The 72089-nt window shown below is 41.4% G+C and overlaps 2 pseudogenes; both read right to left on the bottom strand.

Moving 5' to 3' along the window:
- Nucleotides 1-7017: 7017 nt before the first annotated feature.
- Nucleotides 7018-7614, bottom strand: LOC125102646 (60S ribosomal protein L6-like; annotated as a pseudogene).
- Nucleotides 7615-17123: 9509 nt separating this feature from the next.
- Nucleotides 17124-59571, bottom strand: LOC125101648 (parafibromin-like; annotated as a pseudogene).
- Nucleotides 59572-72089: the final 12518 nt, after the last annotated feature.

The raw sequence follows: 72089 nt of genomic DNA, 5'->3' as shown, positions 1-72089 counted from the left end.
TGAGGAGCGGCCCTCTATTCCAAACACCTCCTAAATATGCCACTGAAGTCCTTTCTACATTCAGGAATTTGTCCTAAAGAGGTAAGTATTTCTTTGAGGGAATGTCTTAGCTCAGGCTGAAATAACAAAATACCACAGAGTGGGGGGCTTAAACAGTAGTCACACACACACACATACTCACAGTTCAGGAGGGTGGAAGTCCAAGAGCAGGTTGGCAGAATGGTTGGATTTTTGGACCTTCTCCCTGATTTGCAGAAGGCCACCTTCTCGCTGTGGCCTCACATGGCAGAGGGAACACGCTCTGTTCTCTACATGTCCTTGTCAAGGAGCCAGTCACATAACTCGGGGTGCATTCTCATGATCTCATCTAAACCTGATTAACCTTCCAAAGGCCTCACCTCCAAATATTGTTGTCACAGTGGGGTTGGGGCTTCATCGTACAGATTTTGGGAGGACACAAATATTCGGTTCAGTGCAGACAAGAAGAACAGAATCTCTGTCAATGAAAACTTACTGAAAGACTGCTTGGCTACTTGTTGGAAATTAGTACCAGACCAGAAAAAGAAATGAAACCAAAGCTTGGGTTGAGAGGCAGTAGGCAAGGAAGGGACCAAGGCATCAAGACAAACAGGATCCCGGAAGAAGGGGATTGAGTTGCAGTTGCTATGTTTCTAGTTAACAATTTTGTTTAGGGCTGGAGCCCTTTTTAGAGGACGCATTTGAAGTCTGAAGAGTTGGCTCATATCCAGCTAAAAAATGACTTCCTGGCACCTGGAACGTATGACCGTGATTGCTATTTATGGCAATAAATAATAGTATTCTTGGACTGAATAAACTCAATCAATCGCAAGGAGCATTTTTATTTCTCCTGATAGTTGGAACAGAGTTCTAATGTCCTTCGTGTCCAATAAAGCTGAAGGTAATCACAAGGGGCTGTACTCACCATCAGGCCATACATTTCTCTAAGCTTTTTGTCTTGCTTGCTTCTCCCATTCAGAGTAGACAAAGGTACATGGAATACTGAGAAGGTTCTTAGAACAAATATCTTATAAGACTCACAAAAGGAAGCATTCTTCTTTTAGATCCGTTTTCTCCAAGGTCGATATCAAGCAGAGGGTTCCTAATGACTAGGAGAGGCTACCTTTGTATCCGAGAGGACACTTAAATTTTGTATCCGAGAAGACACTTAAATTACTGACCTTGAGGACACAGCAGTCTCCTGCAGGCCTGGTTTAAAAAAAAATTTTTTTTTTAAAGCCAATGACATTAATATCAAATTAAAGCAGCAGGGGGCACAATTTCTTCACAATGTGTTAGGCTTTTTTTTTTTTTTTTTTTTTTTTTTTGATTAGAAAGAAAAACAGGGAAACTGTTTCCTTGGACCGTTTTGAATCAGTGTTACCCATTATATCTGATCATCCAAATATCAAAATGTCATGCACATACTCGTTTCCCATAGAAAAAGCCAACCCATCCAAAAGGGGTTGAGAAATGAACTGACAGCGCCCAGCTAATTGTGACATTTCTGCATTAGTAATTCTCTATTTTTAAAAAATAAACAATCATAAGGTAGGCATGATTGGGATGTTAAATTCACGCACTATAGCTGAACCCGTTGCCTGTAGGTATTTAAAGTTTCTCCTAGAAACCCTCAGCCTGATGGTGACCCCTGTTTTCTCGGCAACTAGAAAACGAGTGGGAAGATTTCATTTACTGGTTTCATCCAGAATTGCAGCAATTACTTCCAGGGACTGTGTTTTGCAGATGTCTTGCACATCTTGAAACAGTTTGTACATTCCTAATACCTCAAAATCAGATCTGTGAAGTTTCTGATTTGTTAGAAAGGAATACAATCAATGCACTTTTCTTGTAGTGTCCCCGTATGTGTGACATGGAATGACCTGGCAATGCCCACCTGTCCGCTCCTGCGTTCCTCCTGGCTCTGACTCAGTGTTATCTTGGACTTCTTGCCTTATTTCTCTTGGCATTCTTTTATTATCTTTGAAAAGAGAAGCAGATCATAGCTATCACATAGGAATATTGGAATTCTGGAATTCTTTTCGCTAAGTAGATACCTAGAGTTCTTCCGCATTATTTTTATTAAATGTAGTATTAATAATAGCCAGAACTTACTCTGTTTTAGGCTCCATTCCTTTGCATTTATCAGCTCATCAAAATCTTCTTCAGAGAGGTTAAGAAACTTGCCCCAATTCAGTGATGTAGTAAGAAGTGAGGTAGAGGTACAGAGACATATAATCTGTCTCTAGAAGTGAGGCAGAAGTATAGAGACATATAATCTGGTTCTCAATTTTAAAAATTTCACTTAATTTTTGGAGTAGGTAACGATTTACAGATTTTAAAATAAGGAATGGTATGCAGTGAGAAGTTCTGCTTCTGCTCTCCCCACCCTGTTTTCCCATCTCTGCTCTCCCCTCGAAGTATAGATGCACTTTCAGTACCTTATGCAATTATAAACAAAAATAAATGGACCCTCCCCTTTATGACACCACAGGCTTTGTATTGTGTTCATTGTCCTGAGCTTTGCCTTTCTACTGAGCCATCTGTTCTGGCCACCTTCCCCTAGCACAAAGGAGAAGGTTGCCTTCCTCTGCATAAGTTCCTAACCTAGTCGGTAAGGCAGTGGTAAGTAAATAATTTGCGCATCAGAGTCACCTGGGTGGCTCAGTTGATTAAGCAACTGCCTTAAGCTCAGGTCATGATCCTGGAGTCCTGGGATCAAGTCCTGCATTGGGCTCCCTGGTCAGTGGGGGGCCTTCTTCTCCCTCTGACCCTCTCCCCTCTTCGTGCTCTCTCTCTCCCAATTAAATAAATGAAATCTTTAAAAATATAATAACTATATAATAATAATAATTCGTGTGTCAGTGCGAAGATATCAATTAGAGATGTGAGAAAGGACAATAAGATTACAGATGGCTTGACTAACTTTGGGGAATCTGTGAGAGATTTCATAAAGAAAGTTCTTGTTCAGCAGGGGCTTGAGGGATCTGTAGGATATGTAGGAGTCTGACCAGTGAAAGAGAATGGAAGGGTTTCATCCTCACAGCTTAGCTCCTAAGGGATTAGGTTCACTGTTAGCATTTGAAAAATCCTTTCCCCTCCAGACTAGATAGGTTGACATTTCCTGGTACCAGTTTGCCAAAATACAGGTAATAATCCCAACTATCTCTTACTTAATATTTATTTATTTTATTTTTTTAAAGATTTTATTTATTTGACAGACAGAGATCACAAGTAGGCAGAGAGGCAGGCAGAGAGAGAGGAGAGAGGAGGAAGCAGGTTCCCTGCTGAGCAGAGAGCCCGATGCGGGGCTCGATCCTAGGACCCTGGGATCATGACCTGAGCTGAAGGCAGAAGCTTTAACCCACTGAGCCACCCAGGCGCCCCTTAATATTTATTTTTTTAAAGATTTTATTTATTTATTTGACAGAGATCACAAGTAGGCAGAGAGGCAGGCAGAGAGAGAGAGAGAAAGGGAAGCAGGCTTCCTGCTGAGCAGAGAGCCCGACCGGGACTCGATCCCAGGACCCCGAGATCATGACCCGAGCCGAAGGCAGAGGCTTAACCCACTGAGCCACCCAGGCGCCCCAACTATCTCTTACTTAAATAAGAGCAGATATAGTGCTCTTACTTGAAGGAAATTTATTATGGTTGATTTTCTGTAAGTTACGTTTGTGATGGCTTCAGGCTCTCAACGTCCACCTAATGGCATTCTCTTCTAAGCATTTGATGTTAAGTCTGTTATTTCACCTCTAAGATAAAGAACAGAAAAGGAGTCCAGATGCTGGTGAATCTACAGTACTTGATGGTGACAATTCTACTAGTTTTTTTCTTTTAGGTTAGTCTTACAGTGTCTGCAGAACTGGAAATTATTTTCATAATACCTCCAGTCGTCTCTTCATTCATCAGCTCAAGTATGAGATACAATTGGTATGCAGGCAAGGAGAGAATGCAGTCGGCTACTGACTGGTCTTTGGTTGCTGGAAAGCTGGGGCTCGCTGCATTAGTTAAGTGGCAGACATGGTTGTTGACCACCTAAGGTATCCTCCCCTTGTGTCTCACCAGTGGAACTCCTATCCAGTGCAGAGAGGCAGGGAGACAGCCCCTGGGTGACTGGGATTAGTCTGGTCTAGTCTAGGCCAAGTCTTGGCCAATCAGGCCAAGATTGAAAGAAAGTTCCTTTCTTTGAAAACTGGATATTTGGCCTCCCTTAAGCTCAGAGTGCTTGCTATGTCCCTGTGAGAGCCAATAGCGCACAAAGGGAAAGGGGGTTGGGTTTTCAGAAAGCTTTTCTTTCCTAAGAAAACTGGGCAAACAGTTGCTGCCTGCCTTCACTGCTTCATGCTGCCTGGAATTCAGATGTGACGCCTAGAACTGCAGCAGCCATCTTTTGACCAAGAAGACTGAATAATTTTGGCACTGACATGTTGCTGACTTAACATGGGACTTCCCTATGTCCAGTGGAGGAAAATAAACATTCTTCTTTTCTTAAGCTCTTGTTGGTCAGGCTTTCCTTGAAACAGTCAGTCACTAAGGGGCGGCGTGGCTACTTAAAACACCATCATGTTGCCTTGCCACACTTCCGTTGATTCAGTCAGTCAGGAGACCATCAGCCCAAATGGACTTAGACATCTTTTACACAGACAGCATAAACAAGAGCAGCCTGGTGCCGGCTATCTGTACCCCTGGTCGCACAGGACTACACCAGACCAAAAGGGCCAGATGATGGGCAGCACAAGCAGTGGGACACTCCGTTGCCAAGAAGCCAGTTGTAGACTCCAGCCAAAGCAGTTTTAACATCTACAACTCTTTTCAAAGGACAGGGACAGGTGGGAAGTCCTATCTCGTAAGAATCAGGGAAACAGGTGAGAAACTGCCTCATGGCCACCTCCCACAACATAGGGCAATGGGTGGGAAACAGCTCTGTGACTGCTCCTTACCAAACTGTCCCTCCACCGAGCACCTGCGAGGATGACAGGGTGGTTACCAAGACAAGACAGACTGCAGCTGGGCCTTGCCTCAGTGGCCCCTAAGTGGAGACCTGTAAGGGTGTCAGGAAGTCATACTGGAGCTGGTTTCCTACAAATTGCAGATAAAAGCCTTTCTAACTGAAAGAGTTCTCATTCCAGTGTGGCGTGGGGGAAAGGGCTTATGCTTGAAGGACACAGATTTTTTCAGAGGAATGATATATTCTGCTTATGGTTTTATCTTTAGCCGAAATAGTTCCCAGTATCTCGTAAGAGTGACTACAAGGACATTTCCCTATATGCAAAGGTAGTGCTGTCCTTCATTGTCAGGACTTTGCAAGGACGGGTTGTAAGGTTTTGTGTATGTGTGTGTGTGCGTGTGTGTATAAGCGTGCATATAAGGTAAACGTTAACAACACACTTCACAGACCCCTGGCACGCTGTATTAGCAGGTTTTCTGCAGCTGCCCTTTGTAAGTGATGTATATAATTACACATTTTTTTAAATTTTTTTTTTTAAATTTATTTGGCAGACAGAGATCACAAGTAGGCAGAGAGGCAGGCAGAGAGAGAGGCAGAGTGAGGGGGGAGGAAGCAGGCTCCCTGCTGAGCAGGACTCTGGGATCATGACCTGAGCCGAAGGCAGAAGCTTTAACCCACTGAGCCACCCAGGCGCCCCTATAATTACACATTTAAATTTATCCCCAACCACGCAAACTGGCTTGTCTCATTCTTCTTTCTTAGCTATATAATGCAGATTTTGAAATGTGAAACTCCAACCTTAACAAGCCTTAAAAGAAATATTTTTATAGATACTGCTTTTTCATGCCTGAAAGGAAAGCTCGAAAAACTGCAGAAGCAGAGCACGGGTAAGGCTGCATATTTCTTTGTCAGCCCAAAACCACGTCAGGTGGGAGATGCGGCTGCTACTTGTGGTTTGTGTATTCACGTCCTATCTCCTTCTTGTCCTGCCGAAGAATTTATGACATCTGTGTATGACTCATCCTAGCTTTCTACAGGGACAAAAGGAGATGTGCAGATCAATTCTGGAATGGAATACATGATGTTTGAGCTGTAGAGACACAAGATCCCATCCTCAGGCCCTGTATTTTACTGGTGAAGGAAACTTACCGAAACAGCCTATCCCTAGTGGCTCACAAAAGCTCACACGGAGTCCCTGGGCCCCCCCTTCCCACTCAGGCCCCCTCTGTCCTGCTCTGCAAAGTGCCTCATGAGCATAGAGTAGAAATTCCATACCGCATAACCCAGCTCCACAAAAGCCCTTTGTAACTTTGTAGCCCTTTTCTTCACTGTCCTCAAAAGGGGAACATATTCTTAAGGTCTGATTGGCAACCTTTTGAAGATGATCCTGCTGAGGAAGTTATTCACTGGGAATTCTGGAATTTGCTGGGAAGACTTCACTAAATTTCTGAAGTTCCAAAAGAAGGGACCTACTCAAGAACTACAGGTTGGGGGGAGGTGGGGTAGGGTAAGAGCAGAGGCTAGAAGCAGGAGGATTCAGTGAAAACCCGCACATCCAGTGGGGAGGCCCCTCTTCAACCCTAGGCTGAACGTTTTTCTCCAAAACACGGGAAATCACTTACCCTCTCCTGCTAGGGAAGCAGAGGACTCCTCTCTGGAGAAATAGATGGGGCCAAAACAAATGCATAGACACCAATATTTGAGAGTCACTTGACAAAATAGCCATCTCTGCGTATAAATGGCCACGAGTTTCGCCAGGAAACAAGGCTTTGTGCTGCTCACAGCTCCCCTCAGTTATGGGGCATTTTTTTTTTTTATGCTTTCATTTTTTATTTGACAGGAGACACAGCAAGAGAGGGAACACAAGCAGGGGGAGTGGGAGAGGGAGAAGCAGGCTTCCTACTGAGCAGGGAGCCCAATGTGGGGCTGGAGGCTGGATCTCAGGACCCTCGGATCATGACCTGAACCGAAGGCAGACCCTTAACGACTGAGCCACCCAGGCTTGCCCTCCCTGGCAAGCCCCCCCAACCCCATCACATTTTTTTTTTTAATGGATCAGTTATTTAATTAAGTTCTTTGTAAGAAATTTAGAACACCAATTTGTGAGGGTAAACTCCATTTGTGAAAGAAAACACAGAGTGGAGGTAGCCTTGAAGCTGAGGAACAGCTTCGATTTTTGACAGAATCTGTGAGTCCACAGCTTTCTGATCAAACTTGTGCTGCTCTGTAATATCGTATTTCTCTTTCTTGGTATCAAAGATCTCTCCCTCCTTGTGTCTGGACTTACGCAGCTTCTTCTTCTTCTTGAAGTAACCATTAGTGAGATGTTTGGGGATTTTCACGCTGCTGATAACAATTTTAGCAGAAGTGCAATGATGAATTTCTGGTGTGTTCTACACAGGGGAACTCCATTGGGGGGGAGAGGTCCAGTCACAAGAAGCAAGCCTCTGCTTAGTTGCTTCAGGAAAACCACCTCTGTGGCACCCAGTGAGGATGATCAGAACGGTCCTAGGAGTGATGCTAGCTTGCAGTTTTCTCACATGCTGACTGGAAGGTTTTTTGCTGTGGCTCAACAGCGTTCAAGGCACATCTTCAGTAAGATAATACATAGGCATTTCTCGAAGTTTAACCACACAGGTACCACCATTCCTGTCATCACTAACTCTCTCCACTTGTCATCATCACTTACCAATGAGTAAGAACAGCCAAGGATGGGTGATGTTGAGGGGGACCTGCTAACATGAAAAACAGAAAAAAAGTAAAAACTGAAAGGAATTCAAAGGATTCAAAAACTTTACAGAGAAGAAAAAGATATGCCTAAACATCTTATAATTGAATTCCTCAGGAAGAGATAAGAGAATACATTATGGCCATGAAACAAGAGTTTGGGTGACTCTTGTCAGATAAAATTAAGGAAAACTGAAATTGAAAAAGTCAATAAAATCGCTAAGGGGTAAATTTAAGGAAATAGATCAGGAAGTGAAACGAAATAAAAACAAAGCAAAGTAAATCTCTAATGAGTTCTAATAGAAAAACAGAAAAGAAACTCTTAGAAATTGGAAGATTAAACCAGGAGATAAATTTAAATAACAAGAATTTCTGAAAGAGAAAAGAGAAGATAGAAAGGAGGAAATACAGTGTAGGTGAGGCATGAAAAAAGTCCATGACCAAGACTTCACAGAGACTATTTGAACAACCAGTACAACCCACTGGGCCTAGGCTCTGGTAAGGAGTCTCTTCTAAAATGCAGGCCATATGTCTGGGTTGGACAGCATGTGAATTCTCTCCCAGGCTCCTCTGTCTTGGAGCTGGACCCTGCCTCTGTAGCTCAGCTGCTAAGGACCAACTTCAGTTCAGATGGCTCGTCCTGCCCCTCCATTTTGCCAGAAGAGGACCTCCATCTGACCATGACTATTATCTCTGTTTGCAGAATGTTCTATGGCTATCTGTTCGCTGGCCTTGGACAAATCTGCCAGCTTGGCTGGACTCCTTTCATTCCACAATTGAGAAGGTGGGCTGCCCCTTCCAAAGTATGTATGTTGGTTGAGTTGTTTCCTGGTCCTGCCTGCCTGAACCTACCTTACCCTGTTCCCTACTGGTCTTCGTGCCTCCTGACTTAGCCTATAGTTCTTATTTAAACAATGTTTCATTACCTCATAGTTAAAATACATGCTGAGTAGTATTTCTGGACCATATATCTGGGCCAGGAGAAAACTATAGGCCTTATGCTATAAGATCTTAATGAACTAATGCCTGAATTAACAGGATGAGAATCCCAGAGAATTTGTTGGCATAAAATAACTCTGTGAGCCTTGAATGAAACGTGTAAGTCAGATCACCCGAATAAGGTCATTCAAAAAAGAAAGGAATGAAATCACAGACAGAAACCCAGGAAAGGGCACAGAGGAAGTTCAGGGCACTACCCCATCAGCAAAACCTTTATTGAGAGCCTGCGGTGTGCAGGGTACCCTCCTTAACTCTGTGGACACAATAGACGGCAAAGCCAGGCCTCTTCTCATTGAGCTTATGTTCTAGTAAGGGGCATAATAAAAAAGCAAAACACATTTTACTTACTTGTTTTATTTCACAAACATACAATGACTATGTGCCACATTCCATGCCAAGAACTTTAAATAGTAACTCACTTAATCTTCCCAACATTCCTCTCAAGTCAGCGCTATTAACATTTCTCTTTTTCAGAAGAGGAAACCAAGGCAGAGAAAAATTCGGGAACTGCCCAAGCCCCCTAGCTGGCAAGTGGCAGATGTAGGCTGCGCACTCAGACTGCCGTCCATCAGCTGCCAGCCTGCCCTCCGCAGGGGCGCCGTGCTCGGTGGGGACAGCTGACAGAGGGGCTGGACGTCGCGTGGCGGGGGGACGCCATTTTAGAAAGGAAAGTCAGGGGAGCACTCTCGGAGAAAATGCCATGCCCAGAGAGCTCTCTGTGTGCTTTGGCGCTCAAAGTTCTCTGTACAATAGTGCAGGGGGAGGAGGGATTTTTTCCCTTTCCAGTCTCATGACTAATTTTAACAGAAATAAGGAGTTTCTAGCAAGTGATGTCAATCTTTTTAAACCACTGCAAGGCCACAGTTGCCAGGAGTGGTATCGCCAGTCACCCTGCCAAGACCAGTTGCCATGGCTTCATGGGAATTCTTATTTCCTCTCAAAATGATATATTAGATTCTGTAGACAATGTAATTCTCACCCATCTCAATAGGCAATACACATCTCTGCTTCTTTTTAAGGTGTTAATGGCTTATTGCTGTGTGGCTATTTCTGTGCTCATATTTATGCTCCCTATTTTTTTTTTTATAATTGTCTTTAAACATGGCATTGGTAGAACCCCAGGAAAAATAGACATAGTCTACCCGAATCGATCAAGCGAAGTTTCCAAGACTTTAATTTCCATTTCCTTTGGCCTCCACATTTCAACTTGCTGCTTACCAGTATCTAAATTATATGTATATCCCTCAGTAATAAAATTGCAGAACTAACATGCCCAGCCTCTCTTCAGTCCTGCCATGCTCTCTGCAATTGGGAAGATCTTCAAACGCACCGTAAGCTCAAGCATGGTGGGAGCCTTCCCTGGGAAGGATGTGAGCACAGCCCTGGGAGCTCGTGTCCCTGTGTAAACTTATCTCGTCATTGTTACATGCCATACATTTTCAATAGGTGATCAACAGAAAGGGCATGACTGCTCAGGAGCTCAACCCTGATATTTAAATTTCTTGTCCTCGACCTTAACGAGGGCATATATCAGAGCTGTAGAGTGGGGTGACATTTACGACACTGCCGCTCCATTCTGTGTTGAGACACAGATCATTCAGAGGTGAGGTTTTGGACCCGTGGCAATCCCAGTGTGTGCTAAACAGCAATTGTCGTAATTACAAAACTCTCAATAAGAATAACAAACAATAATCTTGTTTTTCAAACTGCACCTCAATTAGCAGGAGCATTCCAGATTTGAAAGCGTGGGAGGAGTTTCTACTCTATGCCAGTCCCTGAACACGGGAGTGCGAAGGAGGGGAAGAGCTTCTGGGCAGATGAAGACATAGAGTAGAAAGTCAGGAGTTGGGAGGAGACATCTGGAAAAAATAAAAGCCACAGAACATAAGTATATGAATCAGGCTTCTCCTCAAAGCATTAAATAAGGTCTTGTTAAAAGATCTATCTGGGAAGGAGTCAAGATGGCAGAGAAGTAGCAGGCTGAGACTACTTCAGGTAGCGGGAGATCAGCTAGATAGCTTATCTAAAGATTGCAAACACCTACAAATCCAACGGGGAGATCGAAGAGAAGAAGAACAGCGACTCTAGAAACAGAAAATCAACCACTTTCTGAAAGGTAGGACTGGCGGAGAAGTGAATCCAAAGCAACGGGAAGATAGACCGCGGGGGGAGGGGCCGGCTCCTGGCAAGCGGCGGAGCAGCGGAGCACAAAATCAAGACTTTTAAAAGTCTGTTCCGATGAGGGACATCGCTCCAGAGGCTAAACCGGGGTGAAGCCCAGGCGGGGTCAGCGTGGCCTCAGGTCCCATAGGGTCACAGAAGGATCAGGGGTGTCTGAGTGTTGCAGAGCTTACAGGTATTAGAACGGGGAAGCCGGCTACAGAGACAGAGCTGAGGAGTGAGCTCTAAGCTCAGGGTTACCTTGAACCGGTTGCAGGCTCAGTCAGCTCGGAGCGCGGCCGGAGGCCAGGGTGACGGGAGTAATTGGGCGCTGTTCTCTGAGGGCGCATTGAGGAGTGGGGCCCTGGGCTCTCGGCTCCTCTGGGCTGGAGACTGGAGGGCCGCCATCTTCATTCCCGTCATCTGGAACTCCACGGAAAGCGCTCAGGGAACAAAAGCCCTGAAAGCAAACCCGAGTGGATTACTCAGACCAGCCAGATAAGGGCGGTGCAACTCCGCCTGGGGCAAAGACACTTGAGAATCACTACAACAGGCCCCTCCCCCAGAAGATCAACAAGAAACCCAGCCAGGACCAAGTTCACCTACCAAGGAGTGCAGTTTCAATACCAAGGAGAGCAGCGGAATTCCAGAGAAGGAGAAAGCAAAGCCCGGAACTCATGGCTTTCTCCCCATGATTCTTTAGCCTTGCAGTTAATTTAATCTTTTTTCTTTTTTAATTTTTTTTTCTTCTTCTGCTAATTTTTTTTAACTTTTACCCTTTTCTTTTTAAACGTTTTTTAACTAGTTTATCTAATATATATATATATATATATATATATATATATATATTCCTTTTTATATTTTTTCTTTATTGTTTTTTTTAATTGTTTCTTTTTCTTTCTTTCTTTTTTTTCTTTCTGAACCTCTTTTTATCCTCTCTCTCCCCCCCTCACGATTTGGGATCTCTTCTGATTTGGCTAAAGCATATTTTCCTGGGGTTGTTGCCACCCTTTTAGTATTTTACTTGCTCCTTCATATACTCTTATCTGGACAAAACGACAAGGCGGAAAAATTCACCACAAAAAAAAAAAAAGAACAAGAGGCAGTACCAAAGGCTAGGGACCTAATCAATACAGACATTGGTAATGTGTCAGACCTAGAGTTCAGAATGACGATTCTCAAGGTTCTAGCCGGGCTCGAAAAAGGCATGGAAGAGATTAGAGAAACCCTCTCGGGAGATATAAAAGCCCTTTCTGGAGAAATAAAAGAACTAAAATCTAACCAAGTTGAAATAAAAAAAGCTATTAATGAGGTGCAATCAAAAATGGAGGCTCTCACTGCTAGGATAAATGAGGCAGAAGAAAGAATTAGCGATATAGAAGACCAAATGACAGAGAATAAAGAAGCTGAGCAAAAGAGGGACAAACAGCTACTGGACCACGAGGGGAGAATTCGAGAGATAAGTGACACCATAAGACGAAACAACATTAGAATAATTGGGATTCCAGAAGAAGAGGAAACAGAGAGGGGAGCAGAAGGTATATTGGAGAGAATTATTGGAGAGAATTTCCCCAATATGGCAAAGGGAACAAGCATCAAAATCCAGGAGGTTCAGAGAACCCCCCTCAAATCAATAAGAATAGGTCCACACCCCATCACCTAATAGTAAAATTTACAAGTCTTAGTGACAAAGAGAAGAACCTGAAAGGAGCCCGGGAAAAGAAGTCTGTAACGTACAATGGTAAAAATATTAGATTGGCATTGGACTTATCCACAGAGACCTGGCAGGCCAGAAAGAGCTGGCATGATATATTCAGAGTACTAAACGAGAAAAACATGCAGCCAAGAATACTATATCCAGCTAGGCTATCATTGAAAATAGAAGGAGAGATTAAAAGCTTCCAGGACAAACAAAAACTGAAAGAATTTGCAAATACCAAACCAGCTCTACAGGAAATATTGAAAGGGGTCCTCTAAGCAAAGAGAGACCCTAAAAGTAGTAGATCAGAAAGAAACAGAGACAATATACAACAACAGTCACCTTACAGGCAATACAATGGCACTAAATTCATATCTCTCAATACTTACCCTGAATGTTAATGGGCTAAATGCCCCAATCAAAAGACACAGGGTATCAGAATGGATAAAAAAACAAAACCCATCTATATGTTGCCTACAAGAAACTCATCTTAAACCCGAAGACACCTCCAGATTTAAAGTGAGGGGGTGGAAAAGAATTTACCATGCTAATAGACATCAGAAGAAAGCAGGAGTGGCAATCCTTATATCAGATCAATTAGATTTTAAGCCAAAGACTATAATAAGAGATGAGGAAGGACACTATATCATACTCAAAGGAACTGTCCAACAAGAAGATCTAACAATTTTAAATATCTATGCCCCTAACGTGGGAGCAGCCAACTATATAAACCAATTAATAACAAAATCAAAGAAACACATCGACAAGAACACAATAATAGTAGGGGATTTTAACACTCCCCTCACTGAAATGGACAGATCATCCAAGCAAAAGATCAACAAGGAAATCAAGGCCTTAAATGACACACTGGACCAGATGGACATCACAGATATATTCAGAACATTTCATCCCAAAGCAACAGAATACACATTCTTCTCTAGTGCACATGGAACATTCTCCAAAATAGATCACATCCTCGGTCCTAAATCAGGTCTCAACCGGTATCAAAAGATTGGAATCATTCCCTGCATATTTTCAGACCACAATGCTCTGAAGCTAGAACTCAATCACAAGAGGAAATTTGGAAAGAACCCAAATACATGGAGACTAAAGAGCATCCTTCTAAAGAATGAATGGGTCAGCCAGGAAATTAAAGAAGAATTGAAAAAATTCATGGAAACAAATGATAATGAAAACACAACAATTCAAAATCTGTGGGACACAACAAAGGCAGTCCTGAGAGGAAAATATATAGCGGTACAAGCCTTTCTCAAGAAACAAGAAAGGTCTCAGGTACACAACCTAACCCTACACCTAAAAGAGCTGGAGAAAGAACAAGAAAGAAAGCCTAAACCCAGCAGGAGAAGAGAAATCATAAAGATCAGAGCAGAAATCAATGAAATAGAAACCAAAAAACAATAGAACAAATCAACGAAATTAGGAGCTGGTTCTTTGAAAGAATTAATAAGATCGATAAACCCCCGGCCAGACTTATCAAAAAGAAAAGAGAAAGGACCCAAATAAATAAAATCATGAGTGAAAGAGGAGAGATCACAACGAACACCAAAGAAATACAGACAATTATAAGAACATACTATGAGCAACTCTACGCCAACAAATTTGACAATCTGGAAGAAATGGATGCATTCCTAGAGACATATAAACTACCACAACTGAACCAGGAAGAAAGAGAAAGCCTCAACAGACCCATAAGCAGTAAGGAGATTGAAACAGTCATCAAAAATCTCCAAACAAACAAAAGCCCAGGGCCAGATGGCTTCCCGGGGGAATTCTACCAAACATTTAAAGAAGAACTAATTCCTATTCTCCTGAAACTGTTCCAAAAAATAGAAATGGAAGGAAAACTTCCAAACTCATTTTATGAGGCCAGCATCACCTTGATCCCAAAACCAGACAAGGATCCCATCAAAAAAGAGAACTACAGACCAATATCCTTGATGAACACAGATGCAAAAATTCTCGCCAAAATACTAGCCAATAGGATTCAACAGTACATTAAAAGGATTATTCACCACGACCAAGTGGGATTTATTCCAGGGCTGCAAGGCTGGTTCAACATCCGCAAATCAATCAATGCGATACAACACATTAATAAAAGAAAGAACAAGAACCATATGATACTCTCCATAGATGCTGAAAAAGCATTTGACAAAGTACAGCATCCCTTCCTGATCAAAACTCTTCAAAGTGTAGGGATAGAAGGCACATACCTCAATATTATCAAAGCCATCTATGAAAAACCCACCGCAAATATTCTCAATGGAGAAAAACTGAAAGCTTTTCCGCTAAGGTCAGGAACACGGCAGGGATGTCCGTTATCACCACTGCTATTCAACATAGTACTAGAAGTCCTAGCCTCAGCAATCAGACAACAAAAGGAAATTAAAGGCATCCAAATTGGCAAAGAAGAAGTCCAACTATCACTCTTCGCAGATGATATGATACTATATGTGGAAAACCCAAAAGACTCCACTCCAAAACTGCTAGAACTTGTACAGGAATTCAGTAAAGTGTCAGGATATAAAATCAATGCACAGAAATCAGTTGCATTTCTCTACACCACCAACAAGACAGAAGAAAGAGAAATTAAGGAGTCAATCCCATTTACAATTGCACCCAAAACTATAAGATACCTAGGAATAAACCTAACCAAAGAGACTAAGAATCTATACACAGAAAACTATAAAGTACTCATGAAAGAAATTGAGGAAGACACAAAGAAATGGAAAAATGTTCCATGCTCCTGGATTGGAAGAATAAATATTGTGAAAATGTCTATGCTACCTAAAGCAATCTACACATTTAATGCAATTCCTATCAAAGTACCATCCATTTTTTTCAAAGAAATGGAACAAATAATCCTAAAATTTATATGGAACCAGAAAAGACCTCGAATAGCCAAAGGAATATTGAAAAAGAAAGCCAAAGTTGGTGGCATCACAATTCCAGACTTCAAGCTCTATTACAAAGCTGTCATCATCAAGACAGCATGGTACTGGCACAAAAACAGACACATAGATCAATGGAACAGAATAGGGAGCCCAGAAATAGACCCTCAACTCTATGGTCAACTGATCTTCGACAAAGCAGGAAAGAATGTCCAATGGAAAAAAGACAGCCTCTTCAATAAATGGTGTTGGGAAAATTGGACAGCCACATGCAGAAAAATGAAATTGGATCATTTCCTTACACCACACACGAAAATAGACTCAAAATGGATGAAGGATCTCAATGTGAGAAAGGAATCCATCAAAATCCTTGAGGATAACACAGGCAGCAACCTCTTCGACCTCAGCCGCAGCAACATCTTCCTAGGAACATCGCCAAAGGCAAGGGAAGCAAGGGCAAAAATGAACTATTGGGATTTTATCAAGATCAAAAGCTTTTGCACAGCAAAGGAAACAGTTAACAAAACCAAAAGACAACTGACAGAATGGGAGAAGATATTTGCAAATGACATATCAGATAAAGGGCTAGTGTCTAAAATCTATAAAGAACTTAGCAAACTCAACACCCAAAGAACAAATAATCCAATCAAGTAATGGGCAGAGGACATGAACAGACATTTCTGCAAAGAAGACATCCAGATGGCCAACAGACACATGAAAAAGTGCTCCACATCACTCGGCATCAGGGAAATACAAATCAAAACCACCATGAGATATCACCTCACACCAGTCAGAATGGCTAAAATTAACAAGTCAGGAAATGACAGATGCTGGCGAGGATGCGGAGAAAGGGGAACCCTCCTACACTGTTGGTGGGAATGCAAGCTGGTGCAACCACTCTGGAAAACAGCATGGAGGTTCCTCAAAATGTTGAAAATAGAACTACCCTATACCCAGCAATTGCACTGCTGGGTATTTACCCTAAAGATATAAACATAGTGATCTGAAGGGGCACGTGCACCCGAATGTTTATAGCAGCAATGTCTACAATAGCCAAACTATGGAAAGAACCTAGATGTCCATCCACAGATGAATGGGTAAAGAAGATGTGGTATATATACACAATGGAATACTATGCAGCCATCAAAAGAAATGAAATCTTGCCATTTGCGACGACATGGATGGAACTAGAGGGTATCATGCTTAGCGAAATAAGTCAATCGGAGAAAGACAACTATCATATGATTTCCCTGATATGAGGGAGAGGAGATGCAACATGGGGGGTTAAGGGGGTAGGAGAAGAGTAAATGAAACAAGATGGGATTGGGAGGGAGACAAACCATAAGTGACTCTTAATCTCACAAAACAAACTGAGGGTTGATGGGGGGAGGGGGGTTGGGAGAGGGGGGTGGGATTATGGACATTGGGGAGGGTATGTGCTATGGTGAGTGCTGTGAAGTGTGTAAACCTGGCAATTCACAGACCTGTACCCCTGGGGATAAAAATGTATTATATGTTTATTAAAAAAAATTAAAAAAAAAAAAGATCTATCTGGGACCTTCGTTGTAAGTTTTAGTAAATTCATTAAAGCTTGACTCTCAGCCTTTAGGTCAAGGTATAGCCAGCCATCTTTCTTAATCCAATTCCAGAAACAGGAGGAAATTCAGAATCTCAAGAGGGATGTCTGTTTCATTATATAATGATAAAGGTTTCTCACAACTCCAAGAAAACTGATCTGTCCAGAGGAATTCTGTGATAACGGAGTTCTCATACTGTTCCATCCTAATTCTAGACAATTTAGATCTGGGCAAACTTCATCATATTTGAAAAAAAATTCTTCAAATTTAGCAAATACATCAACTGGTGACCCATCAGACAAAAGCCATGGCCAATCTTTGAACTTCTAGACAGGACCCTGAATGAAACTGTTACAACCTGCCCCTGCCCCAGCCCCAGGGCATGTAGAAATGAGGTTGGTCTCTGTGGCATGCATTCACTGGGCTGGTCTTCTACTGCATAAGGAGCCCAGACATGAACTGTAGTGACTTCTGGCTACCTCTGCTCTTTTCTACTCCGAATCACAGCTTCATTTTCTCATTGGCAGCCTTGTTTCTGCTTTTCACTTGATGGGACAAATTTCAGAGCCTAGAGAAGGTCTTTTGTGTTGAGCCTGGTTATTAAAGAGATGGTAGCTGCTTAACTTATGATAATGGGGGCTAAAGATGCTTTTGTCTGGTTTGGTGGAAACTTGGCTTGAGAAACTGGTCTCAGAACTAGCTGTTCAGGAGTCTGAGTCTTATGGCCAGCTGGGTCATCCTCTATTATAGATTTTGGTTTCTTACCCTGGTAGGTAAAACCATCATGTCAGTTTTGAAGAAGTCCATTTCTTCTCCTTTGAATGGTTCCGGATCATATCTGTTGTAGGCAGCTGGGACGGGATATTGTGTATATAACATGGGATCCACAGGTGCTGTATTGGGCACCAGTCACAATCCAGGTGCATTCCAGTCTTCTCTGGCCTTACAGACTGAAGAATTGCAAAAATATTCTTGTGAAATAGTTTACTGTACTTCTGATCCTCACCTCAACTCTGCTGATGATATCTTGGGTCATAGTTATCTCAACATCTCCCCAAAGCCTTGCTTTCAGGGAAGTTATATCCTCTTCTAGATCAGGCTTGACTGTACATCTTTTCTTAGCCTTAAATTTGATTGTAGCAATTTTTCCCACTGCCTTGGCTTCAGACAAAGACTAATCTGTTCCATTTGTCCATTTGTACTAATCTGTTCCATTGTTCCTCCCTTGGGTGGGCCCCTCCAAACCAGCAGCTGATCTATCTTTATCAAGGTCCACACAGTCTTCATCTTCAATTTGTGGTTTCTTTGCTCCTAAAACTTCACCTCATTTTAACTTGAGCAGATCCCTGAAGACCAGTTTCTAGGGGCGCCCTTCTGTCTTACTTGCCAAAAGGTAATGTTGTTCCAGGAGCCCTCGAGGACATCTTCTCAGTCAGGGCTTCCAATCATGGCCATGTTTTCAGAAGCTGCCTCAGGACATCAACAGTAGGATGAGAAAAGTACACATTATTAAATACATATATTATAGAATCCAATGTAGGGTGCTCTCTGGGTTTGTTTCCTTTCCTGTCTCTCCAACATATGTAGCTGGTCTTGACATTCCAGGGTTACTATAATGCCTGAAAATCACTTTGTTTTACTTCACCACAATCTCCTTTTCCTGGGTGTTGTACTGTTGCCGAATGCTAGGGACACTTGTCCTCCTCCTCACCACCATCTTTGATAGTGATAGGGGCAGTGGCCCCCAAGTCTCTGAGGCCTCATAAGGGTATATGAGATAATCTTAACCAGGCCTTTCCTGTTTTATGGTTTTGTTCTGTTTTGAGAGAAGCAGGGTCTAAAGGGCAAATTTATAATAAACAACCCCTTCAAGAGGGATTTTCTTATAATTTCACACTATGTCAAAATTGATCTCTTAACTACCTGCCCACACCCACCTAAATCTGCTTTTCTCTATTTATTTATTTAAATTCAGTTAATTAACATATAATGTATTATTGGTTTCAGAAGTAGAGGTCAGTGATTCATCAGTCTTATATAACACCCGGTGCTCATTACATCACATGCCTTTCTTAGTGTCCATCACCCTGTGACTCCATCACCCCACCTCCTTCCCCTCCAGCAACCCTCAATTTGTTTCTTATGCTTAAGAGTCTCTTTTGGTTTGTCTCCTTCTCTGATTTCATCTTGTTTTGCTTTCTCCTCTTTCCCCCATGACCCTCTGTTTTGTTTCCTAAATTCCACACACGAGTGAGATCATGATAATTGTCTTTCTTTGATTGATTTATTTCACTTAGCATAACACCCTCTAGTTCCATCTATCTTTCTGATCAAAATAATCTTCATTTTTATAAAGCTTTGAGGCAAAAAATGGGAGAACTAATTGTCAAAATTTCAAGAAAAATCTTACAGGCAACACCTCAGATAACTTCATTAGTTAGGTTGCATCTCCATGCTATGGAAGAAAGGGATTGCAGAAGAGCAGAAAATATTTACTGCTTTGAAAACTGCTTTTTGGTCACCCTAGTAGTATTATTTTAGCTCTTTGGTTTGTTTGTTTGTTTGTTTGTTTGTTTAAATACCTCTTTCAAGGGATTATATGAACTTAGTAACCTCCCCCTTGCCAATGACCAGAGCAGGGTCTAACAGCCACATCATAGGTATGATGAGGCCAGGGCTTCATGTCCTCTGGGGGAACTTCTCTTATTGTGAGTTTCTGGAAGGCAACTCGGAAAAATGCATTCTCCATCTTATATGACATTTGTGGAAAATTTTACTTAAGGTCTGACCATAGAAAAATTCATAGAAAAATTAAAGAAGACATTGATCTTGAAGCCTCCAGTTTCCAAGAGGGGAGGGGGGTGGGACAGAGATCAAATGGTGATGTTCTAAATTAAAAGAGAAATGGGATGTTGTAGAGCTATGTTCAACTTGTCATTCTCAAAATTTGTCTCACATTTTTATTCTTTAACTTGAATTTATTCTGCTGAACATCTTCTTCAATAATATCTTCAAACTTGCTAGAAAAAGCAAGCAATACAATTTAAAAAGAATTTTTTTTTTTTTAGTTCAGGCTACTCGTTCACTGAAACAGTCCAGAGATGATTGTATTCAGTTTTATTTTTAAAATCTCCATTTATCAAATACTAGCATGTGAAGAAAACAGATGGTTTGATCTGAGGCTTCTTTTTGTTGTATGCAGGCTAATGTTTTAAACATCATGCCAAAATTTGATTTGTAATTTTAAAATTGCTATTTTCCCAGGCTGAGCTTGGGGTATTCTCAAAATTCTCAGTCTCTCATGAAGGAAAAGCAAGATTTTTTGCATGTGGGCTAATTCAACAAAAACAAGAATGTTTAAAGGATGCGTTTTAAAAAAATCAAAATGAAAAGAATTTTATTGATTCCAATGTAGAAAAAAATCTCTATTTTTAGGGCATGCACTACTTATTGTATCCAATAGATGAATGTCAGTTTTCAAATTTTCACTTCTTTTGTAGTTATTAAAATATTGATATCTCAGCATCTTTGAAAAGAAGCAAATTTAAATTCATTGTTCTAATCTTTTATCTTTTATGGTTGGGTAGAATTTGAGTTTATAAAACTTGCTCATACACACTATTTCATGTTATCTTTCAATTAACTGACAAATAATTTATTTTTTCCATTTACAGATGAGAAAATTGAGGTTTAAAAAAATATCTTATTTAAGGTCAAAGAATATCAGCTATAGAGTCAGGGCTAAAATGAGATTTTTATACCCATTGCAATTCTTATGAGTACCTATCCTATGTAAAGCACCATTCTGACACTGGAAATAATAAAAGAATAATAATTATCTCAAATAGTTACTGAGCCCTAGATGCCAGGTACTATACCAAATACCGACCTGCATTGTTTCCTTTTCCTTTCGTCTTTTCAACAAATCTATGAAATAGAAAAATATAAAAGTTGCCATTTTACATTCGTGACAACTGAGGTCTAGAGACTTACTTAAGGTCATACAGACAGAAATGGGGAATTGTCACTTCTTAATCATTTAACAAGCACATACCTCTTTTTGTCTAGGTCGCAGTCGCCCCCCCCCCCCCCCCCCCCCCCCCCCCCGCTTGAGCTTCTCAGGGAGGCGGTCTCTGCAAGACAAAGCCACCTCTGGAAGCACTGGCTGCCATGATAATGTCTGCTCACTGTAGTGTCTTTGCGCTTTTGCATGACCCTCAAGTTGCCAAGATGCAAACCTAATTCAAAGAAGCTAAAGCAAAAGGATGTCTATTGACTCATCAAATCCAAGGGAGGGCTGAACAACCAAACCATGCACCCATGAGAAGGTCAGGGATGCTGCTGTTCGCAGAAACTGCTGGAACCAGAAACTTCAGTGCTGATGGAATGCTTGCCATCTCTTGCTCTGACTTCTTTGTGCATGTTGGCATCATTCTTCGTCACTACCAATGGCTTTTTTTCCCCTCCAAATAGGAAAAATCTCCATCACTGATAGCTCATGCAATTCATTTTCTGACTTTCACCAACAGAGAGTCTAACTTTCTTGGGTCTAGTTGGAACAAAATCACCACAAGGGCTCTGACTAGCCTGGCTTATAGAAGAAGCCACGTCTAGACCAGTTCTATCACACATGAACCTGCAAGAGTTGACATGTACACCTGTGCGGTTTGTGTGCTTGACAAAGGTGCCCAGCCACAGGGCATGTGGGGGTTGGGATGAAGCCCAGACTCTGCTCACCAAGACCTACAGCCTGCAATGGGTGTCTTCCTGGGGGAAGGAAGGCCCTTTGCTTCTCTCAGACAGTGGGGCTTGCCACACTGGGCACCCACGGGGCTGAGCCCTTTTTTAAACAGGTATAATTGACATGAAACTTTATACTAGTTTCAGGGGTGAAATGTAATGATAGGATATTTGTATATATTGCGAAAAGATTACCCCGTAAGTCTAGTTAACATCTGTCATGATACATAGTCACGAAAATTATTTTTTCTTATCACAGGAACTTCTAAGATCTACTCTCTTAACAACTTTTAAATGTGCAATACAATAATATTAACCATAGTCATCATGCTGTTTGTAACATCTGCATGACTTATTTTTATAACTAAGAAATCTGTACCTTTGACTCCCTTCACCCATTTCACTCCCAGTCCCCTATTTCTGGCAACCACCAATCTGTCCTTTGTATCTATGAATGAACACCCCAACCCCAATTTTCTTTTCACACAGAGATATTGATTAGGTTTGTGGCAGTTCCATGTAAAATATGACAGTTTCTGAGGAAATAATATATTTGTAGACAGAGGAAGAAAAGGGAAGTATCAATTTCAGAAAAAGAGGAGCTGCTCAACAGAACACTGAAAGGGAATTTAAGCTGCTTGCTGTACCAAAAGGTTTCTTGCTTAGTAACAAACAGTGAGTGAATTCTCCTGAGAAAACTATTTCTACTTCATGTAAATTTTTTAAAAACAGTGTCACAACGAAGTCATGAAAAAATGGCAAATAGGGGCTAAAATGTGAGCAGAAACTACTGCCCTTTCAAGATCTAATAGCACATGGGGGGAGGGGGCAGCTTGTGTAACCCCAGGCATTACACATCGTCTCTTCGAGGCAGCAGAAGCTCTCTCACAGTGGATTTCAATTAAACAATTTCATGGTTTTTATGAGAAAAGACAGTCTGACATTTAATAGAGATGCTGATAGTCTGATAGTCTTCGCTAGCAAAGTGCTACTGAAAGCAGCTCTGGTTACATTTAAGTGATATTTTTAGCACTGGAGCAGCAAAAAATTTAAAACTTTAAAACCAAAACAATTCTCATGGGTCAGAGCAAGGTTTTCGTTGGAAGACAGTCACACCACCTTTACCAGGTAGGCCCAACCAAGGGCTGTGTGTAAGTGCTGAGACAGCATGTGTTTAAAAATGGTGGCAGAAGGCTGGACCCAGGAGCTTGACCAGCCAGGCCCTGTTTCAGGGCAGGCCACACACCTCAAGTCATGACACAAAGCCCCCCGGGTATTAATTCTGAGATAATCCATTCTCTACTGGCAGTCTTCTTCCCTGGGTCACATATGCGATGTCGAGTACAAGGTCTGCAAACATTATCAGGCCGAATGCAGCCAGGGGAAAATCTGACATTTCAAGGGCTGCGATAACGAACGGTATCATTTCATCTTGTGTGGCATTTCCCCCAGCTAGAGTGGTTTTTGAAATTTAGACTCTACCTGGGTGGCCGCCATTTGCTTTAGCTCCTTATTGTTCCTGGCTCTTTTCCCCTCCCGTCGATCCTTCTTCAGTAGCCCACACTCTGATGTCTTTGATTTGCCCACATCCTCCTGCCCTGCCTTTCTGCTTCCTTTTTTCTAAGGGGTTTTCTTTGTTCAATTAACGAGTTAGGACTTCAAGAAGTGAACAGCCATGGAGAATTGGAGAAGTAGAAAGTTGTAGCCAAGCCATTTAAGGGGGGGTGGTGGGGGATTTGCTCTCCCTGTCTTGATGTTCCTTCTCTCCTTCATTTCTCTTATTTCTCTATCTTCTTCTTACAATTCACGCATCATCTCCTCTCCACTTACTCTCTTGTCTCTTTTTTCATCTTCCCTGTGACCAATGCCTCCTTACACAATTTTCTCTTGTCGGGAAAGATAACAGTGTATTCAGTACATTTTAAGTGTGATGATTGTTTGCTCGATTAAAGCAACATACTCTTCAGCGAGGGACTCAAGGGATTTCTTGGGAAAGGTGTGGGGTGTGTTGGAACTGTCAGGCTCTACACCCATTCTCACACCACTGCCTTTCCCTGCCTGTGGGACTTGCGGAAAGTAACATCTATCCCTTCCAAGTGGTAGCTTTAAGCACATTTGGCCAGGCCCTCTTTCCCTCAGCCATCGTGACTGGCCACGTTTCTGAAGGTGGCTGCCCCGTCCACTGGAGTCCGGGAAGGAGCATGACTTTGAGCAGAGGATACATCTGACTTTCATTAGGCGCAGAGATAAACAAGGAATAAACCTTTCTTATTTTACGCCACTGAGATTCTTACTTGTTACTGCAGCATAATGTTGTTATAGCACAGGAGCTGATAACAAGGAAGACAGAATGACATGTTTCCTACTGAGTAACCCTCGTGGAAAATTTCCATTTGCACCATGAAATTGCCGCTTGCAACTCACTGAGATCGGGAAGGTAGGCCAGGGACAGAGGCTATTTTTAGTGCTTAGCACTTGAGTTTCGCTTGTGCCTCAGACAGGAAGGAAATATATCAAATCAATTACTGTGCTACTTGTGATATTTTCTTCCTACTCCCTTCTCTCCAGCCCTCAGCTGGGCCAGGTGGTTCTTTACCTGTGACCTTGGGGGATAGGGGCACTGCTCTCTCCTTCACTGGTGTGATGGAAACAAGACAGAGCTGTCTCTAATTGCCCACAGCACAGCTGGAACCAAGCTGTACCTCTAAGCAAGGCTTTATCGAGGATTTGGGGAAAATGGAAGGGAGATGCAACCCTAAGAACAACTTACATTGCCTGTAACAACAAGCCTGTTACAGTAGCTCTTGGCTCTCCCCGTCTCTCCAGATGTGATGGAAGCTTCTATGCCTGTTACACTCTCCAATCCTTACACCACTCCCAGCATCAGAAATGCTAGAGGAATCTCCCTGCCTTAGACCAATGGCCCCAATGGGAAGGAAAATTTTCTCTTTCCCAACTTGCTTACAAAATCCTTATTTCTTATCTCAGGCCTGATCATTCTGAGAGTATCTGCTTTCAAGGAAACTGAATCCTCGCCTTCATGTACCATGATCTGACCCTATGGCCCCACAAGACAATCACACAATTTTATTAGAAAGAATACAACAGGCTCTGCTATAGCAACAAACAACCTAAGACCTCAGAAAGTCACTCATAGTTAGAAAAGTCTTTCATGTGGTCTGTTACTGGCATTCGGGAAATCTTCTGATCATGCTTCTGTAGTGTTTAGTTTTCAGAATTAATTGAAATTTATTACTTTCAGACATTTCCTCTTACCTTGTCTGGCAAAATCCTACTACTTTAAGTGTCATTTTCTCTGTGAAGCCTTCCCCTGGGTCTAAGCAAAGTGAATTCTTCCATTCTGAGTAATTCTGTAGCACCACCCTCCATGCCTTTTTGACAAAATCATTTACCTTATTATATTGTGATTTTCTATAAGATATCTTCCTGAGGACAGGAATTAAGTCTTTTTTCTGCCAGCGCAGTACTTGGGATAAAGGAGCCTTGCAATAGAAATCACCTGCATGGGGGCACCTGGGTGGCTCAGTGGGTTAAATCCTCTGCCTTCGGCCCAGGTCATGATCCCGGGGTCCTAAGATCGAGCCCCACATCAGGCTCTCTGCTCAGCGGGGAGTCTGCTTCCCTTCCTCTCTCTCTGCCTGTCTCTCTGCCTACTTGTGATCTCTGTCTGTCAAATAAATAAATTAAAAAAAAAAAAGAAAAAAAAGAAATCACCTGCATGGATAGGTAACATTAATGATGTCATTATTTCTCCAATTTATTCTTGGATCATGCATGTATGTTTCTGTCCTGTGGGGCTGTGAGATATAGTTATTTAATGTACATATATAAAAATGGTTATATACATATATATATGGTTATAGATATAGTCTGTGTAGCATCACATCTAAAAGGATGTGTTCAGAATAGTCCATATTGAAAACGACTTAGGTAGGCAACCACATCCTAAAAAGGAAGCTTGAAGTTCTTATTTGCCAAATAAGGCTTCCCATATCCTGTAGTAGTAACCCCATATTCACCCCTGAGCCACTCCTTTTGTATTTTAAATTAGAACTTTTTAAAACATTTTCTTTTGTTTTTTTTCCTTAAAAGCACATGACACAGTCTTATATACATAGCCTGGTAGTTTGAGATATTTTTAGTATGAAATAAAGGCAATAGATGGATGATTTTTTTTTCTTGACAAGGATTTTTAAGCTCACATGATAAATTAGCTTTTGCAACATATTTCTTCATCTGAGTTCTCCTTTTCTGGTTTCACCCCTTATTTCTTGTGAGATGAGCATGCTAAACTTTGCTGAAAAAACAAGAAGACCGAGTAGCAGATTTTAACTGAGTTATTGTAGAATTGTGTTGCTACATTTCTCCTTCTTTTATTGGTAGTGGTATTTTGTCATTTGTCAGCCTGTGCAAATATCCTTTTTTTCCTCCCATAAGTCAAAAATGACTTCTTTTAGGGCATACAGGATAAGTTGTAATAACACATTTGGTAGCTCTAAATAATTCTCTTCTATCAATGTACACAGTGAATGTTATTAATGGTAAAGTCTTTGCATGGGCCCTGAGAATAACCTATAACTCAACTTGTCAGTGTTTTGATAACTACAGGCTTCAATTTAACATGAAGAAATATAGGATTCAGTTTAGCAGTTTCAAAAGCAATGAATACAGATGATGAAATCTCTTCTTTGAGGCAAAGAGACTGAAAATTATTATACATAGACACTTATTTCTAATAATGTCATTTCAATTTACTTCTCAGTTGCCTGATATTAGAAGTATTTGTCCAGGAATTGGATGAGAATTTAATCATTATTTCAGAGCTCCTGGCCCAGGGACCAACAGAAAAATCTTATCAACAACAGGGAGGCAATGCTTCTCATCCCTTTCCTACACTATTATCTCTTCTCTCTTTTCCCTTCCAAGTTTCTTTCGAACTCTTCCAGAAATAGTCCTCTTTCAGATGGGAACTAACCACAATGGTAGGGTGGTTGTCATCTGATGTGGTTTTTTGTCGGTCCCTTCTCCCATCCTCACACACTGGAAAATTCAGATCAGGCCTCCTTCTTCTAAAAATTCCCTCTGTCTTCTGAGACCTGGAAATCCCATTGCGATGCCATTGCTAGGTGCCACCAGCCCTTCCCAACTTTCCCCAGCTGAAGCTGCAGGCAGGCCTTTTCCAAAGTACCAGCCATGGGGGTGCCTGGGTGGCTCAGTGGGTTAAAGCCTCTGCCTTCGGCTCAGGTCATGGTCTCAGGGTCCTGGGATCGAGCCCCGCATCGGGCTCTCTGCATGGCGGGGAGCCTGCTTCCCCCTCTCTCTCTGCCTGCCTCTCTGCCTACTTGTGATCTCTGTCTGTCAAATAAATAAATAAATCTTTAAAAAAAAAAAAAAGTACCAGCCATGCTTCTCAGAGCCTTGGGAAGAGGTAGGGGACAGCACACACTTTAAAGCTCTCTTCCTGGAAGATTGCCCAAGAACCCATGTTAGCTAGCACCAAGTATTGCTTGGTTTATGGTGTTAGTCCCACACCTGCCTTACGAGTTTGCCCTTTTCCCTACTTCCATGCATCTTGTGTTTCCCTCCCTTACCAGCCTCTATCGTAATCATCTGGAAACTCCTCAGGTGGCATCTTGGGCAGTGGGCTCCCTGAGGGAAGGTACCACATTGTCTACTTCATCGTATCCAGAAAGCCTGGCGTAGTGGTAGAAAGTGCTCAATAAATACCAACAAATGAATGGATGAATATTCAAAAATCACAGACAGCAATATCATAAATGTTGGCTTGGGTACTTCTTTTCTATGCTTCTAGATTTCTGGCGTCTATTTTCTAATGGGATTCTATTTTGCCTCTAATGTCAGCTCTGACATGAAAAGAGCAGGCCCACTTTTGGAGAAGGTATGTTACAGTGAGGCCAGGGACTGTCCTGGGAACTGGTCATCGGTGTAGCAGAGTTTCAGGCCACCAGCTTCAGGTCACTGAGGACAGCATCAGCAGCAGCTCATTCTAGAGTATTTCTATCATACAGCTACAACATAACAAAATTACCCCCAAAGCACAGACAATAGTAAAATGTTGTGAAATACTTAAGAAGTGGAGGAATTTGAGTGTTTATCATCTTAGTTTTTCATATAATTTATTTCATTTTAAGGTGAATAGAATTTTTAATAATTGCCCTATGTAGCAGCTGGCTGGCAAAATTCCTGATAATTTAATAATTTTCTCTCATGAAAGTGGTTTCAGAAACCACTGGATAGGACTCTTCTCGACTGGCCTTCAGTACCAACCTTGAACCCACTCAGGATCACTCCACCTTCTCCCTTGCTAGCATTTTCAACCCCAAATATCTGTTCTTTGATTGAAACAACCCGTTGCTTTGGTTAGTGGCAGAGAAGTACACAGATTTGTAAAAAAAAGAACAGATAGACTGGAAAGAAGATTGGGACGTTCTTGAACTTTTCAAAACCTGGAACCTTTTATCAAGTATCAAGTTGTAGGCGAGTAACCCGCTTCAACTTACTATTTTTATATTTGGCACCACAAGGCATTTCGGTGCCTCACCACCTCCCACGTCCTGGTCGGTTTCAGTCATTCACTTTCTATCCAACTCCATTTTCTGGACTGTAGATCGCCTTCTCAACCTTCTAGAATGTGCAAACAAGCTTTAAAATCCCACTTCAAACTAGAATTGTGTCTTGACTTCTGGAGGAAATGAGGATTCCACCACCATTACTTACTCCTACTGCCCCACCGACCAAACCAAATTTGCTCTTTTTATTTTCTTAATCACAGCATCCCCCGCCCCCCTGCCAACAGCGGTCTATGGGCCTTTGTTTTGTGACTAGCTCATGACTATACTGAGTATTTTCATTGCCCTTTTATATGTCTACTTCAGCCTAATGTTCTTGATGAGTAGTGCTCAGGAATCATACCCATTTAATTTTCTTCACATCCTCCTCCGGAAAAAATCATGAGCAGTTTTACAAATGTCTTTTCCTAGCTGCAGGGGATGGGGGTCTTTACGAGGAACTGATTGATAGGTGTAGAACCATGCTCGGGGCGGCAATATAGGAAATAATCAATCTTAGAGCGCAGTTCCTCATTAAAGAGTAGTCATGATGATGATCCTAATGCTTTCGCGCTTCTGGCATGGTCCCCGTGTCCTAGCACATTATGCATGCCCCACGGCCTCTGAGGAGATTGTGCCAAGACACACTCAAAAATCCACAGTCGTTGTATCTTTTTAAATGTATTTCCTAAGTTATGAATACATGACGCATAAACAAATTCTAGCTATTCTGTGCGTTATGAGTAATGAAACAATATTTCAGTTGCTTTATCCTTGAAAACAGTAACAACCATTAGGGTTTATTTCTAAATGTTTAATTCATCGCCACAATCATCATCATCTGGGCTACAGATGGCAGACCTACTTCCTAGAACTCTATTTCTAAGTGAATGGCATTTCCCTGAACAATTCTGTAGAGAGAACATACAGTATTTACATTCCTCTCAGTTCTTCTTTGCATTTTGCCCAAATTTACAAGCACATTTGGGATGAGAATGATGTCACTGAAGAGTAAGTGTTTTCTCTCAAATGGTTAAGGGGAAAAACTAAACTAGACTGGAGGAAAAACCCTTTTAGAGAGATTCTTTTGGTTGGATTGCCTTTTTTTTTTCTTTTAAATTTACATATAGCTTACTCAGTCTTTTTGTAAGGGCACACTTATCATTTCCATTCTGATTTTCTTTGCGCATAAATACCTGACCAAACATAATTCACTTAATTAACAGTTCTCTAAATAGATTGAGTTTGCTGCCTTAGGGGATAGACACTGGAGGCCCAAAACTACTGAGTTGTCTGGCAAAACTCCAGAAGGGCCTGATCACAGGCTTGGAAGGAAGAAACAGAACAGACTGAATTGCAAATGACAATAGCAGAGACCCAGACCTCTGGGCACAGGAGTGAGGGGATGGAGAGGAGGTGAGCCTACCCCGTTTTCCTTGTCTAAAAGGCCAGTGGTAGGCACAATATTTATGAATTCCTGTGATACTGAGAGACATATCCACAGAGCTCAAAAATCAGAACAGGAAGACGTTCGTCAAGCCAGTTTACTGGAATTTCTGGAAATTACATTTCAGTCATTTGATATGACCCTTTGTTCGCTGGAAGTATGAAACATATGAATAAAAATTTAAAAGAGAAACAAAACAGACAAAATGAAGTTGATGGAAACCAGCAAAATAATGTCTCCTGGGCTGACAGAAACTTATATTGTCTACGGCCTGAGTACTGGAGCTACATTTCTGAGGTTGGGAGGTTTCCTGATAACAACATGGATTTGGGGACCACAAGATACCTGGGGCAAAGGTGGTTGAATTAGCTGGCTTTGTGGTTTTAGAGAGCAGTTACAAAGTTCACACAGCTGAGGTTAAAGTAGGCCACGTGCATTGGGTGAAATGTTTGTGACTGTTAATTACAGATTTTGATCAGCACTTTAGGTCTCTGTATTTCTTTACTCCTAGGTTGATATGATACTTGACCAACAAAGAGTAACCAGAGGGAAAATTAATATACTTTTAAAGATAGATTACCCCACTTAAATTATCGCCTGTGGTAAATGGTTCAATGTTGCTGTGTGGTTATCTTTTCTCATTTCAGCCCCTGAAAGCATCCTGATGGTAGCGCTCAGGCTCTGCCTCTGGCTCAGGATCTATGACACACCTGACTTTATGTATTCAACCACTGATATTTACTAAACACCTACTCTGGGACAAGCATAGTGCTAGGCGATGTGCTACCAGCTAAAGCAGCAAATTACAAAAACTTGGAATGGACATGGAAAAAGGAGTGTAGAAATACAAACTGTACTCTGAGATTTTGCACAGAACCTCGTGCCATGGCTGAATAGTGCTGGCCTTTGAGCAGGGTGAGGGCCACAAATTCTTGTGCTTGGCCGCCAAGTTGCTCTTCTTTTGAAAAATAAACTCAGTATCTTTTTTTTTTTTTAAGATTTTATTTATTTATTTGACAGAGAGATCACAAGTAGGCAGAGAGGCAGGCAGAGAAAGGGGAGGGGGAGGAGGCTCCCTGCTGAGCAGAGAGCCCGATGTGGGGCTCGATCTCAGGATCCTGGGTTTGCCCCCAGTGCTGACTCATCCAACTTGCAAATGTCACAGATTTTACTACAGTAGGAACTACAATAGGAACTACAATAGGAACTACAATAGGAACTGCCCTGTCTACTCAGCCCTAGATATGAGGGCCATGCAGGACAAAGGAGGCCACACACATATGGACCTGAAGCTAGTCTGCTGAAATTTCATTTCTTCCAATGATCAGACATGCGATATTGTTAATGGAAGATTTGGTCTCCACAATATGTACCCAAAATGGAAATTTTATTGGGGACAAACTAAATAATTCAGGATATACAGAGTGAGTCTAGGCGAGACCAGCCGAAGAACCAAAGCTGTGAGAAAAAATAAATTTTTGTTGTTTTAAGGCACTACATTTTGAGGTGGTTTGTTACAGAGCACCAGATAACTGATACACAGTAGTTCATTTGTTGTTGTTGTTGTTGAATAGAGTTTCATTGTATGGATATACCACAGTATAATTTAGACATTAATTTTCTTAACTGTATTTTTGTTTCGTTTGGCTTGGTTTCGACTATTATGGAAGAGTTGCTGTGAGAATTCTTGGACAGTTTTTTTATGAATACATTTTCATTTCCTTAAATGCCTACGAGTTGAATTGCTAAATTATATGGTAAGTATGTGTTTAAACTACCACATTGTTTTCCAAAGAAATTTTATCTTTATATATTCCCAGCAGCAATGTAGAAGAGTTCAGTTTGTAACAAATGCTGTCCATCTTCTTAATTTCAGCTATTCCAGTTAGTGTAAACTGGTATCTCATTGTGGTTTTAATTTACATTTCCCTGATGACTAACAATGTTTAGCATTTTTTCACATGTGTATTGGCCACTTGTATAACTATAATCATAGAATTTGTTTTGTGAAGTGTCGATTTCAATTTTTGCAGTTTTTTTAAAAAATGGGGTTTTTTTGTTATTGAGTAGTAGGAATTCTTCATATATTCTGGGTACGAATGTTTGGTAAAATATTTGTATTGCATTTTTTCCCAATTGTGGTTTGCCTTTTAATCATCTTAATGATACCTTTTGATCACAGAAGCTTTGAATTTTGATGGAATATATTTTATGATTATTATTTTTTTTGTCCTTCTATGAAATATTTGCCATCTCTAAGGTCACAAGGATTTTTTATGTTTTTTTTTCCTAGAAGTTTTAGAATTTTACCCTTTGGGTATGTATATATTATTTATATCGAACAATATATACATGTATGTATGTATATACATACTATTATTCTGCTGCTCTGATTGAACCCTGACCGATACACAGCTCAAACATCAGGAAAGCTTACATAGAAATTTAGATCTCTAGCAGAACATTTTCCTCTCTCAACTCTACTAAAAATCCCCAGTTTTTAGGTTAACTGGGTTATAGTGGTACACCTAAATGACACGTATTTTACTCCCAAAACCCAAAGAGACCCACTAGACATTGTGTCACCTTTTTAGGAGGCCCAGATGCAGCAATTTTCCTTCACTTTGGAAAAGATATGTCAACATGTCCTAGACCAGTGGACCTATAGAAACTTTAGAGGTGGCGGGTCCCTGTATTTTTAGGGATTTATTTTACACTCTTTGATATGGATGTGTATTAATAGTTTTCCTAGGGTAGCTGTAACTTCCTGCTCAGCAACTTTTTGATGATATCAATGTAATGAAACCATGTGATAAGATCTGCTGTGAAGTGAGTGGGTTTCCTGAGCACCAGATAATGGCATTGCACCAGAGACCTGGCATGGGTCTGTGGTAGGACTCTGAAGTTGTGCTGTTGGCCTTGCCATCCAAAAGCAAAGAGTCCCTGATGACATTTGCTAATAGTTATAGATTTTTTAAAAAATGCAATAACAAGCTCAATCACTATATACCATGAGCCGGGGATGTATTGATTTGCTCCAGTAACAAAACATACCTGGATTCCAGATGCAGTTGGAGTCATTGCCTGATTGTGGTAATGTGCTGAATGTAATTTCCTGAATTCCATCTGCTTTCTGCACAGGCAAAATGAATGAATTCAATAAGAATGTTGTGGAAATCACCATCCTTCAAGTGAATCTTTCAAGTGTTTGGTGAGGATACTCTGCACCTTTCCTCTTCCAGTAATGCAACATGACTTTGAGTTTACCATTTTGGTAGTTAGAGTGGTTCTAGTGGTTTCCTCTTTGTTAACTTTATACCTTAAAGAGCTAGAGAAAGAAGAATAAACCAAGCCCAAAGTTGGCAGAAGGAAGAAATAACAAAGATTAGACCAGAAATAAATGAAATTGAAAGTAGAGAAAAATCAACAAAATGAAGACAAAATAAACAAAGTTGACAAACTCTAAGCTGTACTAAGAAAAAGAGAAAAAAGAATCAAATAAATAAAATGAGAAATGAAAGAAGAGACATTATAACCGATGATACAGAAATAAAAGCTATCACAAAAGAGTACTGTGAACAATTATACCCCAACAAACTGGATAACAAAAAAGAAATGGGTAAATTCCTGGAAACATATAGCTTATCCAAACTGAATCATGGAGAAATAGAAAGCCTACACAGACTCATACTAGTATGGAGATTGAGTAGGTAATCAAGAAATCTTCCAGCAAAGTTTATGCCCAGACGGTTTCACTGATGAATTTTACCAAATATATGAAGAAGTATTTTTTTTTAAGATTTATTTTTATTTATTTCAGAGAGAGAAAGCTGGGAGGAGGGACAGAAGGAGAAGGGGGAGAGTCTCAAGCAGACTCTTCACTGAGGAGAGAGCCCACTATGAGGCTCCATCCCGTGACCTCGAGACCACCACCCTGAGACCATGACCCGAACTGAAACCAAGAGTCAGATTCCCAACAGACTGTGCCACCCAGGTGCCCCAAATACTTAAATAAGTATTAACACTGCTCCTTCTCAAATTCTTCCAAAAAACCAAAGAAGAGGAAATACTAACACATTCATTTCACAAGGCCCAATATTACCCTGATACCAAAGTTAGACAAAGACACCAAAAGAAAGGAAAGCTACAGGCCAATATCCTTGAGGAATACAGATGTAAAAATCCTTAGCAAAACACTAGTAAATAATCTGCAGTTTATTTATCCAATCACCCACTGAAAAACACCTTAATTACTTCCAGGTTTTGGCAATTATGAATAAAAGTGGCTATACACATCTGTGTGCAGGTTTTTGTGAGAATATGTTTCCAACTCATTTGTAAAAAATTACCAAACTGTCTTCCATAGTGGCTGTATCATTTTGCATTCCCACTACCAATGAATGAGTTCCTATTGTTTCACATCTTTGCCAATGTTTGGTGTTGTCAGTGCTTTGGATTTTGGCCATTCTAATAGGTGTGTAGTGGTATCTTATTGTTGTTTGAATTTGCAAGTCCTTAATGACATATAATGTTGAGTATCTTTTCATTGTTTATTTGTCATCTGTATATCTTCCTTGGTAATATCTAGCAGTTCTTCTGTCCATTTAAAAAATTGGGTTCTTTGTTTTCTTATTTAAGTTTTAAGAACTAATTTTATATTTTAGATAACAGTTCCTTATCAAATATGTCTTTTGCAAATATCTTCTTCTAATCTGTAGCTTGTCTTCTCAGTCTTTTACAGAGTAGAAGTGTCTTTTATAGAGTAGAAGTCTGAAATTTTAGTGAAGTCCACCTTATCAATTAGGTCTTTCATGGTGTAACTGAAAAGTCACCACCAAATCCAAGGTCATCTAGATTTTCTTCTGTGTTACATTCTTTTGTGTTTTGCATTCAGGTCTATGACCTATTTTCAGTTAATTCTTGTGAAGGCTAGAAGTCTGTATCTAGATCCAAGTTTTCAGATGTGCATATCCAGTTGTTTCACCACAATTTGTTGTAAAGAGTATTTTGCTACATCGTATTGCCTTTGCTCCTTTGTCAAAGATAAGTTGACAATATTCACGTGGGTCTATTTCTGGGCCCTCTATTGTGTTTCATGATATATTTGTCTATTCTTTTGCTAGTATTGCATTTGATTATGGTAGCTTGTTAGTAAATTTTGGAATTGGTTAGTGTCAATCTTTCAACTTTGTTCTTCTTCTACAATATTGTGTTGGCTATTCTGGTTCTTAGTCTCTCCACATAAACCTTAAAATGAGTTCATCAATATCAACAAAATAATTCACTGGGGTTTTAGTTGAGATTGTATCAAATCTACAGATCAAATTGGGAAGAACTGACATCTTGACAAATTTGAATCTTCCTATCCATGAACATGCACTATCTTTCTATTTATACTTTCATTTCTTTCATCAGAGTTTTATAGTTTTCTTCATATAGATCATGTATATATTTTGTTAGATTTATAGTTATGTATTTCATTTTAGGGGTACTAATGTAAATGGTATGTGTCTTTAACTTCAAATTCCATTTGTTCATCACTGGTGTATATAGGAATGTGATTAACTTTTGTATATTAACCTTGTATCCTGCAAACTTGGAATAATCTTCCATTAGCTCCAGTTCTTTTGTTGATTCTTTTGGATTTTTTTACATAGACAATCTTTTTATTAAAAAGACAGTTTCATTTCCTTTTTCCAAACTGCCTTTTATGCTTTTCTTGTCTTCTTGCATTTTCAAGGACTTACAGTATAATGTTGAAAAGGAGGGGTGAAAGGATACAAAAATATAGATTTGAAGGTATACATGCACCCCAATGTTTATAGCAGCATTATCAACAATAGCTGAACATATGGAAAGAGCCCACGTGTGCATTGACTGATAAGGATAGAGAAGGTGTGGTATATATACATGGAATAATACTCAGCCCTCAAGAAAAATGAAGTCTTGTCATTGGCAACAACTTGGACGGAGCTAGTGTGTATAATGCTAAGCAAAATAAATCAGTCAGAGACAAATATCATATGATTTCACTCATATGTGGAATTCAGGAAACAAAATAATGAACACATGGTAAAGAAAAATAAAGGAGAGAGAGAGAGAGAAAGAGCGCACACGCGAAGCAAACCCAGAGAGACTTTTAACAATAGAGAATAAACCGAGATTTGATGGAGGGAGATGGGTGGAGGATGGGAGGAATAGGTGATCAGTATTAGGAGGGCCCTGCTGTGATGAGCACTGGGTGTTATATGCAAGCGATGAATCAGTAAATTCTACTCCTGAAACCAATATTACACTGTATGTTTACTAACTAGAATTTAAATAAACATTCGGAAAAAAGGAAAGGATTGGTGAGAGGAGACATCCCTGTCTTGTTCTCCTTTTTTTTTGGTTTTTATTTAAATCCCAGTTAATTTACATACAGTGTAATATTAGATTCAGGTGTACAATTTAGTGATTCAACACTTCCAGACAACACCTGTTGCTCATCACAGTAAGTGCTCGCCTTAATCCCCATCACCTATATATAACCCATCTCCTTACTCCCCTCTCTTCCGGTAACCTTCAGTTTGTCTCTACAGTTAAGAGTTTGTTTCTTGGTTTGCTTCTCTCTCTCTTCTTCTCTTTGCTTATTTGTTTCTTAAATTCCACATATGAGTGAAGTCCTATGGTATTTGTCTTTCTCTGACTTATTTCACTTAGCATTTTACTCTCTAGTTCCATCCAAATCTTTGTCTTGTTCTTGATCTTAGCAGGAAAGCTTCTCAATTCTTGCCATGAAGTATGTTAGCTGTAGGCTTTTTGTGGTTATTTTTCAAGTTGAGGAAGTTCCACTCTATTCCTAACTTACTGAGATGTAATCTTTTTTAATGTCTTAGTTTCTTAACTTTAGTGACATGTTTTGGGTTTTACTTTATTTTTGATGTTTCATTTAAATTCAGGGATGGCAATCTATTACCCTCAATATCTATTCCAGATGAGAAAGCTGAAACTATATTAGGAAAACTGAAAGCCTGGAAACAGTTAAGTTTCTTAGTAAAAGAAGAAGAATGAAAAACTGCTATATAGTTTTATAAATAATAGGCAGCATGAAGTGTAGGTCTTCCTCTGCTTTTTTTTTTTTTTAAATCCAGGTACTTCACAGTGATGTCTTTTTTTTTTTTTTTAAGATTTTATTTTTTCATTTGACAGATCACAAGCAGGCAGAGAAAGAGGGGAAGCAGGCTCCCCACCAAGCAAAGAGCCCGGTGTGGGGCTTGATCCCAGGATCCTGGGATCACGACCCAAGCTGAAGGCAGAGGCTTTAACCCATTGAGCCACCCAGGTGCCCCTCCTCTGCTTTTTTTTTTTTTTTAAGGTTTTATTTATTTATTTGAAAGAGAATGAGCGCAAGAGCATGAGAGTGCGGAGGGTCAGAGAGAGAAGCAGACTCCCTGCCAAGCAGGGAGCCTGATGCGAGTTTCCATCCCAGGGCTCCAGTATCAGGACCTGAGCCGAAGGCAGTTGCTTAACTGAGCCACCCATGTGCCCTAGAAGGAACAACTTTTAAAACATGAATATATGGTGTAAACTATAAAGGGTTTTACAAACATGAGACTATCATTATTTATGAATAGGATTTCAAAGAGTCCTTTTCACTTCAGCCGGAGTGAGATTTCCCAGGTGTCCTATGTTAGGCTGTTCTATTCTCAGGTGGGCTTCTCCTCCTCTTCATGTCTTCACACACTTACAAATGGAAACACTGGCTTTCTCTACAGTTTCTGAGTGTAGCTATCTTAATCTGTTCAGGTTATTATAACAAAATACTGTTGACTGAGAGGCTAATAACAAAAATTTATTTCTCAGAATTCTGGAGACTGGAAGTCCCAGATCAGGATGCCAGTGGGTTGAGTCGGAGACTTCGGGATGCAGATCTCTCCTTGTTTCCTCACATGGTAGAAGGACGTGAGCTAGCTCTCTGGCGCCCTTTATAACCTTTTATAAGGGCACTGATCCCATTCCTGAGAGCAGAGCTCTCATGACCTAATCACTCAAGGGTCTTCCCTCCTAACACCATCACCTTAGGAGTTAGGATTTTTATGTATGAATTTGGGGGAAAGGGGACACTTTCAGACCAGAGCTGTGGCCTTTGCCTATCAGTATCTATTTGAATAACAATGAGGTGTTCCTAGTTCAAGAAACTGAGAGTTTTAAATGACACATTTTATATGTGTTTTAAATAGTGAACTTTGGAGAAACAAGGGAAAGAAAGGACTACTCTTTTTTCCCACTCCAACCACAAATCAATCCTCCATCACTATGAGTGGAAACTTTTTTGTAGCATATTAAGCCTTGGGGTTTAGAATAATGGCTTAGTTTGATTAATGAATCGGATTAGTTGGAAAAAAAAAATCAAGGTTGAAGGCATTATTTATCACCAGATATATTTTGTTTTGTAAACGGAAATGCAAGTGAACTTCTTGTTCCGTGTACCTGGGGTGCTGTGAATCATTAATCACAGCTGTCTTCCCTACAGCTCTGGGGTCCCAGTAAGTGCTGGCATTCCAGGTCTGCATGGTCCAAAAGACCACCGTGCAGATAATAAGAACACCATTCTCAGCTCATGCTGATTAGGAAACCCAACATATTTTCATTTAGCTAGTCCCCTGGGAAAATTTTTTCCAGTTGTTTAGTACAATTTTCTTTATTGTTAGCCACTAGGCTGCCATAGCTTAATGAAAGGCAGAAAAAGGAGTTAGAAGGTAAGTAATTTTTTACCTAAGAAACAGCCTAGAAGCATTTACGAATGGCAGCGACGGTTTACAGCAAAGACCTGGAGGACTAGGGTTACTGCCTCCACAACTGCCCCTGTTTCCTTCTTGATTGTTTATTTCCCAGATGAAGGAATCAATACACTCAAATGGAATTCAAATGGAATAAATATCACCGCCCGAGTTGCTCAATTTGGAGTAGGCTCCTGAGGATTTTGCGTTAAATGGTAGCCTTTGTCCTAGAAAAGAAAGTTAATCAAACTGTTCTGCAGTTTCCCAACAAAATGTCTTTTTTTTCCCAGAGCGTGTCTTACACAGAAGTAAAAATGGTTTGCCAGTTCCGAAGCTCCTGGCATTCAGCAAACTCTGCAGTAACTTCACATCTTAAAATAATTTCTTTCCCTGAGCCATCTTTTCAACCATTACTTCATTCCTTCAAAAGGAACCATGCCTTTTTCCCTTTTCAGCGTTTCTGGGACCTGCATGATCGATGTCTCTTCTAATATAAAAAGGCATTGCTTGTCACCTCAGCAGAGACTACATGTCATTGGGGTAGAGCTGGTGGTCTCCATCTGTCTTGCTGTGAGGTTCAAGTGCCCAAAAGTTAATGAAGCAAGTGGCATCATCGTACTAGTATTTGAAATCTAAACAGATTTTCTTTAGGGTAACTCTAATAACTCATAATTAAATGTCAGTGATAAGGGAGAAACTGTACTCTAAGATGGCCCACCATATCAAGGGAATTCCCTTCACTATCTCAAAGCTCTTCCAGGTTCTTCTTTCCTTACCCCGTTTCCCACGCATGGGAGAAGTACTAACTATGTGGAAGTAGAAGGGTACAAATTACCTTCCCTCCTTGTGCTGCGGTGTGGGGCTCAGACGCTTGGAGAAAGTTCTCCTCTGAGCCCCTCTGGTGTTAAATGAACCTCTGATCCTCCAAAGTCTCCGAGTGCTGCTTGGTTCTTCTGTCAGGATCCAGTCCAGGTTCCATAACATCAGGAACAAATAAAACACCACACAATTTAAAAGCAAAATGAAAAGAAAAAACTTTTGACGTCATCCTTTAAGTTAGAAGAAACTTAGGTCCACATGGCCATTTATATAAGCTTAGAAAAAGTTTTTCCAAGGGAAGCTGAACATTTAGCACATGTAGTGCCTTATGGAGCAGTTGTCTTCTGCCTAGCTGAGATTTTAAGTACTAGTACTCTTAGTTCTCCAGGGATATCACTCACCTTAGCTCCAGACTGTTGGGCAGCCTGAGGCTGGATACAAAGTCAGGACACAGGCTGATGTTTATCACCCAACCAATTGATCCCACAGGGTCAGCACAGACACTTCCAACTGAGACCCTTATTTCTAGGGCTTTACACTCGTGGAGAGAGCGCTAGAAGAGAATCGCCTTTTTCCCAAAGAGCTAGAACATGAATATGAGGGGAAAGAATTGATCCAGTTCTGTGATACCTGTTCTTTTACCCTTGATTCTGGATCTGAGAGAAAACCTGGGACTGTGGAAGACAGAAAGAGCCATGTCAGGGATAGGTCTCTGGTCACAGCCTGAAGCTGTGTGACGGTTTCTATGTTCTTTGGCCTTATGAACTCATTTCAGGGTGGGGCTGGGTACTGCCAAGTAGCACCTCAAAGTTTCACATTCTATCTGTCCTCAAAGTCTGTGTAGGTAACCAGTCATCCTCTGTAACCCCACAGAGTACGAGAGGCTTGTTGAGTCAGAATTTTCTCCAGGATGTCCCTCAGGCTCAGCCAGCCCTGAAGGGGAAAACAAGTACAACCCAAACAGAGCATCTAAGAGGACAAAAATAGCACATATAGGAAAAAACAGTAGCAGAGAAATAGAAGTCAATGGCCAAGAATTGATGGTTTTACAATTGTTCAATGAGTTTTTACAAATAAAGAGCAAGAGGAAACTAGCCCATGCCTATTTTAAGCGTTTCAAAATGAACCCAGAGCATCTTGAAGTATATAGTTTAAGAGATGACTACTAAATATCCATTAGAAATTCATGGATTTAATGATTAATATAAAAAAGAGCCCAATCTTCACAATGACTTCTTTGTAATGCTCTACATAAGGCTTGACTCTGAGTTCCGAACAGACGCCAAAATATGCACCATTAAAAAGAACATTGTTCAGCCTATTTACATCAGTCTGACAACTGCTGAAGGCATTTTGCTGCTGAATGTGCTCTGGGGACTGAGATATTATGTAACCGGGTGCTTGTATCTGTCTTCCTGCCAGTGGGTCTAAGACCATTTTCTCTAAAGATACTTGCTTATTTTTCATTCCTTTCAATTTATAACATGATTTATGGTATATGCTAAGAAGGTTATCTACTTTGCAAGTTATTCCCAGCATTCCTCTGTCACTTGGAAACCTCACAGCCTCTTCCCTCTGCCTGCTGGAGGGAAGGTACCTACCCCAGGAAGACAGGCTCACTTGACATTCAGCACTGGAAAGATGTATTTTCTGCATGAAAATTGCATCACATTTCCAAACCCCAAAGAGCTCTTGTAATATCTGCACGGGCTTGTTCACGTTGACGTTCATTATTGGAAGAGTGAAGACCTGACTATAACTTGTTGCATTTCGCTCAGATTTTGGAAAGTTTAAAGAAATGTTAATTATTTGAGATGCAAATGATAAAAATGTAGCTTTTTAATATAAAAGCAAAAGTGAATAATTTTTAGGTTTGAACAATAAAAGCAGTGGTTTAGAAATCATAAGTGATAATAGTTTTTATTGTGTAAGGTAATATCCTTATAGAAAGCATAGGATATACAGAGGAGTACAGAGAAAATAAGGCCTACCTTTAATATCATAGCTGAAGTTTACAACTTCAAATATTGTAGTTTTGTCTTCCCACTGTATTTGTAGCATTTATATAATTTTCAAAAACTTGTGATCATGCTATGTGTACAATTCTGAAGAGTCATTGTAGATCAGTATCCTCCCATATTAAGTATTTTTCTAAAACACAGCTATGAAGTTACTTAATAATTTACCATGTGTTTGGATCATTATTTAATAATCCCCCACCAATATTTCCAAAGGAGAAACAGAAAATATAAGCTTTTTTTTCTCATGCTGAGAAAAATATGTCACATAATTGTGCGAGGTAAGAGTGAAGTAATTTATTAATATCTGGGCTATGTTTGATTCTAATTCTTAATAACATGTAGTATCAAAATAACCATCTTTGTATCTGTGCAATTTTCTTGTTTGAGCATATTCTACTAGAATTTGTATCCTCTGCCAGGATTTACTCCGTATGCTTTCATTAATATCAATTTTACTTTAGAATTGGTGTTTAGTTTTTTTCATCTCCCCATACACACATCTATATTTGCTTATATATACACACACATATATATGCATATGTATGTGTATACGTATTTACTGAGGGAGGAATGTGGGTGGGGGACTGGTTAAACAATGTTTTAAATGTTCGTTTTGCTTTTTTGTTCTTGTTTTGTTTTTTGCCTTTTTAAAAGGAAAGCATCTGCCACTTAAAACTTACCAGGCACTTTTCTGTGCACATTAAATGGACATCTTGGTCACCTGGATGTCGGTGTCTTCCTTTAGGAAAGTCACTTGACAGATGTCCCGTTGATAATGTAAATACAGTTGATGCTCAAGATTCATGATACTTAGGTCCAATAAAGTCTCCAGGAACACTGAGTTAGCAAATACTGAAACACTGCTTCTGAGGCTAATTCAGGGTTAGGTTCCCAAGAGCCTCTGGTCACAACATTCTTGTTAACTGATCGATACACAGCTTTCTTTTTATGTGTTTCTAGACAACATATTTAATATATACTGTTGATACATTAACATTCAGCTCATGGCAGACAGCACTTTAATTGGTGCCCGAATGAAGCTTGTCCAACACACATAGTTTCTCTGTAAGACACATCAGTCTTCTTGTGGTTAGGTACACTATAAAGAACTTGAGCACTATTCCTCGGGGGCCTTTAAACCACCAACAAAAAGGGAACTCACCAACAAATAAAAAAAATGTGGAAAATGTGGAAGACAGACCACACAAAGAATATTTGCTTACAGTAAAAGAGCGGAAACAAGAAGGCAGAGTTGACCTCAACAGAAAATGTGTGCATAGGGCAACTCAATTTTTTGTTTTGTTTTTGTTTTGTTTTACTGCTGTATGCATGTCCACGAAGGATAATGAAATCCCTAGGAATGCTGGTTTGGGGGTTACAAGTAGATTTTATTGAGTACGCAATTCACAAATAGAGAATCTGCAAATATTGAGGATCGACTCTTCTAAGAAAGAAGGTTCCCTCTGACATAAGGAAAGGGTGCAGTAAAATCCTGTGTGGCTTCACCAAGTCTTCCCTTTATGAGACCCCTTTATGAGATGCAATCTGATGTCTGGCTAAGTTTTGCATATTTGTAAATTTCTTTGGTCCAAAGAACTTCTGGGAACAAAAGAACGCAGTTCCATTCTTCCCATGTTGTGGTACAACATTATTAAATTTTATCTTATGGATGGCCAATGGTGCAACTGAGCTTATCTGCCAGGAAATTTGAGAGGCACTCTTGAAGGGGAACTCACCATAGGGTCTTCTGAATGGGTATGTGCTCAATATAGAAATCCTTGTTTGGCATGGGAGAGGAGTCAGCTTGGAAGAGTAGCCGAACTGACATCTTCTGATCTAGGCACCCGGGTATTGGGGCAACTTTGGGAACAATAGCCGTGTGAATATAAACAGAGCCATGGGGCACCTGGGTGGTTCAGTCAGTTAAGCATCTGCCTTGGACGCAGGTCATGATCTCAGGATCGTGGGAGTGAGCCCCACAGCCCTGCATTGTGGTCCCTGCTCAGCAGGGAGTCTGCTTTTCCCTCTCCCTTTGTCCCTCCCCCTGCTCATGCTCACTCTCTCTCAAATAAAATCTTAAAAAATATAGCTGTAACTGTGGCACCCAAGATTACAGCATTGTCCCCCCAGAGTAGAGCATTTAGGGAATGGGATTACTCACTCTAAATTACCTGTTAGAGTACTTTGGGGCTTTTTTAAAGCAGCAGAATTCATTGAATTTTCCTAGTTTTTTTCTTGAATCACTGGCCAAGATTTCTTGCTTCTGCCCAAAGGAAATTTGGACTCCTGAGGCTTAATCCTGGGAATATCCATTGTAATTGCTTCAAAAATTTTTTTTTAGGGTTTTATTTATGTGACATGGAGAGAGATAACAAGTAGGCCGAGAGGCAGGCACAAAAAGAGGGAGAAACAGACTCCCTGCTAAGCAGAGAGCCTGATGTAGGGCTCGATCCCAGGACCCTGAGATCATGACCTGAGCCAAAGGCAGAGACTTAACCCACTCATCCACCGAAGTGCCCCAGATTTCTTTAGTCTTTTGGGGAATGTGGGAGTTTGCTTGTTTTGCAAAAATCCATTGCCTTTTCCAGGTTTTCTTTTTATCTTGCTCTTACCCCTTCTGATCAAATTTTAATTGCTTGAGTGCTTAGAGCATGGTCTTGGGTCCCTTCCTGGCACTCTTTCACCCCAGTGCTTTAGATCTTTGACTCTCAAAATTAAATCTCTAAGACCGCCTCCTTTGAGCTTCTGACTCTATATAAAACTGCTTACTTTGCATCTCAGCTTAAATATCTAAAAGGCATTTTAAATCAGAACTATCCAAAACAAAAATTTATTTCTACATTCTCAAGCCACACTTGTTTCTCTTGTCTTTCCTATTCCAGTAAAAAGCATCACCTCTCATCCAACTGCTCAAAACCAGAAAAAGTGGGAGTCATCCTTGTTTTCTTTACTTCCTCTACCATATGCAAACCAACAGCAAGTTCTGTCAGCCTCCAAAATATGCCCAGTGTGTCTATTTCTCTGTTATCTTAATGGCCAGTGTTCTACTATCTAAATCTTAGCCAGATGGTTGCTTGCTGGGATGATCCCACTTGCCTCCCACAGGCCCTCATGTTACTCTCTCTTCTCTCTCTTGTCTCCTCTCACCAAAAACACAAACACAATTTTTTAAAAATTGGATCATATCAAACCTGTTTACAACCTTCTTTTAAAAAAAAAAATATATATATACATATATATATGTAGAATATATATATACATATATATGTAGAATATATATATATATATATATATATATATATATACAATCTTATCTGACAGACAAAAAACACAGCAGGAGGAGGGGCAGAGGAAGAGGGAGAAGAAGGGAGCCTGATGCAGGGCTTGATCTCCAGATCCTGACGTCATGATCCCAGCTGAAGGCAGACGCTCAACTGAGCCACCCACCTGCCCCTGTTTACAACCTTCTGATGGCTTAAATAAAACACTCGAATATCCCTTTCTTAGTGAGGCATTTCCTCAGCCTGTTTTCTAATGATGCCTGACCCCTTTGGTAGCCCTCTACTACACTACCACTTTCTTCTTTTCACAATACTCCATTCCACTGTTATTACTTTTTCTAGTCTCCTGTGTATTTGTTCATTGTCTGTTCTCCACTAGAACATAAAAATAGGGTAGTTTGACTTTCTTGTTTAGGGAAGATCACAATACCTTAACATCATGCTTGAAAGATAGTTGCGTTTTCAAAAGACAACAGTTCAATGAGTGAAAGAAAATCAAGGAATCCCAGTACATAAAAAAAGAGCTCAGAGTAAAGTTGTTCTCCTTGAACAGGAGCGGAGGGTGGGAGTGGGTGGTGGTGATGATAGACTGATCCCTACCTGACCTTCTCTTATAGTTGTTCCTGTAACTCTTTGGAGAAGAGTGTGAAAACCAGGGAAGGTGTGGGGAGGGGAGGAGCCAGCAATCTGGAGATATCTTGGTCACCAATTTTATTTTATTCATTATTTTTATTTTTTTAAAGATTTATTTATTTGAGAGAGTTGAGGGAGGGGCAAGCAGAGAGAGAGAGAGAGAGAAAATCTCAAGCAGACTCCCCGCTGAGCCAGGAGCCTGACCTCGGCCTCCATCCCACCACCCTGAGATCATGACCTGAGCCAAAATCAAGAGTCTGACGCTTAACCAGCAGAGCCACCCAGATGCCCCTTGGTCTACAATTTTAAAAAGAGTTTTAAAACATCACTACAATGACTCAGTAAAGAAAGTAGCACTTAGCTCCAGCGTTTATTCATAGCTCCGTATCTTACTTGCAAAATGTTTTCCTCCCATTGATACAGGGGCCTCAAATAGCAAAATGCAAAAAAACAAAACTTCCCTTTGCTGCAGCCAAAACCTTTTCATCAGATATTCTGTGGTAAGCATTTGAACCTTGCCTAGAGCAGCCATCAGCCAGACCACCAACCCTCAAACTAATTAGCAAACAGCCTCCAAAAGTTGATAGTAACATTGGAAAAGCAAATTATAAAGATGGTTTTGCCTTTTGGGATCAAGTTATTTACTTTACCACTGAAATTGTAATGATTCACCTCCCAAGAAGTTCTCTGGTTTAGAAAATTGCATGTAGTACATTTCTTACCTGAACATTAATAAAGAGATTATATAATTAAGAGTGAGATATGTAATTTTAAGAGATGAGATGATAATAAAAGGAGTTAATTTCTCCTATCATCCAAGAATAAATTAACAACATTTAAAAACATTTAAAAAATTGATTTGTAGGAATGACCTTACTTTAAATAAATGAGTGATCTTCTCAAGGGACTCTGTCTTGTTTGACAAAAACCCTGACATTCCTTTAAACCATAATGACACAGGAATCTTGCACAGATGGTGAGACTCCCTCACCAGCCCCAAAGCTCTATTCGGCTTCTGCTTTAATGAAAGAACTAATTACTTTAGATCGTAGACTTCCTTGCTGCTCTTGAGAAGCTGGTATTTAGGATGAAAAAGAAAAGATTTCCGAGGCATTTTGTACTTTAAAATTATGTGAAAATTTCATCCAAAAATTATGCTTCAATATTTCCAAATTACGTTTTCATGGAAGTACTGTACCTGCGAGAACAGAATGATAAGTACTGGAAAACAGACCCATGCCTTATAAGCTTAGGGATAACACTAATATTGATTTGTTGACTGTTGGAAGTAGGAAAAGAGAAGAAACTGAGGAAGAAGGAACCGGACTTCTCAGCCCAGGATACCAAAACCCCCACCTCACGCTGACTTAATCCTTAAAGAGCCTGGAGTAGAGCTAGTTTCAAAGACAGCTGGAACTGGGGGCACAAGGGGTCACTGGGTTCAGTTTCTCCTTATCTCTTAGCTTTTCCTGTGCTGTGGTGACTTGATTCTCAGCTCCACTTCGCAGAACACGGGTAGTTGCAGGTTTCACGCTGTTTTTGTTTTTCCTTTTTATTATTTATTTGAGAGAAGAGAGAGAGAGCACGAGCTGGAGGGGGGGCGGGGGGAGGGAGAAGCAGACTCCGCAGCGAGCAGGAAGCCGGACAGGGGCCTCTCAGGACCCTGGGATCATGACTGGAGCCCAAGGCAGGTGCTTAACCTACTGAGCCACCCAGGCACCTGCACACTGTTTTTACTACAAACCCGTGTGAATGGAAAACTGCAGGTGCCTCTCCCTCACCTGTTCCCGGAAAGCGTCCGTGGGTCTTACGGGCTCTCCCTGAACCAATGCCATGCAACTACTAGGAGAAAGACTCTTGAACTTGGGTAAATTTCTTCAACTGAGTCTGGTTTCTTCATGGATAAAAATGCCTAGTTCATAATATTAAAACGATTAACTAAGATAACGCCAGTAAAGCGCCTAACAGAGCAGTAGGTTCTCGATAAATTTTAAAGATGAATTAATTCTTATTCTGTTTCCCTCCCGGCTTTGGAATCTAAGCATAAGCAGCAATGACCATTATCACCACGAGGTGGCAGTCGTGTGCTGGAAGGTAATGGGCTGGCTTTTCCGTTAGTGGAAAATTAAGAATTGGCTGAAATGAGGATTGGCAGTTGGAGGAAAGCGTGCGTCCAATTCCTGCTGCACGGAAACCGGGCTGTGTGACCTTGATCAAGGTCTGAATTGATCTCTGGCCTGGATTTCCTCAAGTAAAACTTAGAGACCAATTCTCCATTTGGCTTTTAATTTTTTTATGATTCTATAAAAAGTGAATCTTGTATTTGATAGTAAAAGCCGTGACTGTAATCTCGGAAGTAAAAAACAAAAAACAAAACAAAAAAAAAACCCAAAAACTCAACAGTCTTGGTTGTTAATATAAGCTGTTTTAAAAAATGACTGTATGAAGCATAATCCATTCATTTATTGCTAAATCGTTGCTACCCCGGGAGGCCTGAAAGAGTTCATGTAATTTTGTAAGGTGACTAATGGGCTCAGAGAGATGCTCTCGAGTTATACACAGCTCAGAAAACCATCCTCTGAGGCATGAAATTCGGAAACTTCACTATTAAAAAAAAGTCTCACTGAGCAGGCTTCAAAAGTATTTTCAGTCATGTAATTATGTTTTAATGCTAGGATCTTAAAATGACTTGGAAAAGAAGCAGTTCAGAAAATTTCAGGTCTGAAATATATTGGAAATATCTGGGGCAGCAGGAGGATGAATCAGGAAATGGTGATTTAATTGGGCTTAAGAACGAGAATGACTCTCCATTTTTGCATGAATCAAACCTTATAACAAAGTTGAAATAAGATGATGCAATAAAAATTATCATTATCTGGCATAATATATTGGGGGAGGGTAGGAAATTCTTTACTACAAGGAAGTTAGATGCTGGTTCCACCTTGGTTAGCATAAAAATCCTTGCAAAAGGAGAGCCAATTGAAATTCTGAGGGTGTTCACACGTTTCTACATTCCATGGTGATGTGGAACAGCCTAGTCTGAACACTTGACCTTTATTTCTCAGCATGCTTCTCTTTTCAGGATAAAGCCTCCTGAATTTTTAAACCTGGAAGGTGGGGGTGAGGATTTGTTGGAGAGGTGAGGATGTGATGAGTTCTCAGCTTTCCTCTTCCTTTATAAATCCAGACTGTACTTTACACAGTGCCTTATAAAAGACAAGAGATAATTAGGGTATTTATTTTGTTATTTTATTGTTGTAGAAGCATGAGAAGGAATGAGAGCTCTTTTGTTTTTACCTTTCCTCTTTGCTCCCCCACCTAAAGGAGGTAGGCAGGACTTGAAGCCCTTTTGCTCTGAGTGGTTGTTGGTGGAGGGTCTAAGCAGACAGCCCACTTTGCTTTTTAAGGCCTAGCAGTGCTTACAACACGGCGTGCTGGGCTCTGCTCCCACGGTTTCTAATGCAGCAAGTCTGGGGCAAGGTCCAGGGATTGGCATTTCAAACCGTAAGGGTACCTTTAGTTGTTATGCTGCAGGCCAGGACCGCACATTCGAGAACTACTGTGTTGAGGTAACTTTTCTTCCGGGTAGCCTGGAATGCTCCCTTCACTTTCAGAAGCCTGAGCTTATCGAGACAGTCATGCTGTGGAGTGTGTATTTGTGTGAGGAGGGATGAGCAAATGTGTCTGCTGAGGGAACATGGGAAGCCCTTGCAACTAAGGGAAGGGACATTTCCAATGCTCAGGGAAAACCTGGAGGGCTGTAAGTACTTCTTGACTTACCCGTGCCCCAGGGCAGGGCTGAGCTCAGGCGAGGATGGGGCTTGAAGGAAAGCTGCTTGGCCCAGAACCCACTCCTCAGATGGACCTTGGACAGTGACAACCCGAACCATGGGTGACACAGAGATACTCGCTAATTTTCTGGGCCCCAAATAAGCCTCCCAGATTTTTACGTAAATCCTGGGAGGAGAGGACACAAATAACTGAATTTCTTGCCAATTCCATGGCGTCGGGGATGGCAGTCAAATATAATTTGACTCGGAGAAAACAGATATTTCTTGCCTACCCAACTTCGAGAAAACACCACATCCACGAAATGGACTTCTGGCTTGTGCAAAAAATAATCCACATGTATTAAGTATTTGAGGCTTCAAAGGAAGTTCGGTCCCCCTACAGCTCGGTTCACTTGGGAGGCGAGGGCGGGGCTTCTCCGCACAGCAGTGCACCTCTTGCCCAACACCTGGGGGCCGAAGTCAGGCAGGCTGTGAACAGAGGGTGACTTTGTCTCATTTTCTAGTGGACACGCACCATTCCTGTGTGATGGTACGCCCTGTGAGTGTACTACACGGAAGGCATTTTCCTGTTAACTTTCGTGTGGTTTCTAATTTCCACCGTCATAACAAATATCCTTGCACCTTTCTCCTGCATGTGTAGCTACTTTAAAATTAGATACTTAGAAATGTAATGGCTCATCTACCTGAAATTTTCACTGAACCTTTCTCGCAGAAATTCTGCCAATTAGAGATACAAGTAGTATTAGAAGCAATTTGTTTTATTTGTAAGAGGCAAAGACTTAGTGTTCTGGCCACCATGCAGGGGTGTAAATGAGCCCACACAGGTTGCTCACCTCTAACTTCTGGTGGAGAGATACTGTTCCGAGCAAATGGAATAAAAATTAGAGGGAATAGGTCCTACAATAGGTGCATTTGGAGTGGGGATTGGGGTGGAGTGCCTAGTGGCTTCTGTTACATAAAGGCACTGATTTCCTGAGGGCTGAACGCAGGGGAAGGATGTTTGAAGATAGAAAATTGTCAAGGATTAGCTTGTATCTCAAAATTATAGCTCAGCCCAATCCCATTTCCCGCTAAGAAAAAGGGAAAAAACACCCACTTTCTCCTCCCTGCAACCCAAGGCTCAGGTGATGTGTGTTAAGTCTCATTCCAAGTTAAATAGACTTCACAGGGGATAACATGGAAATTTAAATATCACTGCAGCATTATTTCTATAGGAAATGGATTTCTCTTTTCCAAACGATTGACTTAAGTATATGCTTTTGGTGCCCGGACCCCTTCTCAGGAGGATGCCGTCTGTGGTTTTAAAGCTCAAACTTGAAGGTCCCTCGGTTTTCTGACTTCAGTAAGCACAATTAAAATGGCTTAGCTGAGAGGAAACCACGATTTAAAATTTCTAAGATGCTTCAGCAGGTCTTCGCTGCAATTCTGGAGCTGGGGTAGTTTGTTGTCATTTTAAAAGCTAGGCTGTTAACAGTGTTACGTGCCCTGTCGTTTTCCCCCAGAGCAGGTCTGTGGAAAACAGAGCCCTGCAATCTCGGACCACCCAGGGCGTCGTGTGGGAGGAGGTGGGGGAGCCAGTTGGGGGCAGCGGAGGGGGTGTGTGTGTGCTGGAACCGCCAGCTGCAGGAACTGGTATGTTCCTGACCTGGTTTTTTGAGAATATTCAAGGACAAAGCAGGGACACACAGACTCGCTCCAGCCCAGCTAAATAAGACCATGTTCCTTTTATCATTTCATTTTAGCAGCATTTGTTTGAGCAGCAGGTGAAGGGCCTTTCAAAAGACTGTCATCTCCGAGGGAAGTCATCTGTTTTACATTAATTGTCCATTAGTCTCCAAGCCTCCATCCATTAAAATCCTCAGCCACTCATTATGTATATTGTGCCCGAGTCCTGCTGTCAGCTTTCAATGCAGAGCTGTTTTTCCACATCTGACTTAATTGCTCTAAGTGCCTGTTCCTTCGAGAGAGCGTTGAGGGTACCAATTAATGCTAACTTTCTTTCCTTGGTAGGTTGAACAGATAAGCCACGGCGGGGACAGTTCAGCTGCTGTTTACTCTAATTTATTAGAGACATTTCTGCTTTACACTCACACGGTGGGGATTTTATATCTGTACCTCTCTGTGTACCTGATGATTTCTAGATCTGTTTTCAGTGGACTTCGTTTTCTATAGTGAAGATGCTCCCTAAATTTCAGATCCATCCATGTTACTGTGATGAGGGGCTTAAACTCCATTTTCTTCTGATTAATCTAAACATGTGATTTTTAAATGCATATGGCACTCTGAAGAACAGCTTGGATGAAACTGACGTTGTTGATGGAAAAATTAAGCTTTCATCCTTTCAAATCACAGCTCTAGGGGTGGCAGGACAATAATTTAATTACTGGACCTGTGTTATTATAACCAATTCACCTACCTTGATAAGCCCCATAGCTGCTGTTTTGAAAAAACACATTTAAATGGAGAGAGCACAAAAATCATTAAGATAACCAATCTTAGAGTAGTTTTAGAAATTTTTGATAGGCATGGAGGGAAATAAGTGTGTGGGACTGAGAAAGAGATTAACAGATTATCTTCAACCCTGTAGAGAAATGCCAGAAAAACATCCTCCTATTTATTCTTTTGTTTTGTTGTACTCTTAAGTTTTGGTTTATTCTTTTACAGAATTGTACTATAGTCCCCACTTATTACTGCATTTTATATATTTTGTTGATATTAAAAATAGCCGAGCAATTAATGTAAATTCCTTTCAAGACATCATGGTAATGTGCCTCTGAATTCAAATTCCAAATAATGACTATTGTAATTAATGGAATTCAGGCTTAAAAATCTTTGCCAGGGGGCACCCAGGTGGCTCAGTGGGTTAAGCCTCTGCCTTCAGCTCAGGTCATGATCTCAGGGTCCTGGAATCGAGTCCCACATCAGGGTCTCTGCTCTGCAGGGAGCCTGCTTCCTCCTCTCTTTCTCTCTGCTTGCCTCTCTGCCCACTTGTGATCTCTCTCTGTCAAATAAATAAAATCTAAAAAAAAAAACAACAAAACTTTGCCAGGGTTTATCTTTTCACTGAGTTTATTAATAAATGGCTCTGTTAAAATTTGGTAAGTACTTGTTTATTGGTTTTGCTTTTTAAGCAAAACCAATAAACATTTAAGCCATACCAGAAAAAGTGGACAAGGAGAAGAATACAGATACATCCAGACTGACTTAAATTACAGGATATAATGAAAATGAGACAGAATTTTGTGTTTTCTATTTCCTGAACATTGTTGGGAAAATATCCACTTTGCCATCAGCAAATTATTTAGAACAAAAATGAGCAACCACTGTGGGAAACATTTGAAGTCAGTAAAGTCTGCTGCTGAGGCTCTCTGCCTCCCTTCGGAGGGGTTCACTATCTCTCTCCTTCCCCCTTCCCCATCTGGGGGCCAGGCCTGCCTCACATCTCAGAGGGCCCTAGTGAGTAACAAAGACAGCTACCAAGATTTAGGATTTTGACCCTTTGAGGGGGTTCTATCTTTATCTGCATCCCCCTTTTCAGTCAAGATTTTTTTTTTAAGATTGTATTTATTTATTTGACAGACTGAGATCACAAGTAGGCACAGAGGCAGGCAGAGAGAGAGGAGGAAGCAGGCTCCCCGCAGAGCAGAGAGCCCGGTATGGGGCTGGATCCCAGGAACCTGGGGTCATAACCTGAGTTGAAGACAGAGGCTTTAACCTACACTCAGGCACCCCTCAGTCAAGATTTTTGAGCAGACAGCGTATAGTGTGGGGAGCCTCTAGCAGTTACATCTTTGCAAATGGTGGTCTCCCCTTTCTTGATGGACTAGCTCCCCTGATTAGTTCTACAGGTTTTGTTTCTGTATCATGGCCTTAAAGGTGGCCTCAACCATCTGTCTTTTTTATCCCCAGGCCCAGGCTAGTCTAGAAAATTCCTTCAATAGTTCATCCCAGCTGTAGGCTAATCCTTTAAAAATCCTGTTAGCTTTTCTCTCAACAGTTTTCAGGAAGAGTTTTGGAAACTACCAAAATACAGTCTAAAAAAATTTGAAGATGTGTATTAGGGGTTAAAAAACCCATGTACATCCCTTCACCCTTCAGGATAATGGTTCCTGATTCTAGTTTGCTTTCCTAGAATGGTTTGTATTAGCCAATGATGATTAGACTAGAGTAGCAGAACTGTAGGATGCTGGTGCAGTTTTGATTCTGAGTCATCATCTTTTACATCATCTTTGCTACTATTCTCATTTGCCCAGGGAAGTGAGTTTGAATTTTCATCCCAGTGTTTTGCTTCAGAGTCTGTTCACATATGTGGGATCTTGCTGGAAAAGATACTCTCTCCAAGGTCTCTGCTCAGTCTCTGCTCAGGGCTGTCATGCCCTGAACTAACTCCCCAGGTATCTGTTTTAAGACACTTTTAATTATGGTTGAATCCGTTCCCACCCGTGGCAGACACATCATAGGGTAACTGCCCCTGAGTCATGCCCTTAACTCCCTCCCCTCCAGTATAGGCGGAACCTGTGATCTGCTTCTACCCAATAAAATGCGGCAAAAGTATGGGATATCACTCCTGTGATCATTTTATATGGCAAAGGAGAAGGGATTTTACAGATATAATTAAGGTTGTTAATCAGTTGATTTTATATTTTATCTGTTTTTGTTTTTTATTTTCATTCCAGTGGAGTTAAGAGCAGTTTTATCAGTTGACTATAAAGTTAAACAAAAGGGAATTTATCCTGGGTGGGCCTGGCCTAAGTAAGTGAGCCCTTTAAAAGAGTCTCTGGGCCCTCCCTCAAGTTAAAGACTTGAAGTAGCATCTCGCCATTGCTTGCTTTCAGGAGGCAAGCTGCCACGAATTCTACTGTCACAAGGAAAGGAATTCTTCCAACAGCCTGAGGAAGCTTAGAAGCACATCCTTTCCTAAATGAGCCACCAGATGAGAATACAGCCCAGCTGACACGGATTTTAGCCTTGTGTGGTCCTGAGCAGGAAACCTAGTTAGGTCATGCCCAGATTCCTGACTCACAGAAGGTATGAGATAATAAGTGGGTGTTGTTTTAGGCTCCTAAGAATGAGGTAATTTGTTATGCAGTAACAGAAAACTAATACACCACCCTTGTAATAAAAATATTTTGTTGTTTTTATTACCTAGTATCCCTCCTATCACTATTTAAATAGATATACCTTTGTACATGAGCTACATGCAAAATCTTCTTGTACTTTGTTGCTGGAAAATGTACCTGAGTCATACCCCAGGCTCTAGAGGTGACTTCTATGTAAGCTTCATTTCCTACAGGCTTTGCCACCAGAGAAACTGAGAACAGATTTGGTGGTTAACGTGAGGATATCAAGGACCTGGGCACATCTGGTCCCTTCACTACCTCCACACTGGCAGTTCTGACATTTCATTCTTGGAACCTCTTTCTTCCAAAATTACTGAAGACCTTAAAGAGATTTTTTTTTTTTTTTTAACGTGGGTCATATTTATCATCTACTGGGATTGAAATTAAAATGGAGTGAGTTTAAAACATGAGACTCCACAAGCACACATTCCATTAGCTGTCAGAACAATGACATCAGCGCTGGTCAGGAAGCCTCTGGGTAACCTCACTATTCACTTGTGAGAGAATGAAAGTAAAAAGGTAATTAACGTCAGAGGATTATTATAACTGGGCCTTGTGGAACTAAGAGGGCCCAGGCCACAGTTTGGGAACCACTGCTTTCCATTTTCAGTTTTGTCTTTGTTTGGTATTACATGCATTGAGTTTTTCCCACTTCTATTGAGATATAATTGACCCATCATCTTGAATTGTATTAAGTAAACTCAGATAAGCTTATAAAACATGAGGTAAACATTTTTTAAAATGAAAAAGACAAAAAAACCAGCTGTGTGATTGTGCTGCTTATTCCTCACTTGCCACATGGATATACCATCGGCTCTCCTCTGTTCGGTTCTGTGCCTGAAGCCTGACTTCTACAGGAGGCATCAAGGCTCCTGGCCCTCTGGCTTCTAGCCAGCGTTGGCCAAAGGGAGGACAGGAGGAAAGCGAAGTTGATCCTCCTCATTCCTGCCACGTGGCAGTTTTGACAGGCAGCCCCTCTGCTGTGGCTCCAGCTCTTACCTGGACTCCGATAACCTCACTCCTCACTCCTTCCCTTCCCCTTCAGGGATGGGGTGGCAATGGCTTCTTGCTGCTCTTGGTTCCTGGGTGTTGTACCACACCTGCTGGCTTCCTTAATTCTGCCCACATTCAATTTATTATTTTATATTTTTTATTTTGACCTCTTAATGATTTGGTTTCCTGAGGGATCTGGCTGATAGGGTGACTTTAGACAAGTGCTCTCAGCTAGCAGGTCCTCGGTTGATTTATCTGTAAAATAAAGGGCCTAGGAAGCATTTTCCAAAATGATTTCCACACATCAGTCTCACTATATTCCTGTTTGTATTCTGTGATTGAATATATGTTTGGGAAACACTGAATATATTGTCCTCTTTAAGAGAACCCCAACTTATGGCACCATATCAAAAGTTCTGAGAGACTGTGACATAAAAAAGCTTGTCTAACCTTGCTTAACCCAGCATTTCCCTAGCACAATTAATTATGAGACCTCTGTTTTTGCAGAACACCTAATATCATCTAGTGAACACTGGACCAGGTCATCTCCAGGTCTGTCAGGACTGGCATTACCTCCTTATATGGAAATGTCTCTGTGTGCATAGTCTTAATGGTAGGAATATTTTCTGGTTGTCCCTCTGTCTTGAAACTTAAAACAATCCTACTCAAGGGCTCAGCTTGCTCCAACCATAGCGATGGTGAAAACCTAGCTCCAGCTTTCTCGCAAATGTTCAAGAAAAAGGCTCCAGTGATAGACTGAATCAGCCCCAGCAGGTCCACCTAGAGACTCCTTCCACTTCCATCCGTCCCCATCCTCCCAGCTGGTACCTGGATTAGGAGATATGAGTGAAAATAGATCAAAGCCAACTTGTGGAGATTATTGAAGATGGACTCCTATTTCTGTGACCTCAGTACCATGTTGAGTTGCTCTTCTGACAGTAACTTTGTCATGGTAAAGAAGTATTCCTTTCATTTAAGATCAGAATTGAAAGTAGAATTCCAGAAGTAGTTGAATGCAAATGTATATGATGTACAATATAATCAAAAGACACTTGAATGTGGTGGTGCAAAACAAATTGTGCATCCTACAGAAAGGTCTGTAGATGCCATGAACAGCAGACTCCTGGCAAGTCTTAGGGTTCCTCCCAGCTTCTTTTTACATTAGTCATCCTTGACCCATTTCTAGAAAAGCCAACGTATGTTGTCTCATTTCTTACTTTCCAAATCTCCAGCATCAGGCTAGCTCACTCCAGCATGACACAAAGGTGGACACCAATTCCCAGGTCCAGAGTTCAATCCTGACTGAACTAAGCCAGTTTGTCTGATACTATTCTCTCTCCAGTGACAGATTCTGGAGTGGGCTTGTGACCACTTCTGGCCAGTGGGACATGTAAGAGGGTTGGTGTGTTGAGGGGACTTTGGGGAAAGTTGTCCTTGTTTCTAAGAAAACAAACACCAGAAGCCATGCTCCCTTTTGCCACCCAATGGTGTTTTGTTTCTGGATGTCTCACTTGGGAAGGCGGCGGCCATCTTGCTTCCATCAGGAAGAGATCCTGAAAATAGAATGGGTGCTAAGGACAGCAGAGCAGGTGGGAGGAACTTGGGCAGGTGCATCACCACCTCTGTGCATACATTCCATTCCTTGTAGTTTTAGCCGGTTTGGGCCAGCGTCTTCTGTCTCTTGAAGCTCAAATCTTTCTGACAGATGCCCCTTTTATGACACTATTCATGGTCATTATTGTCACCCTCCAATTCTTCCCAGGAGTCCCCCATGAATGTGCAGGAAGTTGTAGAACATTAAACACTGCATTTCTGTGTTCACAGGTCTCCCTCCCCCTGTGCCCCAGGCACATGGTGACAGTGCCAGCACTGCCCCTGGCAGGAAGGTCTGTCAGAGCCGCTCAGGAATGCAGTCAGGGAGGATAGCACTTGTTTGGGAAGGACAGCTGCTGAGGATTTCTGGCAGAAGATTTTGGAAAGAAAGACAAACTCACATAATTTCCAGGCTTCCAACAGAGTCCCTGATCTAGTCTTCCCCAGGCACACACTTTAGGTTACTGTGCTGACACACACATTTTCATGTATTCATGGCCATCATTGTATCTCTATTTTTTCTGGAACTACTAGAAGGTGAGGATTTTGTCTTTGACATGTGTCCCCAGTATTTAAGATATGGAAATGTAAGTTATGTGCATTCAAGAAATACTAGAATTCCTCCCTGTTTGCATTATAAGTAAAGAGCTGCATGACCAAATGAACCCCTTGCCCCTGTATCAGTCCGGGTTCAATCTGGAAAACAGAAGCTGTGCTAGGTTTTCCACCAAGACATGGGAGGGGGAAAAGGCTTGCACACCGTTAGAGGGGATGGGTAGGTAAGGGGCAGACTCGGGCTCTGGGAACGTCTGGAAGTTGCAGGAATCTCAAGGGAAATCTGGGCTGGGCTGCCGAAGTGATTAAGCTATTTCTCAGGACAGCCCCCCACACCCACCCCAGCCGCCAAAGACCCCAGTGACTGCCTGTCTGCCAGCAGCTGGCGCCAAGGAAAACTGGCTTCTCCATCCTTACTGCCTTGGTCATCTCATGGGGGTGCCTTCACTGGCCAGATCTAAACCGGAGGAACATAGGGAAAGAACTCCTAAAGAATGAGGTTCCCGGTTTTCCTCTGAGACACGGAGGTGAATTGTGGGTGAGGGCATAGATATTACAACGAAGCCAAGTTGTCAAGAGACCACCCAGGGGCACCTGGGTGGCTTAGTGGGTTAAGTCTCTGCCTTGGACTCAGGTCATGATCTCAGGGTCCTGGGATTGAGCCCCACATTGGGCTCTCTGCTCAGTGGGGAGCCTGCTTCCCCCTTCGCTCTGCCTGCCTCTCTGCCTACTTATGATCTCTCTCTGTGTGTCAAATAAATAAATCTTTAAAAAGAAAGAATCTATTTCTTAAAAAAAAAAAAGACCATCCAGCCACCCCCACCCATATATTAATAGGAAGTAAAATCAAAACAAAAGCGAAGGGCAATTGATAAACGACTCTCTTTAAATTATACCAACAACAAGAGAACTCTGGCAAAAGCATTTGATATTCAGGGAATTGGGTAAGAACAGAGACTTTCTTTTTTTTTCCTATTGAATAATTTCTTGCTCAAAACTCACTCAGGCACCTGGGATCTGACGCTGCAGCCAGATATAGCAGCATCGATCTCACTGGCAGTTTGTTTAGAAGCTTGATATCTGGAGCAGCTTTCTGAAATGTGCAGCTCTAAAAGCTGATACAATTCGCTAAAAAGCTACACATTTGCTCGCAGGAGCCTAAGTACACAGTAAAATGACAGAAACGATTTCAACCAAGAAATTAACAAGCTTTCTCCTCTTGATTTCAGTAGGAAGAAAGAGCTTTGGAGGAAAGTGGCAATGCTTCTAAATTTACACACGCCTTCGCACCTACGCACTTTTCGCCTCATGATCACCACAGTTAGAGCAAACCTGCTTTTCTAAGACGAGCCTGGGATGAGGGAGAAAGAATAGCTAATTGACCAGAAACAAAATGTGTTATGCACCAAAGACTGTGGTGTTTCTAGAGGAAGCCTGATGCTTTGGTTAAGAGGAGAGGCCCAGTTATGGACCCAGCCTCCAGGAAGCCACCAGAGAGCAATCTGCAATCCCTTTGGTGCAGGGGTTCCAGAAACTTTCTAGGTTCCTGCATCGCCTGCCAACACGGAAAAAAGCCCTGAGAAGTTAGAGGCCCAGAGAAGCCAGTTTGGGTATCTCCACAAGGTGATGACTTGCTGGAAGCTCTGGTGAAATAGTGTGGAGCTGACAGGGAGAGCATGAAAGAAAATGAAGTTTGGGGGCAAGTACTCGTTGTTCTCCTTATCCCTCTCACACATTAGAACAGGTGATTGAGAAAGTACCATCCGTGTGTGTGTGTGTGTGTGTGTGTGTGTGGTGGTAGGCTAGGCTAAAATGTTGTTAATGACATTCTATGTAGTGAGACCAGAAACATGGTCCTACAGGCAACAGCTTTGCCCACCAGCCAGTTCTCAGACTGGAGCCTTGGTTCTCAGGGCCTGGCATTGGCGGCACGTCCCTCATTGCACTTTTGAGAAAGAAGAACTTCTACTCACCTCAGTCTGGAGAGCCACAGCCAGGACTGGGGCCAGCTGCCTCCTCCTTTACCCCCGTTCTCCCTGAGGGGCGCCATCCTCCGCCATCTTCCTAATGTCGCTTACACAGCGACTCCACCGTCCCTTACCCTGGCGTCCATGCGCCTGGCCAGGTGAGCTGGGCACAGTCTGCCCGGCCGACCGTCCCCATCGGCAGCACTGCCTACTTGTTGGCATTGGCACGTGGGTGCTCCCAGGGACAGCAAAGGGATGTGGATTGAAATGGTTCTCTGGGGTTTTCAGTGTAGTGCTCTCTGCCTGTGAGATTATTTTCTCTTTTAAATAGCAGAAAACAGGAGTACATGGAAGAATATACTTCAGGGCTTAAGGGGGGAAAAGTCTGATTTAGGTATGAGGAAAAATTAGTATATTGACAAGCATGACCACATAGTATATTCAGAAATTTGATATGTAATGAATCTTGTGTGACGTTCTCTGAACAACAAATGTTGGGGCTTCTTACACTAAAAGAGGAACCTTATCCACATACTCAAGCCTCGCAGTGCACTGATAAAACATGTTCTTTGAGGGGAATTAAGAGATCTGCCAAAAGAAAATAAAAGATCTGCTTTGGACCAAAAGAATAGCAAGAAAATAACTGCCATACTGTACAGTTTTCAAAGCAAATTATTTTCAAAGGAATTATTTATACTTTGTATTAACATTATTGGTTTAATTTTTTTAAAGGTAGTGTTATGAAAATGGTCATAAATATGTTATCTTCGTGCAATATTTCATCTTCTGCATCTTCTTCATCAGATCTTTCACATCTGGCCATTGGTATATACTGCATGCCCTGCTGTGCGAAGTCCCAGGGGTAGGAAGAGGCCAAATGAGTGGTGAATCTTACAGCATAGAGATTGTTTAGTGAGCATGGGACGCCCTCACAAGTCTGTCCCACCCATTGAAATATGGGCCACCATCCAAGAAAAGGATGCTAGATGGTGAATAATACGGTGCAAAGAAAATCGACTCTGGAAAGCCACTCTGCATGCCCAGTCTGTGACCCTCACCTGTGTGTGCTCAGAACAATGCAAAAGGCATTGGCTGAGGTAAAATGATCACAAAAGAAGTCAGGCTGTGTGTCTGCTCAGCTCCCTCAGTGACACCTGGGAGTCTGCTCTTCCTCCCCACCCCCCCACTCCCCCAACCCCCGGGGCCTTGGCTGCACTTACAGAAAGCTCATGGTGCTGGGAGGCCTGGTGCTCTGCTGAGTGATTTTCAGGAAGTGCCGAAGGCCCCTCAGAACAAACTGGGTTGTGAGGCGGCCAGGGCTTTCATCCTGGCCCCAGGAAGTACTACCTGTGGGGGTTACTTTAGATGAGTTGTTTACTCTCTCTATTCTTCAGTTTTCCTCACTTGCAAAAGGGGTACCTAGTGGGTGGGTTAATGTGAGGAAACTGCTTGTGCAATGCCTCACACATGGTAAACACTCGATACGGTGAATACCACTGTGACTTGCAAGCCCTGCCTGCCTGCAGCTTACAATCTAGCTGAAGAGTGAAGAACCCATGAATCAGTCTGAAAACAAGTGAGACTTGCAGGGCACAAACCCCAGAAGAACTAAAGAAAAGGAGAGAAAAATGAGGCTATGAGCTGGTCTGGCAGTCTTTGTGGAGAGTGGGATATGGTAGGAGCTTCAGAGAATGGGAGAAAGGTGATGAGATGGAAAAGAGAAGGAGAGGGATTCAGCAGGGGCTGAGGGAACCCAAACCTGGGGATGGCAATGATTGCTGAGGACTGCAGATGCTGAGAAACCAGCCAGCACAGAATAAGAATCAGAAAAAATGGTACCCAAGGTGGTAGAGAGCAGATGCCAAGGTCTTATTCCCAGCTAACCACCAGCCTCTTCCCGAGGAGTTCTGAAGGGATGCTTTAGGGGTGTGATTCTCCAAGTGTTGTCCCAGACCAGCAGCTTCAGCATCTCCTGGAAATCTGTTAGACATGAAAATTCTCACCTCTCCCCACACCCTCTATCCTGCCGTTGGTCTCTGAGACCCATTGAATCAGAACTCTGGAGGTGGGGCCTCCCAGTGATTCTGATATACAATAAAATCTGAGGACGTCTAGTGGAATAGATGGCAAGAAGACCTATGTTCCCACCCCATTGTTTCCACTCAAGCAGGTGCCCCTCCTGTGGGCAGCCCCAACACAAACTGGTTGGGGGCCATGCCTCAAACACATTTTCTTCAGCCTGAAAGAAAAATTCCAAAGGATGAGCCATGAAAGTGAAGAACACATCCCTTACATCTCAGATGACTTTCAGACTTCTCCTCCCAGAACCTGCCACTGACATCTGGGAGAGATGAGACTCTCCAGCATCCTATAAAGTGCATCTTGGGCCATGAATGGCTGCGGGAGGATTTTGACTGATGGCTGGTACATTGTGGTTAATAAGTGCTTTATTTCCTTTCAAGGATCTATATAGAAAACTTTATCCATAGAAGATATTGTAATGATTTAGATCTCTCCAGAATAGAAAGAGCCTGCAATACAGCCTTCAATCCAGTCTAATCTACTTAAGAAACTGACACTCTGGTGATGGTTTTCTGAGACAATCCAATTCCATCAGCCTCATGAAGGCCTTTGTATTATCACTGGCTACTAAAGCTTTTTAGTCCTTATTAAACGCTAGTCTTGAGCAGGTGGCCGTTTGGAGGATGGAGTGTGCTATTTGCTGTTAAGAGCAAACAAATGGCTCTTGGTTATAAAAAGGAGCATTTGTGGGAGGTAGAGAAGATCACGTGACTTCCTTAGGAAGGAGTTCTAACATCTACTCTAAGCACTTTTGCGCATTTAATTTCAAAATGCAGGTGATAAAAGAGATAACATACATTTATTGGATTCCTTCATTTACCTTAATGAATTATTTGGCGATAAAAACACAGAGACAAGTCTAGATTTGTTCAAGGGTCTCCTGCTTCTGAAAGAAGTCCAGAGTATTTTAAATTGCATTTTTTTTTTTGTCTGATGCATAAAATAGTTTTCACCTTAGACATTGTTGCCTTTCAGAGGAGTATCCGGAATAGACAGGGGTATGGTGGGGGAGCCAGAGGAAAGAGAAGAGGGCGACAGTACTTAGAACCTCAAATTCCCACTTCCTCTATTGTGTAGGAAAAGGAAAGCAGTTTATTACGTGTCACTGCAAAACCTTCATCAAAAGGCCTAGAGGGAATTACAGGCATCCCTGTGTTCCTTGTCCAATTGCCCTCCCTTTTTGCAGCATTGGAAATCTATATAATTTGACAAACAAGAAATTAAAGCAGTGATGTAAAACTGGCCTCTAAAGCTCCTTTGATTTAAAAATTCATTGCCTAATGGCTCGGATAGACTGGGAAGCTGTTTGTTGGTTAATAAAAATTCCAATGAAAGTTATGTAAACTGGAGCCCATGAACCAGGACATACTCTTTTTATAAATTAGTTTATTTTTTTTTTTAAGATTTTATTTATTTATTTGTCAGAGAGCAAGAGCGAGCACAGGCAGACAGAGTGTCAGGCAGAGGCAGAGGGAGAAGCAGGTTCCCTGACAATCAAGGAGCCCGATGTGGGACTCAATCCCAGGACGCTGGGATCATGACCTGAGCCGAAGGCAGCCGCTTAACCAACTGAGCCACCCAGGCGTCCCAGGACATACTCTTCAGAGCTGAGACATTGGGAAAGAGGAAGACAATGCTTTCTGAAGGGTCCTTCGCTTCCACTAGTCAGATCCAACCAATCTCCTGAGCCCATCACGTCTCTCTTGACACTGATGTTCTTAGAAGCTGCAGGTGTGACAAAACAAGTTTCTGCTTCAAAGTCACCTCCTCTGAGAGACGTCTAAAGTGCTAGTCCCTCCCTGTTTCTCAAGCCCCCTACCTTGCTTTGTTTTACTCATCATCACAAGCTTATAGTTTATTATACTCCCTTCTATCTAGTCTCTGGTCCTACTTTAATGTAAGATCCACGAGGGTGAGAACATTGTTGAATTCACAGATCCTCTAACAGCACAAAGCACATGGTAGACCCTCAATAAAAATATGATAAAAATAAACAAATAACGGAATCATTCATCCCCCTACCCCCACCTCCAGGGAATCAATTAATCCTGTTGCTGTTTTTCCAAGTATTATGTTTAGTGATTTAATAAGCTTAGCTTTCTAGAAGTTTGAGCTGAGAGTGAGAGATGAGACCAAATCAGAAGCAATTGGAAAGGCTCAGGAAAGTTGGGTCCCAATGGGAAGAGACCAGCCCCAAGTCCTGTCCATCCTTAGCCAATCCCTACTGTCTGCAAGATGACCCTAAATCATGACAGTTTGTGTTTGCTTTTCATTTATCATTCACTCAAGTACTTATTGAACTACTCCACTAACCTATCTTTTGAGCCTACCATATGTCAGACAATGCTGGATGCGCTGAGCACACAAATATTTGTTTCACCATTGCTTCCTCTTTTGGACCACGCATTTGATTTCACACACAGGTGACATTTGAACAGAGACCTAAAGGATAAGTAGAAGTTCTCCAATAAATGCTACCGTTTTCCAACTCTCTCTCTCCCTTACTCCCTTGAGTCTTGATCATGCCACCTAGGGACCCCTCCCATAATTAATCTCAGTGACCCCTGCAACCCTACTTCTTGCATCATGGTGGATGAAGCTATAGCCTGCTTGATGATAGCTGGTCATGACCTTCCAACCCCAGTTTGCTCCAGACAGGACACTGTGGGACCTTGGGCATATTTCTTAACCCCATGACACCTTAGTATCTGCATCTGAAAAATAAGAACTTTAAACAGGATCCTCTTTATGCTACTTTCTACTTCTAGAATCCCTTGAATGATGACACTTAGAAAAAAGCATTAACAAAATATTTAAATTTAAATCCCCTCAATTATCTGGAAAGTTCTGCTATCCTGAAAATGTATCCACAGAGAAAACCTTGTTCTATCTGATAATGCTGGATACATGAGGTATTGCTTATGTCCTCAGTCTCCTCAATGCAGCTGCCGAATTAATTTAACCTTGTGAATACCCTCTTCTTATGGAGTGGGCCAAGTGAATTTTTATAAAATCCCAGAATATCTTCTGACAAACCCTGAGTCTGAGTTGCAGGGGTGTGACTAAAGAATGCCCTCTTGCTTCCCCAAATGGAAAGCCTTGGACAATTTCTCGTTATCTGGTGAAATCTAGGAAATTATACAAAACTGAAGCTATCATGAAGGGTTTTTTTTTTCCCCCTTAAGATTCTGCTAACTGTGAATACAAGTGACATCATTCCTTGGTATATATTACATTTCATTTCGAGAGCTTGTTAAAATTCACATTTCTACCCCCACATGTCCTAAAAGAGGAAAACAGTGGCCTGGTAAAGGCATGAGGCTCTGATATGACCCGGGACAATGGACAGGGAAATCCGGCAGATCTCTCAGTGTTGCTAACTGGGTAAACAGAATACAGCTTGCCTTAGCTGCCTTGTGTACCAAGGGCTTCGTTGTGAATGATGCTGTTTCTAATGAACTGTTGATGCTCCCTAAAGACCACAACTGGTTAGTATGAGATGTGGGCTGGCAGCTGCTTTGAGATCAAGGTCATGCTATAGCACTCTGATTTTCTCCAAAACTTTGACATGAAATCAAATGACCTAGGCCTTCCATTATTATCATGTGATAAGGCCTTTTTCCTTTCTAAATCCAATTTTTCCCCCAGATAAAGTGACATAAGTACAATCAGTTATTGATTTGACAACTCTTTCAGTCAAAACAGACTGTTGATGTGTTATTTTTCTTGTCCCGTTAGACATTAAAATTCACTATTCCTTTCAATTAAATCTGGGACTAACATGTTTCTGGCACTCAATTTAGTTATTAAACAGAGAAAATATGCTATTATATAACTGAAGGGATTTCAGCCTTTTACTGAGTTTGATGTTTACTATCAAAGACTAAGAATGCTAATGGAATCATAAATTTGAGTTTTAATGAGAATATGAGTTTTAATTGTTTTTTGTAAAAGTACCTTCTTTTGAAATACAGTTCAATTTACAGTAAGATATTTAACTTTTCACTTTTCGAAATAGCAAAGGTCTGCAAGTGGGCTAACACGCTCCATTGTGGAAGATGTCGGGGAGATGGGTGCTCTCACATTGGTGGTAAGAGCCTTTCTGAATGGCATTTGGGGATAAACTTCAAAATTAAAAATTTGTGTAGCATTAGGTGTGGCTGAGCAGGTCTCTGGATGGGGAGAGGGAGTTGGGGCAGCTTGAGCAAGGCAAAGAGGGGACCCACGAAAGAAGGTGAACAGGCATAGGGTGGCAGCCCACGCGGAGAGTGAGGAGGGCATCTAAGTGGGTGGATGGCAGTAAGAGCCATCCACTTCAGGACAAGTAGGACAAGGAAGACATGTGCACGGTGTGGGGCAGCTTGGCACAGGGCTCCAGAGCCCAAGTAGGATGAGGGGGCAGAGGGCGGGGGGAGAGGTGGCCCAGAATAAGCCACTAAAATCCAGCAGAAGTTCAGTACAGAGGGTCAGCATCCTAATGGAGTGAGGAGGGTGTCCCCACATCAAATTAGTCAATATACTAAGGATAACAGGAGACAGGATTCTCAGTCTTGGATAATGGAAGGGAGTCTTGGAGAATGGGAAGGAAGACTGGAATGAATCCTGTGGTGTTGGATTGGAATTGAGGATATTGGTGTGAACTCGTGGTTTTTAGTATATAGACGTAGTTATAGAAAAAAAGTGTGACGTTACCATATATGTGTGTGTGCACGTGAGTGTGTGTATGTGTGTACATAGAGATTCCCTCATTGTGTCCGCTGAGAGGGCCTGGGAGCTGAAACCCCTCTGTAGCGAGGAATGTATCTGGTGCCTGGAATTTGGTTTGTAAATACCTTGCTGAATGAAAGAAATCCAAAAGTCCTTGGATAAAGGAATGATACCAGGGTTGGGCGCAGAGAAATCAAAAGCTGAGCCTGAACATCTCGTGATGCGAGAAAACAAGGATGTGATCGAAGGATGATCTATGAAATACCACACCAGCTTGAGTGGGTTCCCACTGATGAAGGCTGGAACACCTTCCACATGGCAATAAGTAATGACACAGATGGAGGATAACCTAGTGAATGAACTAGAAATCCATGAGGGCAGGGTGATACAGATGCGTGAATGAATGAATTGAACGTTTGAAGAGGAATGGGCTAAATACATGGTTTCTAAATTCCTTCCCACAAAATACTTATTAATTACAAGGGGAGAGAGTCACTTTAGAAACCCAGTGGACAGCTCCCTAATCAAGCAAAATTCACAACATCAGGCATAGGACAAATTGAAATCATGCCCCGCCTGGTAACACACAAAGAGAAGACTGCAGCGAAACTTTGGGGAGTCCATAAGGGTGCACACCTGAATCTAATCGTGAGGGAACAGCAGACAAACCTCAACTACAGACATTCTGCGAATAACTGACTTGGAATCTTCAAAAGCACCAAGGGTAGGAGCAGCAAGGAAAGTCTAAGGAGCTCTTCCAGAGTGGAGAAAACTCAAGAGAAAACTAAGTGTGACCTGTGGTTCTGGACTGAACCCTTTTGCTATAAAGGCCTTGGGAATAATTGGCGAAAGCTGAATGAAAGCTAGGATGGGTAACGTATCAGTGCCACCTTCCTGGTTTGGGTGGCTGTGTTGCAGTTATATAAGAGAAGGTCCTTGTTTGCAGAAAATACATGAAGTATTGGGGAGCTGTGCCATCATGTTCTGCAGTTCACTTTCCTATAGTTCAGGAAGAAAAATTCTTTGGCCCGTTCTTGCAACTTTTCTGAATTTAAAATCATTTCCAAATAAAAAGCTGAAGAGTGTATATACAAATTCCACTTTTACAAAGAAGGTACTCATGTAGCTTTTTGTCTTACATACACTTTCACATGTGCAAAATGCTGTGTGTACGATAATGTTCATTGAAGTATTGCAGCAAAAGATAGTATACAGTAAGAACTGGACAAGTGGAAGCGTGTTTTGATTATTTCTGCCTTTCTGTTCTTCCTTATGCAGCCCGTAGCGAGGTTACAGAGCCCAGGAGGCAGAGGAGGGCATCCTCATGAGGTGGGAACAGCTTGGCCTGAGGAGGCTGTCACTGTGGAGGGTTGGGGTATTCTAGAACAAGATGGCAAAACTGAGTGTAGTTCTCAAAGTCAAAGGTATAAAAACTGAATTTACTCTTCCTTTTGTTTATTAGCTAAGCTGTATACTTCCCAAAGTTCATCTTGGAAATCATCATGAAGAGAAGGGAGGAGGCTTGTACAACTGGCTCTCAATTCCAGCTGCATATTACAAAGGGAGCTTTAAACAATGCCCATTCCTGGGCCCCGCACCTAGAGATGCTGATTTAATTGGTTTGAAGTTGGGTCTGGGCATCACCATCTTTCTTTCTCTTTAAGATTTTATTTATTTATTTATTTATTTGAGAGAGAGAGAGAATGGTGGGAGTAGAGGTGGAGTGGAGCAGAAAGGGAGGGAGAGGGAAGAGAAAGAATCTTAAGCAGACTGCGCTGAGCTTGGAGCCCAAGGCAGGGGTCCATCTCATGACCCTGAAATCGTGACCCTGAGATCATGACCTGAGCTGAAACAGGATCTGATGCTTAACTGGCTGAGCCATCCAGGTGCCCCTGGGCATCACCATTTTTTAGAAGTTCCCTGGGTAGTTCTAATGTGCACCCAGGATGGAGAATCACCTTCTGTCCCCTTGACCGTGAAAGGGGACAGTTTCCAGTTTCCATACATCCAGTTTCCAGGCCCCTGAAAATGGGCTCTTGGGCATGGCTAAATCACTTCTCCTCTGACATCTTTCATTCTAACTACAACCATGCAAGTTGTTATGACCTCTCTTGTCCATCAGCACTATTATTAAATATTTTACTTCCAATTGACCCTGTTTTACTTAATTTTGTTGTAAGAACTTTTTGTTTAAAGATTTTTATTTATTTATTTGACAGACAACGATCACAAGTAGGCAGAGAGGCAGGCAGAGAGAGAGAGGAGGAAGCAGGCTCCCTGCTTGAGCAGAGAGCCTGATGCGGGGCTCCATCCCAGGACCCTGAGATCATGACCTGAGCCGAAGGCAGAGGCTTTAACCCACGGAGCCACCAGGTGCCCCTGTTGTAAGAACTTTTTAAAAAGACTACATATTACTGCTCTGTGTGGAAAATCAAGATGGCTTGCCATACAGGGAATGCTAAGGTAAAAGTAAATACTCAAATTCCCCCCAAAATTATTACATATTTTTTAAATTTTGAAAATTAAATAAAACAATAAAAAATAAGACAAAGAAAAAAATGTAGTTCCCTACATTGGGGTTAAAACTATAAACAGTCATTCATAAAAGGCATCATTTAGTCAGATTTTATTTAGGTTAGGATGGAGATGAGTTTCTAGGCCAGTGAAATAATTGGATTTTTTTAATAGTTACTGTTTTTTAACAGTTAATAGTTTTTTTTAATAGTTAATAGTTCGGAGAGACCCTACCAACATGTACAAAACTAGAAAGGACTATTTGAGCATTAATTTCTAATCCAAATGTACGAAGCTTTTGCTCAATGAAATATGGTTTCATATTTCATTGTAATAGTTGTAAAAGAGTTCCAGGTGCTGTAAAAGAGTTCAAGGATTACTACTGGCAGGGGGCGGGGGTGGGGGGGAAAATACATGTATGCTACTGAGGCTTAGGTACTCATTTAGGACATGTTTGTAGTTTAAAACAGGTTTCTCAACCTCAGCCATGCTGGCATTTTGGGCTGTGAAATCATTCATCACGAGGGCTGCCCTGTTCACTGGAGGGTGTTTATCAGCATCTCTGGCCTTTACTTAGATGCCAGTGGCACCAACCCCTGAACCCAAGTTGTGATAACAAAATATTTTCAACAATTGCCAAATATCCCTTGGTGGGGGATGTGGAGGGAAGGACAAAGGCAAAATCTTCCCTGGTTGATGATCACTACATAAAGTTCAGGAAGCCTCCTTTGGGGAGGTAATTTGTTTCTAGTAAATTATCCTAAAGTAACCAGAAACGTACATAAACTCTTAGGGTTCTTCTTCCCCCCTTAAACCATGATGTTCTTTATAATATATAGCAATGGAAAATCACCACAATGCCTAACAACAAGGAATTAAAATACTTAGGGCACAGCCACGTGATGGAGTACTGTATGGAAATTAGTCTGCAGAGGCTTATTCACTGTCAGGAGGTTAGTGCTGACCCACTACATTTCCAGCCTCCCTGAGAGTCAGGTGGAGGCCAAGCGGCCAGTGAGGCCACTGATAATGGAGTGGGAGGAAGTGTGTGACGTTCAGTGATAAACCTGCGATTATCTTTACCTGAGGGAGCGCACAGTCCTGCCATGTGTCAGACGAAAGTGCAGTTTGGATAGTCTTCATACAAAGGGTATAAAATAAAATAAAATTAAAAAAATAAAATAAAATAAGGTCTCAAAACACCTAAAGGAGAAAATTCTACATCCCAAACCTGAAGGGATAGAAATAACTGGAGGCATACCTTTCGTGTACCTTGGAGAGAGCATATTCTGTACAATTTAGTTGGTACAAACAAAGATTAAAAATACAGAGCTCCAGGATGTTCTGTCACGGTTGAACAAACCCAGTTGTGAACATGGCTTTGTTGAAGGAGATTTCATTAGATTGCATAAAAGCGCCACCCCTGTTTAGGACTAGATGTTTGTAATCTTTCTGCTCTATTTGCTGCATGAACATTCATTATTTTAGATCAAAGAAAACAGAGGAAACCACTCACACTCCCCCAGTGTCTCTCATTAAATTTAATTATTTTCCCAGTTCAGTCCTCTTTGTTCACAATTGTGTCCAGTGAGAGAAACAGGTCTTAGGAAACCCAATTATGTCTGAGGCGGTTTCAGAATCAGATAAAAGGGTTGGGGGCTGGAGCTTAAGAAAGGCCTGGTAGGAAATAACTCACATTTCTAACGACCTGCCATATTAAGAATTCTCCTCCTTGGGATTAGTTTTGAAAGCACTTTGCCTTAAATATAGGCATGTTCCAGTTTTAATTTCTGAAACTGAAAAGAATGTATTTCATTCAGAAAGGAATGGAACCATTTTCTGTATTACTTTATAGCACATGAATTTAATTACATCAGGCAATAAAGGAATCGCAACACATTCTGCAAAGTATTTTGGTAATATTGTGCAGCCACGGGTTTCACTTGTTTTATTTAATGAACCTGTAATATACATATAAATGATTCCTTCAAACAGAGGAATCCCCAGCTCACTGAGGAATGAATATACTGGTTATTGTCAATGCATAAACCATGCCCAATTAAATGTTTCAGCAGAAATAATCTCATCAAAATGAAGACCTGACAGCACAGCTTAATGCAATTTATTTTACTTCTCATTTGTTAATAGAAAATAAGGGTTTTGTGTTCCAAAGACAAAAATAATGTGTTTTAACTTTCAAAGGAGTGCTAAAAATGAAAAAATTAGTGCTATGTCTCATTTGCAGGCTCATCTTGACAGGACAAGGGAGTGTCAACATCACACAAATATCTGAAGGGTCAGAGGAAGGCTCTGGAGTATGACATTCCATGTCTCCAACCATGGCCTCTCACACTTGCTAGCTACACGTGTCGTGGTGTTGTTCCTCTCTACCTGGGTAACAGTGACAGCCTCCCTCCCCTAGGATGCAGGGTAGTGCAGCCCTTGCTGTGAGGGAGGCTTAGGAAGAGTCTTGTGCAGAACCTTCCCTAGAGAAAAGAAGAATGGTCTGGGTCTGATTGTTTGCTGCCATGTTCAGGCATCTGGGCAGGACCTCAAAAGTGGGAGGCTGACAGTGAACTGTGTGGGGTGGGGGGAGAGGACTCTCCAGGGTGCTGAAAGCCCTGGCAGGACTGAATCACAAATGGTTGAGTCCCCCTGAAATTCATATGTTGAAACCTAATCCCCAGTGCAATATAATGTTGGTAGATGGGACCTCTGGAAGGTGATTAGTTTGTAAGGGTGAAGCTCTTCTCCCTAGTCCCATTCAGAAGAGACCTCAGAGAACTTCCCTGCCTTCTAATACTACCATGTGAGGACACAGGGAGAAGACTGCTGCTTCTGAACCAGGGAGCAGGTTCTCAGCAGACAACAAATCCACCAACATCTCAGTCTTGGACTTCACAGCCTCCAGAATTATGAGAGGTATCTCTGTGTTGTTTAAGCAACCCTAGTCTATGGCATTTTTGTTGTAGCAGCCCCAAATGGACTAAGAACAGTCTAAATGTACAGTATGACTGTTAGCAAGCAAAGTTGGTTTTATTACTTTATTATAAGTATTGGTTCATTTTTGCTATGAAATATTATATCTTCACTGTAGAAAATGTAAATCATATGAATTAAGTAGAATAGAAAAACTTTAAAGGTATATTCCTATCACTCTAAAAAAATAATCATTGTCAATATGGTAGAGTCTGTCCAGAATTTTTTCCTGTGTATATATATGACTTTATTAAAATAAAGTATGCATTTTAAAGATTATTCCCAATTTGATTTTTAAACTCAGTAATAGCTCAACAACATCTTTCTATATTACCATGCATGCCTGCATCTACATAACTTTTCATTGCTACATACTATTTTGTTGTGTAGCTATAACACAACTTAATTAAACAAGATGATTGATATTTAGTTGTTCCCATTTTATTCTATTAAATGCT

Source organism: Lutra lutra, chromosome 6 (assembly GCF_902655055.1).
Source record: "Lutra lutra chromosome 6, mLutLut1.2, whole genome shotgun sequence".
NCBI classification, from domain to species: Eukaryota; Metazoa; Chordata; class Mammalia; order Carnivora; family Mustelidae; genus Lutra; species Lutra lutra.
This window is presented reverse-complemented; position numbering and strand designations above follow the sequence as displayed.